The 72089-nt window shown below is 47.4% G+C and overlaps 1 non-coding gene and 1 pseudogene across 1 annotated transcript; both read right to left on the reverse strand.

Moving 5' to 3' along the window:
• Window positions 1–12246: 12246 nt before the first annotated feature.
• On the reverse strand, window positions 12247–12433 carry LOC136573973 (U2 spliceosomal RNA). Its single transcript, XR_010786170.1, has one exon. It is a non-coding gene; the product is annotated as a U2 spliceosomal RNA (small nuclear RNA).
• A 29502-nt stretch (window positions 12434–41935) lies between these two features.
• On the reverse strand, window positions 41936–42117 carry LOC136574172 (U2 spliceosomal RNA; annotated as a pseudogene).
• Between the last annotated feature and the right edge of the window lie 29972 nt (window positions 42118–72089).

The raw sequence follows: 72089 nt of genomic DNA on the forward strand, positions 1-72089 counted from the left end.
TACACTGGAGTTTTTCTTTTGTACAGTATTTTGTGGTGCTTCATTTGTCCTAGGTTTTGAACAGAGAGCAAGGCAGGTGGTTTGGTCTCTGCAACCAGAAAGGACGCACACGGGGTGGTCAAGTTAAGAAAAATGTATTTACTACAGGTTAATAAAGGCAAGTTAATGGTAAAAGAACAGGAATAAGGACAAGCAAAATACACAGTATAGTTTGAACAATTCAAGTTAGATTTCACAATATATTCCACGTTTACTATGTCCACCTCCACAGCACGGACACTGAAAGAACAATAGTCCCAAAACTATCCCTAACTGACCCTAACTTCACATTTGGGTGCGCACCCCTCTTACCAGTGGTCCGGGTGGACTGCTTACAGTTTGTAGAAGCGCGCGTTGGGGCCCGATGTCGTCCCTTTCTAGTATAGCGAAGTGTCCTCTCCTCACAGTTATCACAACATCTGAGGCAATAAGATTCTTCTCAGCAGGCAGGAAAACAAAATGGATGAAATGGGATCCAACAGCAAGTAGCTCAGCACACTGACAGTCCTGCAGAATCCATACACCCCGGTGCGATATAAGCCAGGGTTGTGCAGTTACCGTCCGGTACTCAACAGCACTGCCAGTCTTTAGCTTTGGCGGCAATGTCCACAGCCACAATGTCAGTAATACTGGTTAGCCACTGGGCACAGTCCTTTCAGCATGGCTCCACTGAACATTCTGTCTCTTTATATTCTGTCTGCCTCTGGACTGAATTACACACAGGTTAGCTGCACAGGAAAGTCCTATAAGATCTCCACACACTCTCAATGCAGCACAGACACTTGGTTCTCTCTCTGCAAAGATGGCTGCTGCTCTCTGTGTGTCATCACATCCTGCTTCCTTCTCATACTGGCAGGCTGACCTCATAGGGGTGTGTCCCTCCAGCATCACATTCCCAGTGCAGGGGCTGCTGACCAGAATCACAGAAACACATATACACTCAACTTTAACACAGTTTAAACAAATGAAACTTGGCACATCATTGGGCTGTATATTAGGACAAGTATATGCACAGAAGCAGCACTCCTATTGCCATAAGGCTGGGACACAGTCTGTATATTACAAGGTCTCCTTTTTTCTGGGCTTAGGCTGGGAGATATATTGCCTGTATTCTCCTCTCCCTGCATTGAGTGTGGGGGAGATAATGGTGTTCTCCTAATAAGCCCCTCCCCTTTCTTCTTTATACAGCTAGGAGCCATTGTGTTTAGGTCCTGTTCCTGCTGTTCTAAGCCTGTCAGCTCCTGCAGCAGAGATTGTGAGCCCTGTGTGTGGTGAAGGTGCTGGGGAGGTGGAGGGCAAGAAGAAGCGCGCTTACCGCTCTGTCTGGGTGCGGGGGCCCCCCCTCCTGACTCCTCCATCTCCTCTCCGCTCAGAGCGCTGCTTGCTGCATCCTTCATTATCGGGTCTCCCTCCGTGCTGCGCGCCGAGAAAAAGTTAGTCAGGTGCTTGGGACCTGCTTTCGGCAGTCTTCTTCTGGACATCGCTGGGTGCAGCAGTTTCTCCGGCACGTTCTGGATGTATGTAGGGTCCTGTATGTCGCTTGTAGTTGCTTGGGGTGTATTTCAATCACGGAGCTCAAAGATTAGCGTCCGCCATTAGAGCCATCCAGGCCACGGCCCCCGCGGAGTGCATTTTTAATGCAGCACACAAGGGGGAGACAGCGGCCTACCAAAATCTAGTTGGCTGCTGCTGTGGCTTTCTTTTTTTTTTTTCCCTTTTAAAAAAAAAAGGTAGGTTACGTTCTTCCATGGTGAGGAATAGGCATGGAGGTTCTGTTTTTGCCAGCTGGAGAATGCTTATAGGCAAGGCCTTATCCCTGATGGTGCATGTAACGTCAGACCAAGTTTCAGACAGGCAGCAGCAGCGGCGGCGGCAGCAGCAGCAGCATTCAGTCAGTCAGTGGCTCACAAACGAGCTCCATGCAAGTTTACATTAAACAGACACATTTCTTTCTTTACTGTTTTGACTGCGGTCTTTATCGAGCGGTTGAACTGTTTCTGTGTCCATGCATTGAATAAAGCAATACATCCTTTTAAAGTAGACGTCCGTTCGTTGGAGTTCTTTGCTCCCTGAGTGTTGCTCCATCTCTAAGCGTTGGCCTGGATCTTCATGGACGAATACTGCCCATCCCACGTGGAGCGTGTATCTCAGCCCGCGTGGAGTGCTGCAGTCCAATGAGGTATTCCGTGCTGCATAGCAAGCCTCGGGCCTGTGTGATTGGGGGTCAGCTGCTGTCTGTCCACTCTGAAGCACGCATCTGGGGCTGGCCGGGCAGCCGCTTTTCGATTACCAGCGACTGCAGGTCACTCACACAGGCTGGTTGGAATGGCCTAGCATTATCCTGATCCGGAGGTGTAACTTGAAGCTGCTGCGGGGCCCCAGTACCAAGTCTGGAACTGGGCCCCCAAACTATAAAGCTTCATTGTTAGCATTGGTTTACAATGTGGGGAAGAGAGACTTTATGGGTCCTGTGGGGAGGTCTTCAACGGAGACCAGTGCGGATGTTGCCTGAGTCCAAATTCAAAGGAAAGCTATAGCACGTGTTCGAGGAGAACCAGAAGAAGCCACTATACACACAGCACAGTGGATCAAATGAGTTCTGCTTTATTTGGAGAAACACACAGCTTATATAGGCCGTTGCCCGCGCAGGGTGCAACTTTGAAGAAATACTTAATCAGGTGACTGAAACAGAATATTAGCACATTTCATTCTTGGGAAACCAACGTATCTCAGAAAGGAAACACATCTGCTGTGGTTCGGGTGCATCCGACCACAAACTGTTAGTAAGCCCGCCACAAACGGTCAGTAAGCCCGCCACAAACGGTCAGTGAGGAAACTTATCACTACTTAGTTCGTTATCTGGTGCAAGGTCCGGACTAAAATGAGGAACTTCTCATGTTAGGTTACTCAGTAACAAAATTAACCCTTATCAATCCCCCATTTGGACATCAGAGCCACCATTTTCTCCTGTTTCTGTCACCCATTGGATCCGGCTGGATACCAAGTAGGAATGGTGCACTCTATGTCCATCTAGGGTATCAAGACATTTAAATGGGTGCGGAAAATCGGCTTTCAGTACAATTAGCTACGCATGAAATTACTACCTTTATTGCAATATATATACATAAGATTATCACTACCACTTGTAATATACTTTGTAGAATTTCCATGAACCAACCTCCTAACCCCGAGAACCAATTGGAAGGGTTAAGAAAGCTAAACCATCCTTGATCTTCATCTTGTTTTATGCTGGCAGCTATTTTCAATATACCTTTTGACATATGATTCTATATCCAAGTTCTATTAGCAACTTCCGGAATGTTTTACATATTTTTCATTTCCATAATACATAACATATACAACCAAATAACTGATGTCTCATTTATTACACTGTTCCCTATATTTTCATTTGCTATCAACATAAAACCAATCTTGTCAAATCTGGGCTTGAAAAACAAAAAAAATTCAAAAAAAAAACCCCGTTAGATGTTGAATACAAATGTCTCTTTCTGTAAAATTGTTTCTTCTTCTCTTGATCTTCTTTAGATCCTTAACCTATAGGATCTCCGATGCAGGGAAGCAAGGGGGATTATTGTGCCCTCACTGCTTTCCCTGGTTAGCCAAAGAACAGACCCTAAGTAGGATTCTGTCCCTGCCCATTTAATTGGTATCAAACAATCTTCTCCATATCCAGAAGTATCCACAGCTGACTATAGAGCCCCTTTATTCCAATGTTGCAGATGCCCTCTCTACACCACTTTGTTGCCCAAGGTCTTTAGGGAGGAGCTGTGAGGCTTAGCCCTCCTTTGACGTCATCAGCTGGCGGTCAGCATTCTGCAGAACATCTGAGGTTCACTCCGATGACAGTGTAGCAGCAGTCAGGCACACTTGTCAGTTCTTCAGGCTCAGTTGGATAGTCTCAGCGTATGGACAGATGCAGCATGCACTTAGAGAAGATGTAATTTCAAATCACAATTGCAAAAGTCCAAATGTCCTGGTGGAAATGACTCCGTTCATAAATTTACTCAGTCCCAAATAAACTTGATGCAGAATAAATCAGTCTATGGCAAATCAAACAGAAACAAAATCACAATCTGGGGTCTTGTGTGCTTTTCTTCACCCCTTCATAAAAATAGATAAAATAAAAATCTGTAGGTCAAACTTATCAATAAAACAATCTCTGCCCAGAGGGACTGGAGTAATTGTCTGTTGTAGCAAATGAATATTTCTAATATTCCTAATCTCTCTACATTTCAGCACAAATACCTTCTATATACAGTATACATATAACTCAAGAATTCTTAGTCATTCAAACAAATGACATAATTTCAAATATTGCAAGTCAAATCAATCAAGTAACAATACAATAACCTTAGATTTATCAGCAGCAGCAGCGCAGTTATTAGTTTATCATATATGTTATTAAATACTGCAAACGAAAATAATCAAAATTTTATAACACAATATTCCTAGATTTGTCATGATCCTCTTCATTAGTAGTTATGTATTTACCATATCCCATTCCTAGATTTGTAATAACACGTTTCCATAATTAAGATTGTCATGCAATATATATTCACATAATTTTTCCACAAAACAGAACCCAAATAGATATTCTATTAGTCCAACTCATGTAAATAAATTTGTACATAGTAATATCCCAGCACACAGTCACAATTATGTGTATCTCACACTCACACTTATTAGGGTCCCAATCAACTCCCGCCTTGGCCACTACAGTATGAACCTTTTTCTTATTTACTCTATCATTTCCCTTGCTCTCCAGCGACTGCCACTGCGTGTGTGCTTTAACCTTTATTATGGCCACCTGTTCTGGCAACATGATGGCCTGCATTAATCTACCTACTGATACACCATTCTTAATGGGCTTGCCTTGTGCCGTGAGAAAGCTCCTGGACCGCCAGATGGGTCCATAATCGTGTGCAGTACCAAAGGCGTACCTGGAATCAGTGTAGATGTTAGCAGTGGTACCTTCGTACAGGCCTCAGTTAGAGCACGGAGCTCAGCCTCCTGCGCTGACATGTATGGCGGCAGTGGTTTTTGTACAAGCATCTCATTCAGTGTGACTACTTCAAAAACTGTTACAAACCTTCCTTCGTCATTCAGGTATCTGGATCCATCCACAAACATTTTAAGGTGGGGGTTTAGGAGGGGTTTGTCAGTGACATGTGCGAACCCAGCTGTCTCCTGCTATCATGTTGATGTTCTGCGTCAAAGGCCGCATCCTCCTCATCAGTCAGAGAATTTGCAAAAAGCTGGTCCCCTGTACTTACTCCCCCATTTGAATCAGTGTCACCTAATGGTAATAAGGTGGCCGGATTCAAAGTGGTGCAACGTTGAAATGAGACATTGAATGAAGAGTGTACTGCAAGTTCCATTTTGATCTGTCTAGCAAGGGACAGATGTCTACGGCTTACCTGTGTCAGGATACCATGTATGTCATGTGGGGTTTAGATCACCATGGTGTGATCTAAGACAACGTCAGAACTTTTGTCCAGTAGTGCCTGAACTGCTAGAACTGCTCGGACGCATGATGGAGACCCTCTAGCCACCGCATCAAGATGGGCACTGTAGTATGCTACGGGTCGCTTTTTGTCACCATGCATTTGTGTCAGTACAGCGGTGGCGTGTCCCACCATCTCAGTGACGTACATTTGGAAAGGTTTGTCATAGTCTGGCAGCCCCAGTGCGGGTGCACTGGTTATCTGTACTTTCAGCTGATGGAAAGCTGACTCGGCTTCCGGGGTCAAAGCAAATGGCTTAGAACCCAGGCAGTCGTACAGAGGCTGCATGGTCATGGAGGCAGAGCTTATCCATGTCCAAAAGTATGAGACCAGTCCCAAGAAGGTACGCAACTGGGCATGGGAGGTGGAAAGTTGCATGTCACTTACCACCTTCGTGCGCTTTGGCGTCAGGTGTTTAGTGCCTGGACCTAGGCAGTGGCCCAGGAACGCTACGTGAGATTTGCAGAGCTGAAGTTTGTCTTTACTAGCTTTGCAGCCATTCTACTTTGATGGAGGAAACACAAAGGCTTAGTGATGCATTGAGGTAACTATTTGGGTCAGGAGTACATAAAAGTAAATCATTAACATATTACAAGAGGGCGGTGCCCTTGGGAATTGGCCAGGCATCTAATACCAGCTTCATGCATCTGGTGAGCTGGTTTTGGGCTATTCTGTGCCCCTTGTGGCAGCACTGTCCAACAGTACTGCTTTCCTCTGAAAATAAATGCAAACAAATACTGACAGTCTGTCGGGGTCCGTCTGACTGGTAGCCCAAAGGCTTGAAGGAACGACACTAAGAGCTTGTTCCTCTGCGTGCATAAGAGTGAGGACAGGGAGAGGTGTCGCTCGGTCTGCTGCCATCCGACAGAAAGTCGGGTGACTTTCAGACCCGGGGTGTATACGAGCCTCACCGGACGGGTGAAGTTCGATACAACATCCCAAGGGTCCCATCACGTCGGTTCCCAATATGCTTTCAGGACTTTCCAGTACAAGGAAGCGCATGAGGCATCACGACCCTTTAGCGTCTTTTCTTTACTGGAAAAAAAAAGAGGGGTGTTTGCTGGAGAATGTATCTCAGGCAAATCCCCCATCAGAACCAAGTCTCCCACTTGTTCCCCAATCAGCATTTTTCTTGTGGGAAACTAAAGGGATACTGTTTGACCCAGGGGTGCGTATCCTGGCTTCAGATTTACCATCATAGGGGGTATATTCAATTTCCCTGTCTATCTTGCAGGGGGCTTACTATTTGTCAGGACCTGCGGAAAGCTGAGTTTCTGCAGTAGCTATCAAGACAAATACATGAGCCAGATCTACCAAGAGAGCAGTTAGTTTACAAACCTCTTCTGAACTGTCACCTGAGGTCTCAACCCGTACCGATCCATCTGGTGAGAATTTGATGGATGCAGATAAGGCTTGTAAGATATTAGTACAAATAACAGACATGAATTACAACAAGGCAGAATAATCCACAAACATCTATCCACATTGGAATATTATATTCTTTAAGCAAATTCATTATTAATCTGATCCTGCCTGCCATTACTCAAATTTGAAAAAAAAACTTTTCCTAACTGCCCAAGCTCCTCACCCCCTCCTAGACAAAAGGATGAAACATTACATACTTTTACATCATCTAGCTCCACCCCTTCGATGCTGGTCGTTTGCAGGTCTCTCCTACAGAACATTCTCTCAGAGACAGTACAGTACTAACAGCATTTAGCAGTAATACAGACGTCCAACCAATCACAGAACTGACATTTACCCAGAAAGCAGAAATATACCTTAAAATCCCTATGTTCTCTATTTTTAAGACCGTACAATTCACGTAATTCATTACAAGTTTCTTATTTCACCAGCATTTGTCCCTCTCTCTATGACCCTGAATTTTATCTCTCTATGAAACAGAATAACTAAGATATTAATAAGCAGCTAGAACATTCAGACTTTAAACAGTATTAATCATTAGTAATGACAAGAGGTATATTTTTCTGAGGATACGAATAGTTAAACACATAGAAAAGAAAACATGCTAAGAGCTTCTAACAGCGCAACATTTTCCGCATTTTTAACCCTTGTATTCTTAAAAGCCCCCACAGACACGTGAGTGGGGTATAACTTTCTTACACTTTCTTACACTTTGTTGTACGTCTTAGTCTTCTACAACAAAGATTAGATTACATAACATCAAGACATACAAGACAAACAATAATGGTTATTTGTCACATAATTGTCCACAGATTCTGCATGAACTTACTTCATGTCACAGGAGGACATAGACTATAAAATTCTGACAGACTGATAACCCATTACTACCGTATCTACACTTGCCTCAATCCATCTGTTTAACGTACTTTTATCCAACCTTTTGTCTATCTCTGAATCTTTCCCAAATGTCTGGTCTAAGACTCCCAAAATTCTAAACATCTGCTTTTCTCAACAACTTACTACATTCTCTCCCCACGACTAACTTACTTTCTCTGTCTTTTGCTATTTCTCTAGCTATAGGCATACCCCTTGCTCTGTAGGTTTCCCATCTGTTTGTATATTTTATAAGCTTGTCTGCATACGTCTCCCCCTTCCCTCTCCTTGATTATCTCTATGGGAGTCAAATAACTCTTAGACTGTTCAGACCCCAATTTGATTTGTCCCACAGACCTTATTTTTATTATATTTTTTTTATTTTTTATTTTTCGATCCCTGATGGTAATTTATTTCCCACTATTCATCACTAAGTATACAGGACCTCATATCACACAGTACACTAAGGACCCCTGGTCCTGGAATAGTTTTACGGACTCGCTACAGCAGTCTCTTAGACTACTTAGGGGGGGGGGGGGGGGGTTAGGGGAGACCAGACCTCTCTTCTAAGGTAACTTCTGGTGATATTATAACAGATTCAGTAAAAGCAAATTATGGCTAAAATGACACAGACTATCAACGTACAGATTTCAACAATTATTACAGGCAACATGGCATGAAAATATCCCAGTAGTGAGTTCTTCCGTCTAACACGGTTACTAAGAACACCGTAAATAACAAGCAGAAGCATCCTATATAACATGCAGCGACTCACCTCCTGTCAACACGGGACTGAAGTCAGGGGAGCCCAGAGCTGGAGTGGTAAGTCAAGGGCTTACCTTACACCGGTGTTTTGTAGATCTGGGGTCCCGTAGCCTCTGGTCCGGCTGGTCGGCAGGTAGGGTCGGCAGGTATTGGTTGCAGGTAAGGAGTTAGCTTCTGCCCCACATTGGGCAGCCAAGTCAACTGTGGGGGGGGGGGGGTCTTCAACGGAGACCAGTGCGGATGTTGCCTGAGTCCAAATTCAAAGGAAAGCTATAGCACGTGCTCGAGGAGAACCAGAAGAAGCCACTATACACAGCCCAGTGGATCAAATGAGTTCTGCTTTATTTGGAGAAACACACAGCTTATATAGGCCGTAGCCCGCGCAGGGTGCAACTTTGAAGAATTACTTAATCAGGTGACTAACAGAATATTAGCACATTTCATTCTTGGGAAACCAACGTATCTCAGAAAGGAAACACACCTGCTGTGGTTTGGGTGCATCCGACCACTTACTGTTAGTAAGCCCGCCACAAACGGTCAGTAAGCCCGCCACAAACTGTCAGTGAGGAAACTTATCACTACTTAGTTCGTTATCTGGTGCAAGGTCCGGACTAAAATGAGGAACCTCTCATGTTAGGTTACTCAGAAACAAAATTAACCCTTATCAGCCCCCTAGGGCTCCGGGCCCCACGTGCGACCGCACCCCCTGCACATTCACCCATGACCTGAATACGTGGAGCATACAGACTCAGGCTGCCAGGATACGCGGTGCCTGCCCGATGTTTCCAACTTGGCTATTAGCGTAGCGATAGGTACGAATTATAGAGTGCGGCTGGCATATTAACTGGTGTGTGTGTGTGTTGTTTTGCTTCCAGTTGTACCTGTGCTGTGCACACTCTGGCAAACGCAGCTGCTCAGTGGATACAATGTTGCGAGCTCTGTGGCAGCAGACGGGCTGAGTGTCAATCAAAGTGCTTGGGTAGCAGCAGCCACAGCTGCGCTGCACCTCTTGCTCGTCGTTTGTTTTTAAATACTGAAATAAGAAAGGGGGTGCACCAGTCCTGGAGGTACTGCAATACCAGGTCAATGCGCGGAGTGGACAGAGCCTGCAGCCCGACCCGCCCAACTCCACTTCCAAGGCTTGAGGCAACACGCTCCCCCAGCTCTCCGGGCGCACCCACAATGCACCCAGGGAGCTGGAAGAGTCTTAAATAGCTCCGCCCCACGCCTTCTCAACCGCGCCCTCCCCTTCAGTCCTTCCTCTTGCACCGTGCTCACGCATCCTAGGCTTGCAGAGCCTGCTGCAGGACTCGTCACCTCCATACACAGGATGGTTAAGCCGGCGATGACACTAGAAGCAAGCACTAGTTTGTCTCTGACGGTGAGTCGGCCGGTCGGTTGGAGGGATCTCTTCGGCTGGCCGCATTTCGAGTGGGGACGGATAAAAACTTTTCACCTAAAATGAGGGAAATTGGCTTCGGCCCCATAGGGCTTTATTGCCTTCCCCTGGGCCGGCATTAGTAGACTCTAGTAAGGAGAATAATAGAGCGGCATGGTCATCCGAAGAACTTAAAAACATACAGCAGGCCTTTTTTTCCCACCATACATACATAACTACAGATTTTATATTTTTTTTACATTTATATATAAACAATCTTAAATGTATCTTTAATCTATATCTACAAAATCTATAATTCAGAAATAATCCATATCTATATTCTACATAATTAATAAAGCTAGCTAGCTAGATAGACTCACATACATACATACACACTGTATGCAAATGAGCCAGGTGTTTGGCAGGCTGATGTCACTCCATTGTGATGTCATCAATTTAGAAGCATTAATACCGGGCTTGGCAGTCATTTTAGTCAGTTTCTGCTGCAGCTGGGAGACAGGAGATGGTCTTTATCTCCTCCAAGAAGCTGCAGAACTAACTGCATCATTTGTATTTTATTCAATATAGGTTTTATTGGTTTCATGGAGGGGGGGGAAACTTTTGCCTTATCTCAAAGCAATGGAAAAAAAACTTTGACAATGAAACTTAATAAATAAATTTCGAGTTGAACTATATAATGTTTGTCTGTGATATTTTATAAGGTCTACAAACAGGGGAATGAGGGGAGGGTAAGAGGGGGAGCGGTAAGGGAGGGTAGGTATCTATGACACGGGAGAAAGAGAAAATAAAACAAAAAGGGGGGGGGGGGCTCCGGGATTGTTGTTTCTCTTAACGATTGTGGTTTAAACGTGTTACTCACATGCCCCTGTCTGTAACCACCTAGTAAATAGGGGTGAGCTCCGGGCATCTATCCATATCGCCCAGGTGTGATACAATTTATCATAGCCTGACGGCTCATCTCGAAGCCTCATCCTCTCCATACGCTCTATTTCGTCGATCATTGTTATTTTTAGCGGAGTGCATTTTTAATGCAGCACAGAAGGGGGAGACAGCGGCCTACCAAAATCTAGTTGGCTGCTGCTGTGGCTTTTTTTTTTTTTTTTACTTTTAAAAAAAAGATAGGTTCCGTTCTTCCATGGTGAGGAATAGACATGGAGGTTCCGTTTTTGCCAGCTGGGGAATGCTTATAGGCAAGGCCTTATCCCTGGTGGTGCATGTAACGTCAGACCAAGTTTCAGACATGCAGCAGCGGCGGCAGCATCCAGTCAGTCAGTGGCTCACAAAGGAGCTCCATGCAAGTTTACATTAAACAGACACATTTCTTTCTTTACTGTATTGACTGCGGTCTGTAATCGAGCGGTTGAACTGTTTCTGTGTCCATGCATTGAATAAAGCAATACATCCTTGTAAAGTAGACGTCCGTTCGTTGGAGTTCTTTGCTCCCCGAGTGTTGCTCCATCTCTAAGCGTTGGCCTGGATCTTCATGGACGAATACTGCCCATCCCACGTGGAGCGTGTATCTCAGCCCGCGTGGAGTGCTGCAGTCCAATGAGGTATTCCATGCTACATAGCAAACCTCGGGCCTGTGTGATTGGGGGTCCGCTGCTGTCTGTCCACTCTGAAGCGCGCATCCGGGGCCGGCCGGGCAGCCGCTTTTCGACTACCAGCAACTGCAGGTCACTCACACAGGCTGGTTGGAATGGCCTAGCATTATCCTGATCCGGAGGTGTAACTTGAAGCTGCTGCGGGGCCCCAGTACAAAGTCTGGAACTGGGCCCCCAAACTATAAAGCTTCATTGATAGCATTGGTTTACAATGTGGGGAAGAGAGACTTTATGGGCCCCCTAGGGCTCCGGGCCCCAGGTGCGACCGCACCCCCTGCACATACACCCATGACCCGAATACGTGGAGCATACAGACGCAGGCTGCCAGGATGCGCGGTGCCTGACCGATGTTTCCAACTTGGCTATTAGCGTAGCGGTAGGTACGAACTATAGAGTGCGGCTGCCATATGAACTGGTGTGTGTGTGTTGTTTTGCTTCCAGTTGTACCTGTGCTGTGCACACTCTGGCAGACGCAGCTGCTCAGTGGATACAATGTTGCGAGCTCCACGGCAGCAGACGGGCTGAGTGTCAATCAAAGTGCTTGGGTAGCAGCAGCCGCCACAGCTGCGCTGCACCTCTTGCTCGTCGTTTCTGTTTTTGAATACTGAAATAAGAAAGGGGGTGCACTGGTCCTGGAGGTACTGCAATACCAGGTCAATGCGCGGAGTGGACAGAGCAAGCTCTTTTTCCAGCTCCCTGTTCTAAAAATCCATTTAATATATGGTCCCCAGATAGGGGACGTATCAGACATTAAACTGATAAGAACAGATTTTTTTTAAGTTGACAAACCCTCCAAATGGGGGGTGTTTTATTTACATAACATATATATACATAGACATTTTTTAAAATGTTTGTCCATAGTACATTAAAAACACATTAAATAACATATTTAAAACATACCACTTAAAACATTTGTCTACATACAATACACGTTGTAAAAACCATACCAAAACAGCTTAAAATTCACATAAAAAGGGCACTTGGTGACATCATATTATGGAACTCCACTCTGCTAAAGACCATTTCCTTGCTAAAATTGTAAAATTTTTCCTATCCACTATGTAATATTGGTGCATCTCGACAAGACTGATGGATAAAATGTCCTTCACAGATAAAATCTCGTGTTTAAAAACTAAAATGTTCCTGGCCTTCCACAGAGCTGCTTTGACCGAGTTGACCATCTTCCATGCCATAATTCTCTGAGTCTGTGTGGGGCATTCCAGACATCCATATAAAACAGCGTCCAATGTAAGTCTCTTTATTCCAGTTATTTTTATCATTAGCGGCAGAATCTTTGTCCAAACTCTCTTAGCGATAAAACAAGTCCATAACAGATGGGTCGTCGTCTCGTCTTCTCCACATTTGGGTCTTGGGCATGCGGCAGTGTTGGTCAAACCTCTACGATGCTGGAATGCCCGGCATGGAAGACAGTCATGGACGCAGCTCCAGGCCAGATCTTTCTGTGAATTAAAAATATAATGGTTAACCATTGTCCAGGTCTCTTTGCTTTTCTTTTCGTTAAAATTGCTTACTTGCACATAAAAACCACTTTCTTTAATATTCTTTAAAATAATTTTACTGTTCATTAAAACTTGTGGGCTTTTCCCAGTAAAATCATATAAAATGGCTATTTTTTCTAAAATCTTATATTCATGGGACAGATTAAAAGAATAAGGGGAATTTAAAACTGTTTTAAACCATCCATTCCTCCTCATAAAATAGCCAGTATTGTATCGTATAAAATAAGACCAGTAGTGGTTTTTAAAAAGAGCACCAATACACAAACTAAAATACTTTGTGTATAAAAAGGCTTTAAAATCAGGGAAATCTTTTCCGCCCATTATCTTTGGCTTCATCACTATTTCCCTGCTTAATTTTTCCATTTTGGAGTTCCATAAAAATGTGAAGCATGCTTTTACAATTTTGTTAAAAACTCTGCCAGGAGGGGGAAACACTAGGCTCAGGTACAATAAAATAGGTAAAATCACGGATTTGGTGATTAAAACCTTCCCCTCCATGGTCAGCTGCCGCATGCTCCACATACATATTTTCTTGTTAATTTTTTGTGCCACCAAGTCCCAGCTGTTAAGACCTCTGTTATCCTCGTTGAAGGAGACACCTAAAACTTGCACTGAGTCGGACACAGGAATGGGGACATCTGGCAAGGGCATTTCCCCGATATTTAAAATACTGCTTTTGTTAAAATTTACCTTAAAACCCGAGGCGCAGCAATAAAACTCAATCTGTCTTACAGCCTTCTGGATCGACAGGGTGTCCCTTCCGAGAATTGCCACATCGTCCATGTATCCCACCACTTTGGCCTCGATTCCCCCCCGCCGGGCAGGGGGATCCCTCGGATCTGCTTGTCCCGTCTGATTGTACATAAAAGAGGCTCCAGTGCGCAAATAAAAAGTAGTGGGGACAAGGGACACCCCTGCTGCACCCCGGAGTTTAAAAGTACTTCCTGTGTCCTAAAACCATTGACTAAAATTTTGCTCATGCAATTTTCATAAAACGCTTTTAAAGACAATAAAAAACCTTCCGGTATACCCATTCTCTCTAAAACCTTAAAAAGATAAAAGTGGGACACACGGTCAAAGGCTTTCTCGAAATCTATTGTTAAAATGGCCATTTTCCCGTTCCTGGACTTTGTGTCACTGATACAATCTTTTAAAAGGTTAAGATTCTCCCATATGGCCCTCCCGGGCACCCCACAGACCTGGTTGGGGTGTACAATTTTACTTGCTACGGTCTTTAGTCTGTTCGCACATATTTTGGCCATTATTTTGTAGTCACTGTTGAGAAGGGTGATCGGTCTCCAGTTTTTGATGTCAGTTTTGTCTCCCTTCTGGTATAGGAGAGACACGTCACCCTTCTTCCAGGACCCCGGGAGGGCTTTCGACATAAAAACCTCAGTAAAAAGGGAGAAGAGGTCATCCTTAAAAATACCAAAAAGGTGACATAAAACTCCATGGGTATACCATCAGGCCCAGGCACCTTACCTGGTTTAAAACTCTTAATAGTCTCTAAAATCTCCTGTTCTGTGATGTCCCGTAATAAAATCTCATGAGAGCCAGGATCTAAAATATCAGTGATCTCCTTCAACGAGTTGTTCATAAAATCAATGTCAACAGACTTAGTATTAAAAAGATCCGCATAAAACTCATACACTTTCTTTACAATACCCTGTATGTCCTTGGTGCCACCGAGATCATCGAGGACTTTCCGCTTGTCATGGATTTTCTTGAAGAAGTACCTGGAGCAGGTCTCGTTCTCCTCTAGATGTTGAACTTTGGAACGGAATATGATTTCTTTTCCCCTCTGCTCCAGGCAGCGGGCGATCTCTTTCTTCACCTCGATGATCTCGTGATCCACCTCTATGTCATGTTCTCTGAACTTATACAGGGTCTGCAGGTGAGTGTTCAGGTTAGAATAAAATGTGCGTTTTTCTTTGGCTTTATTGATCCCAACCTTGATAAAAAAGTTTTTACTTTTTTGTTTCATTTTCTCCCACCACACGCTGGTGGGATCTTTTACTCGCCTGCAGTCTTTTTTTTTTAAAAACAATAGATTTTTATTATTTTCTAAGAAGGGTTACAGAAATAGAAGAGGGATTCACGATTTGGGTATTAGCAGTTTACAAAGTTCTTATATATGTAGCAATCATTTATGTAAATCAGATTATTAACTGTATTCGTATTCACGAAAGGTCCAACAAATTTTGGTTAAAACAGAGTATAAACATTATATAACTGGTTTGAAATATAATGTTAGTGTGTAAGTGGGAAAGAGGGGGGAGGGGGGGAGAAGGTTGGGGTATGTTGGGGATTTATGAGGGAAGTGTAGAGTATAATGCTTGTTAGTTAAGTGATGATATGTGCAGATTCACCGAGAAGATTTTGTTTGAAGGAGGAATGTGTTGATCCAGGGTTTCCACATTATTTCAAATCTGTTGAAATCATTGTTTCTGAGGGCCAAAATTTTTTCAAAAAGGCAGTGTTCCGAGACTAGGTTGATGAGATCGGACAGCGTTGGAATAATCTCAGATTTCCAACATCTTGCTATAATAGATTTTGTTGTTAATAGTATGTGACCCGCTAACTTTTTGAGGTGTATAGGCATTTTGTTTGTGCTTAGTAGCATCAGAGCGAGTTCTGGTACAAAAGGAAGGCGGAAAGCTGTGAGTCTATATATTAGATTGTAGACTTCCTTCCATAAAGGGATTAGAAGAGGGCAGGACCAGAAAATATGAATGAGCGAGCCTTTATTGTTGCATTTCCTCCAGCACCTGTCGTTATCAGATAATCCCCTTCTGGATAAAACCAGAGGGGTGAAGTACCACCATGTAAGTAATTTCAGGTGTGTCTCAATTAAGTTCGCGCTCTGTGATGATTGCCTGGCCCATTCAAAGGCTCTGAGCCAATTGTCTAAGGGAAATTCTTTCCCAAAGTCTCTGTTCCAGTTAATGAGATGACATTTACCTGGCGGTTTCAGGTTACCTGAGAGGATGTCATAGAAAGTTCGAGTGTTCATTTTTATTTGTGGTTCCTCTAGATATGAATCAATTAGTTTGGGGATTTTAAGGTTATCTAGTTGGTGGTTATGAAGGTATGAGGAAATTTGATAATGTTTATAGATATCTGAGCTTGGGAGGTGGTATTGTAGTAGACATGATAATTAATTAGTATAAAATGTCTATCGATTTGTATAAACCAAATGTATTATGCTGTTGTAATAACTCTTAGCTCTGTTAAAAGGACACACACAATCTAATCATGGTATTTGCTAGACAATGGGATGGTGAAGGATGTCTGATGTAATGTAAGCTAAGTACATAGGAATTGCACAAGAAGCCTCTAAGAGTTAAGGGCCATAGGATTATATGTAATACCTGCATTCAATACTGAGTGTCTTCCTAGCCCTATCACCCCTCCCATCCTGAAGCTAGTTAAACAATGATTCATCACTACACGGAGGTGACTTCAGCTAGGACAGAGTCCATGCCACATCAGCACTTGGAGAGGGTGGGCAGAGAGGTGGGAGATTCTATATGATCCGACAAATGAGAATCCTATATGTTACTGATGTAACCTGTTGCACGCCCATTGTATGTCTTTACAATAAAAAGGCCCTGTCTGGCTGTTTCTGGGCAGAGAGCCATTTTGGATATGAGATTGATCGCTTGTGTCTAATCTGCTCGACGATGTGTGCACACGATACAATTCGGAAGCTACAAAATACCCCGAAACCTGCTGGAGAAAACTATAATCCAGATCAGTGGCGTATCCTGGGTGGGCCGAGTTGGAGATTTTGATTTCTTTCATTCTGGAAAAATACAGAGATCGGCGGATGACATGCAGAACTCAGGGGCCCGAAAATCTACAGAACACGGTAAGATTGCTTTATGTAAATCTACCGATGTGATCTGGGTTCTGACTGCTTTTCTGCCTGTTTCTGATCCAGAGTGATAAATCAATGAAAGGCAGGTAATATAGTTCTTTCTTACTCGGAAAAAAGACCACCGTTGTAACCTGCTTAAGGGGTATTTTGTATGCTGTGGCTGCTATGTCTGAGACGGTTAAAAATTGTGTATACAAGACCAAGAGACAAATTCTGTGAGGGTTAATGTGTCAGAAGGGCGGACTCGGCTGTTTAAGTCTGAGGGAGCGCGCCAGACACTTACTCCTAGGTAAACTAGTGTGAGGTTAGGAAGATTTATGATACGCATATTTACCTTTATGATTGAGCGTGTTATGTTCTCATATGTGAAAATGTATATACGCGGGAATATAGCCGTGGTGTGACGGCTGATGTCTCCAGAATATTGTTGAGGTTTTGGTCATTGAAAATAATCGTCAGTCTCTGTGTATAGCTAAATGTCCTGTCTAGATCGTGTACAAGGAGTGCTCTTGGGGATTACTAGTAGACGGTGGGCTGTTATAAAGGTAGATGAGATATATACCTTGAGCCGTTGTGGGTATTCTCCAGTAATCCCGTCTGTTTGGTATTATAGAAAGAATGTGCAGTGTTTATTATTGGGGGAGGGTTGCTGATAAGAGAATGGACTGAAAGCATTTGCCAATTAACCCTTTCTGTTCCCTTTGTCTTGTGTTTTGTAGAATTAATGTGCATTGTAATCTGAGTGGGAAAGAGAGGTTATTTTGGAAGGATTTGAAGAAAGCAGAGTTTACAAGAGGAAAACTACTGTGTCCAGAAACTTTGGATAGGATAGAATAAGCAGGTAGAGTAGAATGAGGGATCAGTGCAGGATGTTTTGGAATATGCAAAACATGTAGAAATGTTATACAAAGAGAAGGACCAGGAAAAGTTGCAGAAAGAAATGTCAGGTCATGGACAGATAAGCAGAAATGAATATGGATAGATAAGATAGACTGCAGAAGGTTTTCAGAAGATGAGCAGGAAGCCTAGCAGAAAGAAAGGCGTTTTTAGCTAGTTTTTTTGGTATAACGTAGTTAAGAGATTTAAGAGGACAAAGCATGTAGTGGGGTATGTGTATTGCTAATGAACAATGTAATGCCTTTGTGTTGACTACAGCCCCTCCCTGTAATGGCGGCCGCGCTTGCAATGTTTACAACTCCACATAGTGTGACTCTGCAGCACTTCCCCCCATGTGCTCACTTTCAGGGTGTGTGATGTTACTTCCGGTCCCTCTCCATCAGGGACAGGACCTGGCCCCGCCCCTTCCTCCTCCAGCGGCCATTTTGCCTCACCTGGAAGTGCTGCTGCCCCTGGCCCCGCCCCTTGCTCCGGCAGCCATTTTGCCTCACCTGGGAAATTTGTAGCCCCGCCCCTTTCTGCCTCTGGCGGCCATTTTGCTGCACTTGGGAGGCCTATATTCCCCAATGCCACTGTATCCAGTGCTAACATCATGATTGTCTGAAGTAAGGTTTTGTTTGACCAGACTTTGTTACGCTCCAAATGTGGCCACTTTGGATGTGTGATAAGTTCAGGGAAACAAACCTTTGTGAAGATGCAGCTTGGGACATAGTAGATGACTAAGCTGGTTTATAGTGCATGGAAGATTGGAGTTGATGCATGGGGGGCAGAGGCCCGGAATACATGACAGGGGACGCTCTCTCATGTTCCCAGGGGCTCTGTTTTCCACTGCCCGCTTCTCCAATGGATGCTCAGACAGATGATGTTATGGAAGGCTCCTACAGATGGAATAATTTCCCTATAGTCACCCAGCAAACTTTTTCACGCAATTTGGTGAAGTAATTTTACTTTTTATGTGAAGAAAGAGGGACTGAATTGCCCAGAGTACGATGTTAATTCATCCGTATTCTTTAGTTTTTCCTTAAGTCTTTTGTATATTCTAGTGTCAGTCTACACTGAAGCTATAATTATATTCCGACAGGAGAGTAAAAGCTAAACGCTGGCCATTCCCTGAAATACTATTACACTGGGTGATGTGAAATTTTAATTGTGTGGCGCCCCCTTGTGTTTAAAAATGCTAACTGCAACCTGAAAAAAAAAATCTAAAGGATATTTTCGCTCAGACTTCGCTGCATACAATGTCACCTTGACCTGCAAAGTGCTTGTTTTTGTGCCTCTTGGTTTACTAGTTTGAACGCAATTACTCTTTTTTTCCATTGAGTATTCCGGTTCAAAAGGGGGGAGGCATAGGTGATCTGGGTCATAGATGATCTAGATGTTGTAGATCAGCTATTGGGCTTTTAAAAAAAGTAAATAAATAAATGGAATAAGATAAGATTCTGAGCCATGTGAAATAGATCATCAGCATGATTATTTAGTACTAATACAGTAAGAAACTGCAGGTATGCAAACAGTTGCCAGAACCCCTGTTGATAATGCATATGTTGAGCTTTTTGCAGATGGTACCAGGGTGAGGACTGATGACTCCACATCGGATATGCAGTGGTCACACAACAAGATGTCCTAGAAGCAGAAGCTCTGCCTCCGCATGTCACAGTACAAGAAGCGGAATGGAAGGCCCTCATTGAGGCGAGTAGAGTGGCGAGAGGTAAGACGGCAACCATTTACACTGACTCCTGGTATGCATTTGGCATAGCTCATGATTACGGCCCAATATGGAAGGCCAGACAGTTTCTTACCTTAGCAGGACAACCAATTGAGAATGGTGCAGCGGTACAGAGTCGCATGGAGGCCCTACTTCTACCTGACAAAGTTGAGAGTTCGCACCGATTCCTACACTGGAGAGGCGAGAGACGACACCCTCGCTTACAGCATAGCAAAGGCAGCGGCCCTCAAGCCGTGGAAGAAAGAAGAAAGATACTGACAGCATGAGTCAGTGGTAAAAACTTTGGACATTGACAAAAATTTGGACTTTGATATGCTAAAGACTTTTACAGTTACAAGCCAGCGAGGAAGGAAAGAATAAATGGACTAATATGGGAACAGCAGAAACAGGACAGCGCACTTGTTCACCACAGTTCCTGTATCCCATGATGGCCCAGCTGATGGACGGAAAGACCCACCTAGTAAACCAGCAATGACGACGACGCTTGAAAGACGATGGGCGACTTCTGGGTTCTCTGCAGCTGCTGCATCATTTGTCCAGTTTAGCATGATCTATGCCATAGGTGAGTCAGGGCAGAAGTAAATTTGCCACATCACACTTGCCGGGACCACTCTACCCATTTCAGGGATTGCAAATTGACTACGTTCACCTCCCACTTGTTGGGAAGTATGAATACGTGCTTGTTGTTGTTGATGTCTTTGCAGGTTGGAGGCTGACCCTGTTACCAAGGCAAACAAGTAGGTAACCGCAAAGAAGCTCATGAACGAGGTAAACTGTGAATATGGGGTACCAGAAGTGATTCAGAGTCAGACAGAGGTATAAACTTCGCAGGTGAATGTAACATGTCATGTCTGCTCTGGGTGTATCCCAGGCATTTTACATACTCTACCATCTTTAGAGTAGTGGAAAGGTGGAGAGACGTAGTGGCACGCTAAAAAGTAAGATACTTAAAAATGACGCCACTTTGGAAAGACTGTCATCCAATAGCCTTATCCAGTGTTAGATATGAACCCAGGGGGGGATTATACATTATCTCCCTACGAGATTGTTTGGGCTAGCCCCAAGGCTAGGTCGTTACTATCCTCAGTCACAATTACAATCTGATGTGTTGACTGAGTATGTGATTTCCGTTGTTAAAGAACTAACCAAAGCCTATGCACAGGTGTTCTCTTCCAGACTCAGAGGCAGACACTGGGACACATATCTTGCAGCCTTGGGATTGGGTGTGCGTCAAGAAGTTCCTCAGGAAGCACCCTCTTGAGCCCGGATTTGATGGCCCCTACCAGGTGCATCTGACTACTGCCACAGCTGTGAAACTAGCCGAAAGACTTACATGGATCCATGCTTCATACTGTAAGAAAGCTTCAGATCCGGGAGACCAGTCTTAGTTGTGCCAAAGACATTACTCTGGTTAGGGCTAGTGAGAGAGGAGGGTGGCAACTGGAATCCTTAGTCTGAAGAATATGAGGGTATGGTTACCTTCTAGTATAACTCGTTCAATGCTCAAGTAGCCGCATATTCCTTCGACTATTGTACTGTGGTCCCGTGTCTAGGCGCAAGATCCCACCGCAGGCCAGATTTAGCTCAGTCCAGCTGGTTATATGACTTATATACCCGGGGAATACAATATGTTTGCACCACTAATAACGTCTGGGGAGAAGACTGCCGTTATTGGGGATTAGTGGGATGTAACACAGGAATAGACTGGTCCTATAAACCGCGAAGTGCCTTAAATAAGAAAGATAAGAGCGGGAAATCCCTAATTAGTCGTATATAGAGATGAGCGAGCACCAAAATGCTCGGGTGCTCGTTACTCGGGACAAACTTTTCGCGATGCTCGAGGGTTCGTTTCGAGTAACGAACCCCATTGAAGTCAAAGGGCGACCCGAGCATTTTTGTATTTCGCCGATGCTCGCTAAGGTTTCCTTGTGTGAAAATCTGGGCAATTCAAGAAAGTGATGGGAACGACACAGCAACGGATAGGGCAGGCGAGGGGCTACATGTTGGGCTGCATCTCAAGTTCACAGGTCCCACTATTAAGCCACAATAGCGGCAAGAGTGGGCCCCCCCTCCCAACAACTTTTACTTCTGAAAAGCCCTCATTAGCATGGCATACCTTTGCTAAGCACCACACTACCTCCAACAAAGCACAATCACTGCCTGCATGACACTCCACTGCCAATTCTCTTGGGTTACATGCTGCCCAACCGCCCCCTCCCCCCCACAGCGCACACCAAAGTGTCCCTGCGCAGCCTTCAGCTGCCCTCATGCCACACCACCCTCATGTCTATTTAGTAGTGCGTCTGCCATGAGGAGGAACCGCAGGCACACACTGCAGAGGGTTGGCACGGCTAGGCAGCGACCCTCTTTAAAAGGGGGCGGGGCGATAGCCCACAATGCTGTACAGAAGCAATGAGAAATAGAATCCTGTGCCACCGCCATCAGGAGCTGCACACGTGGGCATAGCAATGGGGAACCTATGTGCCACACACTATTCATTCTGTCAAGGTGTCTCTGCATGCCCCAGTCAGACCGGGCTTTTTAATTCATAGACACAGGCAGGTACAACTCCCTATTGTGAAGTCCCTGTCGACCGACAGCATGGGTGGCTCCCTGGAACCCACCGGCGATACACAAAAATATCCCATTGCATTGCCCAACACAGCTGAGGTAGTAATGTCGTGCTTAATGCAGGTGGGCTTCGGCCCACACTGCATGCCCCAGTCAGACTGGGGTTCTTTACAAGTGGAAACAGATGCATTTATAATTCCCTGTGGACCCACAGCATGGGTGGGTGCCAGGAAGCCACCGGCGGTACATAGAAATATCCCATTGCATTGCCCAACACAGCTGAGGTAGTAATGTCGTGCTTAATGCAGGTGGGCTTCGGCCCACACTGCATGCCCCAGTCAGACTGGGGTTCTTTACAAGTGGACACATGTAGGTTAAACTCCGTGTGCACCTACAGCATGGGTGGCTCCCTGGAACCCACCGGCGATACACAAAAATATCCCATTGCATTGCCCAACACAGCTGAGGTAGTAATGTCGTGCTTAATGCAGGTGGGCTCCGGCCCACACTGCATGCCCCAGTCTGACTGGGGTTCTTTACAAGTGGAAACAGATGCATTTATAATTCCCTGTGGACCCACAGCATGGGTGGGTGCCAGGAAGCCACCGGCGGTACATAGAAATATCCCATTGCATTGCCCAACACAGCTGAGGTAGTAATGTTGTGCTTAATGCAGGTGGGCTCCGGCCAACACTGCATGCCCCAGTCAGACTGGTAATATGTACCTTAACAGTAACCGCGTTGGTGGTAATGTGGTGGTGACTGCGGACCTAGTAGCGCGGTTTTATTTTGTTGGTTTTCGGAATGTGGCCAGGATTAAGTGGGCCGTAGCGGGGGATGTTTTGGAGGCACTACGTGTCCTCTCCACGTGTCCGTGGTTATATGCACCTTAACAGTAACAGCGTTGGTGGGAAATGGCCTCGCCGCCATCATGTCTTTGGGAAGCCTCTGTTTCCACACCCCAGAGACATACCATTAGCAGCGGTATAGGCAGAGCCCAGAATTAGTAACATTTCAGCCGTAGCATTAGCGACAGGCCCCACTAACATATCACTAGCAGCATTATAGGGGGAGCACAGTCTTAGTTCCATTTCAGTAATAGTAGCAGCCTACACAGGCCCCAGTAACAATTCCGAAGCAGCAGTATAGTGGGAGCGCAGTCTTCGTTCCATTTCAGTAATAGTAGCAGCCTACACAGGCCCCAGGAACAATTCCGAAGCAGCAGTATAGGAGGAGCATAGTCTTAGTTCCATTTAAGTCATTGTAGCAGCCTACACAGGCCCCAGGAACAATTCCGAAGCAGCAGTATAGGAGGAGCATAGTCTTAGTTCCATTTAAGTCATTGTAGCAGCCTACACAGGCCCCAGGAACAATTCCGAAGCAGCAGTATAGTGGGAGCGCAGTCTTAGTTCCATTTCAGTAGCTGCAGTATAGCAAAGGCCCAAGTTACATTTATGTAGCTAAAGTGTAGGCCAACCCCACACACACTTCTGTACCATGAGTGCAGGCGAAGAACATACAAATTGCTATGATTACACTGTAGGTGAGGGCCCCAAAACATTGGTGTACCAACAGTACTAATGTACCTCAGTAAAAATTGGCCATGCCCAACCAAGATGGCAGGTGAAACCCATTAATCGCTTTGGTTAATGTGGCTTAAGTGGTAACTAGGCCTGGAGGCAGCCAAGTTTAACGAAAAATTGGTTCAAGTTAAAGTTCCAACACTTTTAAGAGCATTGAAACGTATAAAAATTTTTTAGAAAAATTATATGAGTGAGCCTTGTGGCCCTAAGCAAAATTGCCCGTTCAGCGTGATTACGTGAGGTTTCAGGAGGAGGAGCAGGAGGAGGAGGAGGAATATTAGACACAGATTGATGAAGCAGAAATGTCCCCGTTTTGGATGGTGAGAGAGAACGTAGCTTCCATCCGCGGGTGCAGCCTATGTATTGCTTACGTATCGCTGCTGTCCGCTGGTGGAGAAGAGAAGTCTGGGGAAATCCAGGCTTTGTTCATCCTGATGAGTGTTAGCCTGTCGGCACTGTCGGTTGACAGGCGGGTACGCTTATCTGTGATGATTCCCCCAGCCGCACTCAACACCCTTTCCGACAAGACGCTAGCCGCAGGACAAGCAAGCACCTCCAGGGCATACAGCGCTAGTTCAGGCCACGTGTCCAGCTTCGACGGAGGACGGTCGTGCGATCGGCTACGTACTCCCTCACCATCCTTTTACAGTGCTCCCGCCGACTCAGCCTTGACTGGGGAGCGGTGACACAGTCTTGGTGGGGAGCCATAAAGCTGTCCAGGCCCTTAAAGACTGTTGCACTGCCTGGGCTGTACATGCTGCTCGATCTACGCACCTCCCCTGCTACCTGGCCCTTGGAACTGCGCCTTCTGCCACTAGCGCTGTCGGATGGGAATTTTACCATCAGCTTGTCCGCCAGGGTCCTGTGGTATAGCAACACTCTCGAACCCCTTTCCTCTTCGGGAATGAGAGTGGGAAGGTTCTCCTTATAGCGTGGGTCAAGCAGTGTGTACACCCAGTAATCCGTAGTGGCCAGAATGCGTGTAACGCGAGGGTCACGAGAAAGGCATCCTAACATGAAGTCAGCCATGTGTGCCAGGGTACCTGTACGCAACACATGGCTGTCCGCACTAGGAAGATCACTTTCAGGATCCTCCTCCTCCTCCTCCTCCTCCTCAGGCCATACACGCTGAAATGATGACAGGCAAGCAGCATGGGTACCGTCAGCAGTGGGCCAAGCTGTCTCTTCCCCCTCCTCCTCATCCTCCTCATGCTCCTCCTCCTCCTCCTGAACACGCTGAGATATAGACAGGAGGGTGCTCTGACTATCCAGCGACATACTGTCTTCCCCCGGCTCTGTTTCCGAGCGCAAAGCGGCTGCCTTTATGGTTTGCAGGGAACTTCTCAAGATGCATAGCAGAGGAATGGTGACGCTAATGATTGCAGCATTGCCGCTCACCACCTGGGTAGACTGCTCAAAGTTTCGAAGGACCTGGCAGATGTCTGCCAACCAGGCCCACTCTTCTGAAAAGAATTGAGGAGGCTGACTCCCACTGCGCCGCCCATGTTGGAGTTGGTATTCCACTATAGCTCTACGCTGCTCATAGAGCCTAGCCAACATGTGGAGCGTAGAGTTCCACCATGTGGGCACGTCGCACAGCAGTCGGTGCACTGGCAGATTAAACCGATGTTGCAGGGTGCGCAGGGTGGCAGCGTCCGTGTGGGACTTGCGGAAATGTGCGCAGAGCCGGTGCACCTTTACGAGCAGGTCTGACAAGCGTGGGTAGCTTTTCAGAAAGCGCTGAACCACCAAATTAAAGACGTGGGCCAGGCATGGCACGTGCGTGAGGCTGCCGAGCTGCAGAGCCGCCACCAGGTTACGGCCGTTGTCACACACGACCATGCCCGGTTGGAGGCTCAGCGGCGCAAGCCAACGGTCGGTCTGCTCTGTCAGACCCTGCAGCAGTTCGTGGGCCGTGTGCCTCCTATCTCCTAAGCTGAGTAGTTTCAGCACGGCCTGCTGACGCTTGCCCACCGCTGTGCTGCCACGCCGCGCGACACCGACTGCTGGCGACGTCCTGCTGCTGCTGACACATCTAGATTGCGAGACAGAGGTTGAGGAGGAGGAGGAGGGTGCTTTAGTGGAAGAAGCATACACCGCCGAACATACCACCACCGAGTTGGGGCCCGCAATTCTGGGGGTGGGTAGGACGTGAGCATTCCCAGGCTCTGACTCTGTCCCAGCCTCCACTAAATTCACCCAATGTGCCGTCAGGGAGATGTAGTGGCCCTGCCCGCCTGTGCTTGTCCACGTGTCCGTAGTTAAGTGGACCTTGCCACTAACCGCATTGGTGAGGGCGCGTACAATGTTGCGGGAGACGTGGTCGTGCAGGGCTGGGACGGCACATCGGGAAAAGTAGTGGCGACTGGGAACTGAGTAGCGCGGGGCCGCCGCCGCCATCATAGCTTTGAAAGCCTCTGTTTCCACAACCCTATACGGCAGCATCTCAAGGCTGATAAATTTGGCTATGTGGACGGTTAACGATTGAGCGTGCGGGTGCGTGGCGGCGTACTTGCGCTTGCGCTCCAACACTTGCGCTAGCGACGGCTGGACTGTGCGGTGCGAGACATTGGTGGATGGGGCCGAGGACAGCGGAGGTGAGGGTGTGGGTGCAGGCCAGGAGACGGCAGTGCCTGTGTCCTGAGAGGGGGGTTGGATCTCAGTGGCAGGTTGGGGCACAGGGGGAGAGGCAGCGGTGCAAACCGGAGGCGGCGAACGGCCTTCGTCCCACCTTGTGGGGTGTTTGGCCATCATATGTCTGCGCATGCTGGTGGTGGTGAGGCTGTTGGTGGTGGCTCCCCGGCTGATCTTGGCGCGACAAAGGTTGCACACCACTGTTTGTCGGTCGTCAGGCGTCTCGGTGAAAAACTGCCAGACCTTAGAGCACCTCGGCCTCTGCAGGGTGGCATGGCGCGAGGGTGTGCTTTGGGAAACAGTTGGTGGATTATTTGGTCTGGCCCTGCCTCTACCCCTGGACACCGCACTGCCTCTTGCAACCTGCCCTGCTGCTGCCCTTGCCTCCCCCTCTGAAGACCTGTCCTGTGTAGGCGTTGCACACCAGGTGGGGTCAGTCACCTCATCGTCCTGCTGCTCTTCCTCCGAATCCTCTGTGCGCTCCTCCCTCGGACTTACTGCCCTTACTACTATCTCACTGCAAGACAACTGTGTCTCATCGTCATCGTCCTCCTCACCCACTGAAAGGTCTTGAGACAGTTGCCGGAAGTCCCCAGCCTCATCCCCCGGACCCCGGGAACTTTCCAATGGTTGTGCATCAGTGACGATAAACTCATCTGGTGGGAGAGGAACCACTGCTGCCCAATTTGAGCAGGGGCCCGAGAACAGTTCCTGGGAGTCTTCCCGCTCCTGAGCATGTGTCATTGTAGTGGAGTGAGGAGGCTGGGAGGAAGGAGGAGCAGCAGACAGAGGATTCGGATTTGCAGCACTGGACGGCGCAGAACTCTGGGTGGATGATAGCTTGCTCGAAGCACTTTCTGCCATCCACGACAGGACCTGCTCACACTGCTCATTTTCTAATAAAGGTCTCCCGCGTGGACCCATTAATTGGGCGATGAATGTGGGGACGCCAGAAACGTGCCTCTCTCCTAATCGCGCAGCAGTCGGCTGCGACACACCTGGATCAGGAGCTCGGCCTGTGCCCACACCCTCACTTGGGCCTACGCGTCCTCGGCCGCGTCCACATCCTCTCGGCCTACCCCTACCCCTCAGCATGCTGTATTACCAGTGATTTCCAAGCCAGGAAACAAAGTGGCGCAAGCCTGCAGCCAAAATAGAATTTTTTCCCTTGTTTTTCAAAGGACAAGCCACACTGCGTGTATTCAATGAATACTACTAAGTTTAATAACTGTGTTGTGGCCCTGCAAATGTGTCAGAGAACTGCAGTGATGCAAAGTTATTGGCTCCAGCAGATCAGGGATTTCCCATGCAGGAAAAAAATTGGCGCAAGCCTGCAGTAAAACGTAGCTGGCTGCGTCTGATTTTTTTTAACGTTCTGCACGCAGCACACACGTACCCAGAGCCCTGAGGACTGTCAGAGGCGGGCGAAATAGAATTTTTTCCCTTGTTTTTCAAAGGACAAGCCACACTGCGTGTATTCAATGAATACTACTAAGTTTAATAACTGTGTTGTGGCCCTGCAAATGTGTCAGAGAACTGCAGTGATGCAAAGTTATTGGCTCCAGCAGATCAGGGATTTCCCATGCAGGAAAAAAATTGGCGCAAGCCTGCAGTAAAACGTAGCTGGCTGCGTCTGATTTTTTTTAACGTTCTGCACGCAGCACACACGTACCCAGAGCCCTGAGGACTGTCAGAGGCAGGCGAAATAGAATTTTTCCCTTGTTTTTCAAAGGACAAGCCACACTGCGTCTATTCAATGAATAATGTATGTCTTCTGGCCCTGCCTACACAATTCTATCCCTGTAGTATTAATGCCGGGTGCAATGGTCTGCACAGCCGGTTTTGAGAAAAAAAAAAAAAAATGCAACACTGCTAACAGCAGCCTGGACAGTACTGCACACGGATAGATGTGGCCCTAGAAAGGACCGTTGGGGTTCTTGAAGCCTACACTCACTGCTAACACTCTCCCTGCCTAACCACCACTTCTGTCCCTATTGCAGGGCGCAATGCTCTGCAGATCCAATTTTGAAAAAAAAAAAAAAAATACAGTGCTAACACAGTACTGCACACTATTAGATGTGGCCCTGAGAAGGACCGTTGGGGTTCTTGAAGCCTACACTAACTCCTAACGCTCTCCCTACAGCAGCTCCAGCACGATACCACTGTCCCTCAGCTAACTCACAAGGCATCTGAGCCAAGCCGCGGGAGGGGCCGATTTTTATACTCGGGTGACATCTGATCGCCCCAGCCACTCACAGCAGGGGGGTGGTATAGGGCTTGAACGTCACAGGGGGAAGTTGTAATGCCTTCCCTGTCTTTCAGTTGGCCAGAAAAGCGCGCTAACGTCTCAGAGAGGAAACTGAAAGTAACCGGAACAGCGCGTGGTACTCGTTACGAGTAACGAGCATCCCGAACACCCTAATATTCGCACGAATATCAAGCTCGGACGAGTACGTTCGCTCATCTCTAGTCGTATAACCCTCCTTGAGAATAATAAGGACAGCAGGTATTGGAAGGCTGAACTTAGTATGTTGCTTGGTTTTAATGCGGTTTTTACATTAACCATGGGAGATCCAAGCCCGGGGGACGGAGGGACTTATAGTCTGGGGACATACCGGTACGGGAGGACAGATCCCTTAGGGAAGTTTAAAATAAGGGATATGGTAGATGCACCCGAATGGAAGCCTTCACTTAGTCCCGTGCCCATAATTAACCCCCTCCGCCGTAAGATAAAGACCTTGTCGAACATGATGATCATAGCCGACCCTACCTTTGAGGACACCTTGACAGTAGCGACTGGCTACTCTGACCAGAATCTCTGGTTGGTGTTGATGAGGTACAATGCTAACAGGAGCAACAAGTCTAACTGTTGCGTGTGCGGTAGTGCCCGACTACACTCGGGGATGGTCCCCCTAAATCTCCCTGTAGATGCTGAAGAGTGGTTTATTAGTCTCTTCACGAACATTTCCACTAATTACACTGTCCGTGAGAAGTGGAAGAAGGAATACTCTATAACTACTTAAGTGTTTTGCACCGGAGAGAGTATTACTGATTACCCTGGAAACTACACCTGCCAGGCAAATAGGCAGGGTGGAGGGAGATTTTTGGGGAACTCACCAACGGGTATTGCTCCTCCTACGGTACGATAGGAGGGGAATGGATGCAGAATCAGGTCCAGTCCTTAGGAGACGTTTACTGGCTTTTTGGAGACATCAGGTAGAGGACCCACCTGGAGGGTAATTGGACAGGGGAGTGTGCCTTAGTAAAGCCCTTATGCTCCTCCACATCCTGTCAGACAGCATTGAGGATAATGAGGTTACCCCCAATAGTTACTTTATCTCGATCCAACTCAGTCTGTGTTTTGTGGTTATCCTGTCATGTTGGTCTATTTTCCGCATAGGTACGGCGGTTCCTTCCAGTCTTGTCACTAGGTAGTGTAGGGTCAGGGTGAGGCGGCCTGGACGTGTTCACCATTAGGACTATCTCCAGGAGGGACATTGGTGTGGGTGAAGATTAGGGAGTCCCACACCGTGCGTACCTGTGCACGCTACTAGTATTGTAACATTATACTAGAGCGAGAAGAGAGACCCCTGGTGGTAGTTTTGATCTACACGTGTACATTGACGTCATAGGATAGCCAAGGGGGGTACCTGACGAGTTTTAAAAAATAGAGACCACGTTAAAACTAGATTCGAGCCCATTTTCCTGATCATTATGGTAAATAAACGTTGATTGCATTAATTACGTTTTTTATAATTAGCAGTGGTTTATAAATTATACTAGAGACGCCTTATAGGGACTAGTCGACCAATAGGACCTACCTCGACTATGACTTTTCAAAATAGAATGGCCTTAGATATGACTTTAGCTAAAAAGGGGAGTGTCTGTAAGATGATAGGGGAGACTTGTTGTACCTACATCCTAGACGACACGTGACCCGCGGGTAAAGACGCACTTGCCATTAAGAAGCTGACCGCACTAACTAAAAAGAGCTAACTTTTGGGACCAGCACTCGCCATGGATGAGCGGGTGGTAAAGGATCCTGGCACAGACGGGTGTCGCTGTTGTATGTGAACTGATGGTTACCTTCTCTGTTCTAGTCTGCTGTGTTATCCCCTGTGTCAGAGAGACCTGCGAAACTGATGCTGGAAAAGCCGCTCCCACCATGAGTTTGCTGGATGCATCCCCAGAAGGAGTGGACAAGTCCTACACCCCCTTGAAGACTCTAAAACGAACCTTCAACGCGCTCCAGTCATAGGCTCATGCGCAGAGAACTGTGAAAATTAGATAGAGAGTTAGAGGATAGACATTTTAAGGGGGGATTGTAGTAGACATGATAATTAATTAGTATAAAATGTCTATCGATTTGTATAAACCAAATGTATTATGCTGTTGTAATAACTCTTAGCTCTGTGGAGTTTAAAGGACACACACAATCTAATCATGGTATTTGCTAGACAATGGGATGGTGAAGGATGTCTGATGTAATGTTAGCTAAGTACATAGGAATTGCACAAGAAGCCTCTAAGAGTTAAGGGCCATAGGATTATATGTAATACCTGCATTCAATACTGAGTGTCTTCCTAGCCCTATCACCCCTCCCATCCTGAAGCTAGTTAAACAATGATTCATCACTACACGGAGGTGACTTCAGCTAGGACAGAGTCCATGCCACATCAGCACTTGGAGAGGGTGGGCAGAGAGGTGGGAGATTCTATATGATCCAACAAATGAGAATCCTATATGTTACTGATGTAACCTGTTGCACGCCCATTGTATGTCTTTACAATAAAAAGGCCCTGTCTGGCTGTTTCTGGGCAGAGAGCCATTTTGGATATGAGATTGATCGCTTGTGTCTAATCTGCTCGACGATGTGTGCACACGATACAATTCGGAAGCTACAAAATACCCCGAAACCTGCTGGAGAAAACTATAATCCAGATCAGTATTTGTTGGTTAGATCTTGAAAGGGGAGGAGTTTATTAGATGAGAAGAGGTCGGATATTAATTTGAGTTCCTGCCTGGGCCAAGATCCTATGTTTAAGTTAGGGATTAGAAGCTCTAAGTTTCCTATCGGAATTTTCAGGGGAGTAGAGGGAGTGGAGATGTTGGAGGTACGTACTAAGTCTGTCCAGGCCTCTAACGATGCCCTCATTGGTGGCGAAAGGTGGGATCCTATTGAAGGTTTCGACGTAGTAGGGTGTAGGTTATCTATAATAGATGCGACTAGAAGATGTTTCAGAGGTTTTTGGTTATTAAAGTCCTTTTCCAAGGCAGGCCAACTAATTTTTGAGTTGTGTCTTGTCCAGGCTCTCAAGCTGTTGAGAATAGTGGATTTACGGTATGAATTTAAGTTGGGGAGACCCAATCCGCCCTGACGTCTATTTAAAGGGGTTGTCCCGCGCCGAAACAGGTTGTTTTTTTTCAATAGCCCCCCCATTCGGCGCGAGACAAACCCGATGCAGGGGTTTAAAAAAAAAAAAAACGGATAGTACTTACCCGAATCCCCGTGCTCCGGTGACTTCTTACTTACCTTGCGAAGATGGCCACCGGGATCTTCACCCATGGTGGACCGCAGGTCTTCTCCCATGGTGCACCGTGGGCTCTGTGCGTTCCATTACCGATTCCAGCCTCCTGATTGGCTGGAATCGGCACACGTGATGGGGCGGAGCTACGAGGAGCAGCTCTCCAGCACGAGCGGCCCCATTCAGAAGGGAGAAGACCGGACTGCGCAAGCGCGTCTAATCGGGAGATTAGACACTAAAATTAGACGGCACCATGGAGACGGGGACGCCAGCAACGGAGCAGGTAAGTGAATAACTTCTGTATGGCTCATAATTAATGCACGATGTACATTACAAAGTGCATTAATATGGCCATACAGAAGTGTATACCCCCACTTGCTTTCGCGGGACAACCCCTTTAAGGTTAAGATGGAGAGTGCGATTCTTGGCTTTTTATTCTGCCACACAAATTTGGAGAGTTGGCTTTGAAACTTATTTAGGAGGTTTTTGGGTATCGGAATTGGTAGGGTGCGAAAATAATGTAAGATTTTAGGAAGAGTCATCATTTTGTAGATAGTGACGCGGCCCAGCCATGAGAGAGGGTATGTGTGATAGGTGTCTAATTCTTTTTGAAGTTCGGCTAGGAGTGGGGGAAAATTTGCTTCAACTAGACGCGATGTGGGGAAGCTTAAGTTTATTCCGAGGTATGGGATGGACTTGGATTGCCATTGAAAAGGGTATTCATTTTGTATGTCTATTTTTTGGGTGTCATGTATGTTTATGCCTAGGATTTGTGATTTGGTAATGTTTAATTTATAGTATGAAATATCTGAAAATTCTTTTAATATTTTTTGCGTTGTTCTTAGGGATGGAATTGGGTTGGACAACGTAAGCAGAATGTCGTCGGCGAATAGGCTTATTTTGTGTTGTCTTGAACTAGCTGCTATTCCCTGAACATCTGGACAGGTTCTTATGTATTCCGCCAGGGGTTCCATAACCATGGTGAATAATAGAGGGGAAAGTGGGCAACCCTGGCGGGTGCCATTAGTGATTGGAAAGGAAGATGATAACATGCCTTCGGCGAAGATTCTCGCCGATGGGGTGGTGTATAGGGCTTGAATAGCTTTTAGTATGTTGCCGGAGAATCCAAATTTATTAAGGGTGGCAAAGGCATATTTCCAGTGGAGCCTGTCAAAGGCTTTTTCAGCGTCTAGAGCAAGTAGTACTGAAGGGGTATGTGTGATTTCAAGTTCGTGTAGAAGATTTAATATCCTTCTAGTTCCGTCTGAAGCTTGTCTGTCTTTAACGAAACCAACTTGATCCGAATGTATTAAATTGGGTAAGATATTTAAGAGTCTTAGTGCTAGAGTTTTGGTGTAGAGTTTTATATCGCAATTTAATAGGGATATTGGTCTAAAGTTTGAGGGTGAGTTGGGTTCCTTCCCTGGTTTGGGGATAGTTATTATTGTGGCTTCTAACATTTCGGATGGGAAGGATCCTTCAGAGATTCCTTGGTTGCAGGCATTTGTTAGGTGTGGGGCAAGGTGTGTTGAGAAGAGTTTATAGTAGTCGTTAGAGAACCCGTCAGGGCCTGGGGCTTTGTGGGGTTTTAATAGAGAAATGTTCTCTATGATTTCGTTTGGTGTTAATGGGGCATTGAGGAGGTTGAGTTGAGAATCTGAGAGTTTGGGTAAGTTTATTCCTCTAAGAAATTGTTCAATATTGTGAGAGTGGGGTTGGGGAGTGAAGGGGTCGTCTTTTAGATTATATAGATCTTTGTAATATTGGCGGAACGCTTCTATTATGTGGGAAGGATGATGGATTTTATTGTTGTGGTTATGTGGGTCGATAAGGTATGGAATTTTGGTTCTGGAGATCTTTTTTTTGACTAAGTTTGCCATCAAGCGCGTGGGTTTATTGTTGGATGCGTAGTAGGTTGCTTTTGAGGATCTCATTTCTTTTTCAAAGTTGTCTATCAAGAGACTTCTAAGCTTTTGTCTTAGTTGGGATAGTTCGTTGTGTAGGGAAACGGAAGGGGAATTTACCAGAATGTTTTCTTTTTCAGTGATGCGTGTCAGGAGTTCGTTTAACTGGTGGGTTTTTTCTTTTTTATATCTTGCGCTGATTTTAATCAGGATACCTCTAATATAAGCTTTATGGGCATTCCAGATGGTGGTGGGAGAGACATCTGGCGTTGAGTTGATTTTAAAATAGTCTTCTATTGCGGAGGAGATGTCGGCTTGATTTTTGGGAAGTGACATGAGGAACACATTGTTTCTCCAAGATCTTGTTGTGTTGCATGCTTGCCCTAGGGATATTGTTATTGAGACTGGTGCATGGTCAGACCATGTGGCTGTGCCTATGTGTGATGCGTTAATGAGCGGAAGGGTAGATCTATCCATTAGGATTAGATCAATCCTGGAGAATGACTTGTGTCTTGATGAATAGAAAGTATATTCTCTTGATGATGTGTTGAGGCATCTAAAAGTATCAAATAGAGCATTATTGTGTAGCCAGGGAAGTAGTGGCGGGGTAGATCTCGACGACCCTTTTGTAGAATCGAGAGTGTTATCTGGTACGGAGTTGAAGTCTCCACAGATTAGTAGGGTGCCGATTTCACATTTTCTTATCTTTTTTATGGTTTTATTTAAAAATCGGACTTGGGCTGTATTTGGGGTGTAGATGTTGGCAATAGTTAACGGCTTGCCATTTACGTGGCCTGACAGGATTAGAAATCTGCCTTTGGGGTCTGATTCTTGGTGTGTTATATCAATATGCAGCGAGTCTTTGAAGGCTATCAGGACTCCTGCTTGTTTTTTAGAAGCGCAGGCTTTGAAAATTTTTGGGAATTTTTTATGTGTCATAGTTGGGCAGGCATCAGAAGCAAAGTGTGTCTCCTGTGCACATATTATTTCGGCTTTTGAGTTGATTGCCTCCTTCCAAAATGAGGATCTTTTAAATGGCGAGTTTAGCCCATTTACGTTTAAGGAGAGAATTTTTATGGACATTTTTGTTTATGTGGGATTGATTTGAGTGTCTGTGGAAGCCCTGTATCTTTTGGTGAAAAGTGAGAAGGTAGGAAAGTTTTAACATAAAAAGATAAAACAGGTGTTCTGCAGATGTCTAGGGTTACATTAGCATTTTCACATTTGTGTGTAGTTGTTAGTAATACAGAGAAAAAATAGAGGAATTTTAAACAGCAAACAGTTTTAGATTTAACAAGCTTGTTTGTATTTGAGGTAGACGTCATGAAGTACGTCGATTCAGCAAGGTGCGTGTGCACGCTGAATAAAGGGGGGGACGAGAAAGTTCGCCTGTCAAGGAGCTTTTTTGGGGCACAACCACCTAAGTAGTTGTTATGGATGAAAGGTAGATCCGCTTAATGGATTAGGTCTGGGTCCATTCTTGGGTTTGTTTTCCCTGTTTCTTTGGTGGAGATTGGGTTTGCTGTGGTAGCGGCAGCTTGACTCCCCAGGATTTTGGTATTTGTTGGAAGTCCTCTGGTTTTTTAAAGATATGCGTGACGTTGTCTTTACGTATAATTATTTTTGCTGGGAAGCCCCATCGGTATAAGATGTTGGCTTGACGTAGGGCTGTCGTGAATGGTTGGAATTTTTTCCTCTCGTTCATGGTGGCCTGTGAGAGGTCCGCGAAGAGTCGGATATTCGAGAAGGGCGCTGGAAGCTGGTTCTTTTTACGAGTTGCACTCATCAGGGCTTCCTTTATATGATAAAAGTGGATCCTAGCTATGGTGTCTCTTGGGTTACATTCAGAGCCTATGGGCTCTATTGATGGTTAAGTCGTGTGGAGTGGCCTCTGGAAGGAGAGTTGCCATGAATTTTTTTAAGTAATTGGACAGTTCTGATGGTGCAATAGACTCCGGAATACCACGGAATTTAATATTATTTCGCCTATTTCTATCTTCTATATCGGCGAGCTTGGTTTTGAGCTGGGAAACTTCTTCTACCAGGTCGTAGTGCGCGTCGATTAAGGCATTATGGGATTGTGTTATTTCACCCATTTTATTTTCGGTATGCGACACTCTCTCTCCAATAGAATCAATTGTACTTCTTATGGATGAGTTGAGAGATCTGAAGCTTGCTTGGAAGGAGTCGCTAAGGGCCACTACCATGTTTTTAATGAACTCTTCTGAAGCCGGCTGGGATGACGATGGTAGGGCCGTTATGAATTTATGTATAGATTCTGGTTGATTGTCAAGGGCGCTCTCCTCATCTGTTCTGGGGCGTTGTTTCAGCGGACTTTCCGATGGGGAGAACTGTGTATATTGGGACCCCTGTTTTGTATGCACAGATATGGCAGTAGCCATTTTGTTATGAGCATGTGTGGGGGGTTTCTGCCTTTTTCCTCCTGCTTGCGAATGGGGTGAACTGTGGGGGTTGGCAGGTAGCAAATCCCCTGATTCATAGTCCTGCATAGGAGCTTTATCTTGCTCTGGCCGGGACTGCTGTGTAGGTGAAACACCTGAATCTATCACAGCTTTATGTTGGTGGCCATGTTTTGTGGAGACTGTAATGGCCGCCGCCATTTTAGTGTGGGAGTGTGCTGGGGGACTCTGTCTCTCTCTATCACTCTGGTCATGAGGGGAGGGTGAAGAGTCTTCACTCACCGAGTCCTGCAGTTCCCGGTCCAGCGGGCGGCTTTCTGCGGGGTCCGATTCAATGCCGGCATTCTCCTCTCCTCCGCGCGCTGCTTCCGATACAGGAGAAGCCGGGAGGCTGTCAGCGCTCATGCGCGGGACCTCCGACGGGAGAAAGAACTCCTCTAAGCGTCTCGGTTGAGACCGGGAGGGCCGTCGGCGTGTCATCTCCAAAGCAGGGAGGACCGGAGGACTTGCTGTAGCTTTGCAGGTAAGCGGAGGGCTGCTTTAAAGTTGGTTTTGCGGTGGTAACGGCCGGAGCGCTAAGATTATGCTGCCATCTTTCAGCTCAGCTAGGCCACGCCCCCCACTCGCCTGCAGTCTTTATAAAAAGTGATAAAATCAGATAAAACCTGCGGATCTTCTAAAAGGGACACGTTAAACTTCCAGGCATTCTTACCGGATTTTCTCTTAAAAACTGAATCAACTTTAAAATATAAAAGCTTATGATCCGAGAAAACATTGGTAAAAAGGTCACATCTAAAAGGCAGTACTTGGTAAGAGCAGAATATAAAATCCATCCTGGAGCTGCACAGTCTGTTGCTCCAGGTGACGCCGGCTTCCTCTGATGCGTTAGGGTTACATTTTTTAAAAGCATCAGTGAGCTTCCCGTCTAAAATCACATTTTTTAATATGGAAGAGGTCTTATCGTAGTTCCTGCTCACTGAGCTAGAAAGCCGTCGTTCCCCCTTTAAAATACAATTCAAATCACCTGCTAAAATCAGAGGTTCTGAATCATTTATAAAAAGTGGTAAAATCTCTAGCATTTCAGCTCTTTCATTTTTATCTGTTGACCCATAAAAGTTTAAAAACTGCCACTTTATACCATTGATAAAAGCTTTGACCAATAAAACTCTGCCTGGTAAAATTTCAATAATAACGTCAATTAAAACGTTCCCTTTAAAAAGAATGGCGACCCCCGCCGATCTGGTCTCGTTAGAGCCGGACCAGACCACCGGCCCATGTACCCAGTCATCTTGGGATTTTTTGTACTGGGCTCTATGCGGGATCCCGCACTCCTGTAGGAAAAAAACGGAGGCAGCAAAAATTGTCAGATAGCTGAAGAGGGCGACCCTCCTCATGTGGCTCTCGATGCTTCTGACATTAAAAGTGAGTCCCGATAGAGCAGCCATTGGAGACTAGGGATATGCGTGGGTCACTCCTTAGAAGTCTCCAGGCAAGCCAAAGACCTCGCTGGCACTCTCACACCCCCCCCCCCCGCATCCGAATCTATCGTGAACGGGGATGCTGGAGAGGAACCTACCTCACTTAGTAGACCCCCTACGGTGCCCGAGAGAGGGATCTGCGTAAGATCCCAAATTGATTCGATCACCTCCGGAATCTCCATGGGGGTTAGCAGGCCAGCTCCCATAACCGTCTCTGTCCCCTCAGCTGGGGTGGGTACTCGGCTCGCTTCCGCCTCTGCACCTTTGGAGGTGACACTCCGCGCCCCCTCCTGGCAGGGAGGGGGAGGGGCCTTCTGGGATGGCACCGCAGGGGGTACTTCCACCGGGTCCTCCGACTTTGTCGGGATCTCCGGTGTTCCCCCCTGCACCACCTCCGAGTACAGTCTACCACCCGAGCCTTTCCTCCTTTTTTGTGCCGCTGCCACCGTGCCCCCAGGGTCCTCCGCCTTGGGCACCACTTGAGCGGGCACCTTGGGAGGGCCTGGACCGGCTTCCCCGGCTCTGCCACCTCCACTGGTTTCCCCGGAGGGAGAGCCAGTCCGCCGATCACTCACCCTCCTCTTTATGCTCCGCTGTTCCTTACCGCCCTGTGGGGGCCCACTGGAGACCTCCATCTCCTCAGGTTCCTCTCCCTCGGGGGGTGCTTCTTGGTCTTTTTGCTGCCTTGGCCGCTCCTCGGTTCCGGGCCGCCCTTGCTGCTCCGTCTTCTGTGCTCTGTGGGGGCAAAACGTGTAGAGGTGACCAACACTGCCGCAGAAATAACATCCTTTGCCTTTTTTGCACCCGCTTGTCTCGTGATCAGTGCCCCCACATTTATTGCAAGTACTCGCACAGGAATCTTTTTGGTGACCATATGTTGAACAAATCCTACAGAAGTCAGGCATTCCCGCAAAGTATAGGTCGCCATTCACCTTTCCCAATTTAAAACGCGCAGGCGGTATGATCACTCCCCCTGGCCAACTGGGGTCACTTATACACGTGGCCTGGAAACGCCACTTTGGGGGTCCAGATACCAAACTCGTTCATAATCTTTCCCATACATCTGACCGATTTAAAATAACATAAAAGAAAGTCCTCGACCTCTTTTACATCAGTGTAGGGAGAATACATCTTAATCGCCACAAGTTTGATTATATCGAGGACGTGCTCAACCAGCAAGACACCCTCAAGCTTCGGATCTTTTTTAATCGGTATGCCTGAGACCAGGTCTCGAAAGATGCCCGCTTCGGTCAGGGTCACATCATTGATCCGTCGCTTGGGGTACTCTTGGATCGCTAGAATCTCTCGTTTTTGCACTTTGAAAAATCCTTGCAGCACGTCCTCGACCACATACTTCAGACCACGTATCTGAAGAAGAGACACGTACAGTGTTCTTGATCCGCGCATATGCCGGTATTTCATGTGGGCTTTCGCCCATGTTTAAAAGGATGGTGGGTCACAACAAACCGCTTTTGTGACACACACACTATGGAAGCGCCCTCTCCTGGCCCGGAGACCAGAAGAGGCAGGGGGATCGCGACTCGTTTACACTGGGAGTAATCCCTCTCCCCGATAGCAGCAGGCGGGTGAAGCCCACAGGAGTGGGCGATCCCGCCAGGCAGAGGAGAGGGGTACCTGAGTTACCTTCTGACTAAGGCCGCCTCTACCAGGTACACTTGGTCTTAGCCAAAAGGCCGAGAAGCGATAACCCGAAACAGGTTTCGCCTGCAGCCCGGCCCGCCCAACTCCACTTCCAAGGCTTGAGGCAACACGCTCAGCCAGCACTCGAAGCGCAGCCACAATGCACCCAGGGAGCTGGAAGAACTTTACATAGCCCTGCCCCACGCCTTCTCAACCATGGCCTCCCCCCCTCAGTCCTTCCTCTTGCACTGTGCTCACGCATCCTAGGCTTGCAGAGCCTGCTGCAGGACTCGTCACCTCCCTACACAGGATGGTTAAGTTGGCGATGACACTAGAAGCAAGCACTAGTTTGTCTCTGAAGGTGCGTCGGCCGGTCGGTTTGAGCGTTCTCTTCGGCTGGCCACATTTCGAGTGGGAACGGACAGAAACTTTTTACCCAAAATGAGGGAAATTGGCTTCGGCCCCATAGGGCTTTAAGGACTTCCCTGGGCTGGCATTAGTAGACCCTAGTAAGGAGAATAATAGAGCGGCATGGTCATCTGAAGAACTTAATAACATACAGCAGGCCTTTTTTTCCCGCCATACATACATAACTACAGATTTTATATTTTTTTTACATAGATTTAAGATTGGTTTTATATATATATATATATATATATATATATATATATATATATATATATATATATATATATATATATATATATATCTTTAATCTATATCTACAAAATCTATAATTCAGAAATAATCCATATCTATATTCTACATAATTAATAAAGATAGATTGATAGACTCACAAACATACACACTGTATGCAAATGAGCCAGGTGTTTGGCAGGCTGATGTCACTCCATTGTGATGTCATCAATTTAGAAGCATTAATACCGGGCTTGGCAGCCATTTTAGTCAGTCTCTGCTGCAGCTGGGAGACGGGAGAAGGGAGATGGTCTTATCTCCTCCAAGAAACTGCAGAACTAACTGGATCATTTTTATTTTATGCAATAGAGGAAAAAAAACTTTGACAATGAAACTTAATAAATTTCGAGTTGAACTATATCATGTTTGTCTGTGATATTTTATAAGGTCTACAAACGGGAATGAGGGGAGGGTAAGGGGGGGAGTGGTAAGGGAGGGTAGGTATCTATGACACGGGAGAAAGAGAAAATAAAACAAAAAGGGGGGGGGGAGGGTCAGACGGGGGCTCCAGGGTTGTTGTTTCTCTTTACGATTTGTGGTTTAAACGTGTTACTCACATGTCCCTGTCTGTAACCACCTAGTAAATAGGGGTGAGCTCCAGGCATCTATCCATATCGCCCAGGTGTGATACAATTTATCATAGCCTGACGGCTCATCTCGAAGTCTCATTCTCTCCATAAGCTCTATTTCGTGGATTATTGTTATTTTTAGCGGAGTGCATTTTTAATGCAGCACACAAGGGGTAGACAGCGGCCTACCAAAATCTAGTTGGCTGCTGCTGTGGCTTTCTTTTTTTTTTTAAAAAAAAGGTAGGTTCCGTTCTTCCATGGTGAGGAATAGGCAGGGAGGTTCCGTTTTTCCCAGCTGGGAAATGCTGATAGGCAAGGCATTATCCCTGGTGGTGCATGTAACGTCAGACTAAGTTTCAGACATGCAGCAGCAGCATTCAGTCAGTGGCTGACAAACGAGCTCCATGCAAGTTTACATTAAACAGACACATTTCTTTCTTTACTGTATTGACTGCGGTCTGTAATCGAGCGGTTGAACTGTTTGTGTCCATGCATTGAATAAAGCAATACATCCTTGTAAAGTAGACGTCCGTTCGTTGGAGTTCTTTGCTCCCCGAGTGTTGCTCCATCTCTAAACGTTGGCCTGGATCTTCATGGACGAATACTGCCCATCCCACGTGGAGCGTGTATCTCAGCCCGCGTGGAGCGCTGCCGTCCAATGAGGTATTCCGTGCTGCATAGCAAGCCTTGGGCCTGTGTGATTGGGGGTCAGCTGCTGTCTGTCCACTCTGAAGCGCGCATCCGGGGCCGGCCGCTTTTCGACTACCAGCGACTGCAGATCACATACACAGGCTGGTTGGAATGGCCTAGCATTATCCTGATCCGGAGGTGTAACTTGAAGCTGCAGGGCCCCAGTACAAAGTCTGGAACTGGGCCCCCAAACTATAAAGCTTCATTGATAGCATTGGTTTACAATGTGGGGAAGAGAGACTTTATGGGCCCCCAAGGGCTCTGGGCCCCAGGTGCGACCGCACCCCCTGCACATACACCCATGACCCGAATACGTGGCACATACAGACACAGGCTGCCATATGAACTGGTGTGTGTGTGTGTGTGTGTTTTGCTTCCAGTTGTACCTGTGCTGTGCACACTCTGGCAGACGCAGCTGCTCAGTGGATACAATGTTGCGAGCTCCACGGCACAGCAGACGGGCTGAGTGTCAATCAAAGTGCTTGGGTGGTAGCAGCAGCCGCCGCCACAGCTGCGCTGCACCTCTTGCACGTCAGTTTTGTTTTTCTGCTTTTGGAAACTGTTGTAGGAAAGGGGGTGCACCGGTCCTGGAGGTACTGCAATACCAGGTCAATGCGCAGAGTGGACAGAGCAAGCTCTTTTTCCAGCTCCCTGTTCTAAAAATCCATTTAATATATGGTCCCCAGATAGGGAACGTATCAGATAAACTGATAACAGATTATTTCTTTTTTTTTTTTTATAAAGCAAAGGTTTATTTATTCACAACATAATAAATCCATCACATTAAACAACATAAATACATTACAAATCATGACAAATCAACTAATTGTATCCATTTTTTAACCTTCCATATGCCTTCTGCATCGACTCCATCCTTTCTTTTGTCCCATAAATAAATAAAGTATAATTTCCCCAACACCATTCGCACGCTGTCCCTCTCACTTACATCCTTCCTCTTGAACACATACACATTCCTTACATCCCACAACACTTCCTTCACACACGCCATAAACAGCCACAACAGTCTCTCTCTCACACTGCCTCTCGCACCTAAACCGAACATAAGTAACTCAAAGGACATGAAATTAACTCCTGTTATTTCCTTACATAACAGACCAAGTCTCCGCAGCACATTTTGTGCATGGCTGCAGTTCCAAAATAAATGAACCACATTCTCACATCCACCGCACCCCTCTCTCGGACATCTCTCACTCCTCACCAAACCTCTCACACGCTGAAACTCTCGCACCGGTAACACGCCATGCAGACTCTGCCATACAATCTCACTCTGCCTATTACTCATCCCATCCATCCGCACTTTCTTCCACTCTCTCCACATTCACTCTGCTAACAGAATTAATATCAGACACCTCATCCTTACTCTCAATCATTCGTTTCACCATTCGCTTATTTTTAAGTACATTCACTTCACAGTCATCCAACTCAAACTTCGCCACAAAACGCACCGTCCATTCATACCACTTGGGGATCTGGAAAGCAACTGGTTTTCTTAGATCATATTCACACCATTCCATGCGTACAAACCATCTCCCTGCTAGATACCTCATCATGCACGCATCTTTTGTAGTCTTTTGCCACATGCTTGAGGGTGCGTTCACACGAGTGCAGATACGCGGCGAAAAAACGACGAAGCGTAAATACGTCGCAACAGTTACTATAGCCTTGCAATGTCTTGGTTCACACGAGCGAATGTACGTCGCGTATGTACAACGGCAGTAGAAATTCGCATTGTACGCAACGTATATACGGTGTAATCGTATGCAAACGCTGTGTCCGTCGTATTGGCGTGAACGTTGTGCGACTAAGACAGGTGCAATTGCTTTTCGCAATTAGTAGTAATTAGCGAAAGGGCCAGCTGTGTTTCACGAATGCAAAGCCGTTCTATCTGGAAAGAAGTTTAGCTTCTGATTATGCGTTCACCTGGCGGTAGGCGGTGAATGCACAATAAAGCAATGATCTGTGAATGCGCTCTGGGCTTCAGCATTTTCGAGGTGCAAGAATAGAAACATGATGAACAGGCTGATACCTGCCGTGGAAGCGCGACCCCCCCTTTGGGACACGCGGCACAGACATTATCGAAATGTTCAAAAGAAGGATGCCCTTTGGCGTGAAGTCGCCCAAGCTACACATGTGAACCAGGTGCGGGCAGCAAACTCACCGGAGTGTGCGGAATTTGGTAAGCAATTTATATTTAAATTTTCGCCAAAAATTCCATAGCGGATAGAATTGTCACCGCGCTAAAGCTGTTAGTACATGTAAACCCTGAATGCCTGAAAATTCGCAATGGTTTCCATTGCTGAGCCTTGGTTTTAGGGTTTGTTTTTTATTTGAACAGTACTTTATATCTAAACTCTGCACACATATAGCGCATACCTTGCGAACGCTTACAGATATGTTCGTACAACTATGAATAGGTGGAGCCAATGCAGTGGCAGCCGAACGACACTATCCCTTATACAGTCTGCTTTTCTGATTATACCACCAACTTTCCAATTGTGATTGATCCTTGGCAAAAAGATGCTGAAGGAAACTGGTCAGTGGAATAGCTAGCTTACATATTGTTGTGTACTAAGTTGTTTTTGCTATCTCTGCAGTTGCCGCGGCGCAGAGGAATTGGAAGTCTGCCTGCGACCAGTACAGGCGTGAAGCAAGACTGTCGCAGAGTGGGGAACATGTAACTATAAAGCGCTACAAATTTTCACATCTTTTGGGGTTTCTGGACATTCTAATGGATGTTGGACCGTAAGTTTACACGGACACTATTTTAAATTCATGCATGTCATACTGTGTGCGATACGCTGCATATCGTCCACAGCTATGCAAAGTGTTACTGTCATTCTGCATTGTAATGTGCGCTTCTATTTGTCTACGTACTTCTTGCGTATTCAGTGTCTAGAACTTTATTATAATTAACACTTCTGCTGGCCACAATGTTACATTGGTATGCACAATGTCAATTCCATTGTTTCTATCACTTCCATTGAAGCACGCTGCAGACTGCTTGGCCCAAAGTTTGGACAATGTGCAAATTTTGGTTATACATTCACACATTTGCCCTTATAACGTTGATTTTCCAGCACATGAACGCTGCTTTCCAGACTGCAGCTGTTACATAGCAACAGCAGGCAAAAATAGAACACTTTACTTCTACTATAAGAAACCTTACAAACTTTGTTTCCCACTATTGCACAAAGTTAGCAGTATAGTATGAATCAATATTGCTAGCATCACTGTCTGTTTTTTAACGCTTACCACTGCAATGCGTACAGTGCATACAACTTTTTTTTGGGGGGGGGCCTAATTTCTTCCCCTTTGAACATCGAAGTATTCACTAATGTGTTTCCATTTTTTTTTTTACAACCAAAAAAACACACACACAAATGTTAAAGGCTCTCTTTCCTTTCTGGAATCATAAACGCTAAATGTCCCTTATGCCGAGTGCGATTCCACAGTATTAACAGTGCTTTCGCCTATGCAAACGTTATTACTCGCTGCCTAATTTTTACCACTTTGCACTCTCTTCTGCGCACTAGGACAAGTTGTGCAGCATTACAAGCACTGGGTCATGTAATCGCGCACCAACCACATTGCATGCAAAGTTTCCCTTAAGAAGGCCTTTCTTGTACAATATTCCTACGGTGGTCATGCATTGCACTCGTTTGCGCTTCTATAATGCGACTAAGGGCTGTGGTAGGCCTTATACTCATCACGGGCATCAACTAACGACTTAATGGTTTCGAAAATGCAGGGGACACCGGATATAATGCAAAGCATGATGATGTAATTATTTTGCCAATGTCACTACAGGAATGCATTCTTTATTTACTGCTTTGGAAAACATGAATGATGTCATTGCAGCACATCCAAATAGATACTGCGCTCAAGCTGAAGATGTTCTGGCAGCATAGTGGGACATAGTGCAGTGCAGCAAGCAATGTTGGGACAACTCACTATGGCAAGTCACCACACTCATGACGCGGGTATCACGGAGTGAGCCTCTGTGACCTATCCCCCCACTTCCCTGTAACCCACCAAAACAATACGCTACTACTTCTAGCTTGGATAATTTTTGGCCACAGCGGCCATTTATTTAACTTTAAGTTTAACAATGGGTAAAAAACACAAGAATATACAACCCACCAAAAGGGGGAAGTCCCCGGAGCCTACAACCCCCTCTGTCGCCTCACTACAGGGAAAAGGATCTTCCGTACTGCCTCCCGCCGCTCTCCCACTATCCGACTCGGGAGACCGAAGATCCCTCCCGCTACCGCCCTCCCGTCGCGAGACCGCCGACTCGGGAGGCAACACACACACGGTTGCCCCTAGTCGCCCACCTCCCGACTCAGAGACCCACTAGCCGTTCCTAGGCCAGCTGACTGGTCTCTGCAGGGACTACGGCCTGACAGAGCCGGGAGGCGACAGACCTACCACACACTGTAAATCAACAATGGGGCGGGAAGGGGGGACAAGCAGCCATCGGCCCTCCGCTCTCCCCCCCCTCGCCCCGCATCCTAACTGGCTCCGAGAACTGCACCCCCCCCTCCAACTGCCGCTATGACAATCTACATATCACCTCCAAAGCGCCCCCCCTCCCTCTCACTAAACTTTAACCCCTAGCTACTAACCAACGGGCGGGTGGGTGGGACTTCCTCGCTATCTCCGTCTTCTTCTCTTCTGCTCCTTCTTCCTTCTGCTGCCGACTGAAACTCCTCCTCCTGCTTTTCCCGCACTTTCTAACTGCTCCCCCCTCCCTATTCTCACCCCCCCCACCTCTGCACTACTGTTAACCCCTAGCCTCCCCGTTAACCCTGTCATGTGCTGCCTACATATATACGCCTGCGGCTAATATTCCGGCGCTTCTTGACGCGGGTATCACGGAGTGAGCCTCTGTGACCTATCCCCCCACTTCCCTGTAACCCACCAAAACAATACGCTACTACTTCTAGCTTGGATAATTTTTGGCCACAGCGGCCATTTATTTAACTTTAAGTTTAACAATGGGTAAAAAACACAAGAATATACAACCCACCAAAAGGGGGAAGTCCCCGGAGCCTACAACCCCCTCTGTCGCCTCACTACAGGGAAAAGGATCTTCCGTACTGCCTCCCGCCGCTCTCCCACTATCCGACTCGGGAGACCGAAGATCCCTCCCGCTACCCGCCCTCCCGTCGCGAGACCGCAGACTCGGGAGGCAACACACACACGGTTGCCCCTAGTCGCCCACCTCCCAACTCAGAGACCCGCTAGCCGTTCCTAGGCCAGCCGACTGGTCTCCGCAGGGACTACGGCCTGACAGAGCCGGGAGGCGACAGACCTACCACACACTGTAAATCAACAATGGGGCGGGAAGGGGGGACAAGCAGCCATCGGCCCTCCGCTCTCCCCCCCCCCTCGCCCCGCATCCTAACTGGCTCCGAGAACTCCACCCCCCCTCCAACTGCCACAGCCAGCATGGCATGACCACCTCATGCCTGCGCAGCCCCCCCACAGAACCAATGCGCGTTCTATCCACTCCTGTATGCCCTCTAACCAAAGATCTGTCCCAATCTCGTTGAGATGGACCCCGTCGCCTCTCCAATAATTTCCCGCCCCTTTCTCAAGATCAATATGCCGCACGGCGACTCCTCCATTCCGCACCACGAAACGAGACACCTCACGATTCACTTTGATCCTTGCCTTATCTATACCGCGCACCGAACGCACATTCCGCCAAACCTTACGAGGGACCATCTCGGACCAGACCAAGATCAAGCCCCGGTACATCTGCAACAACCGAAGCATATCATACCGTATGTCTCTGCCTAGCTCCCTGAACGGTCTACGCCCCAAGTCGTTGCCCCCGACGTGCAATACTAGAATGTCGGGCGTCCTGTCCAGGGAGACTAGGCGCTGTACATCCTGCAAAACCCGCGACCAGGCCATGCCCCGCACTCCTATCCAGCGAAGTACCGCCGCATCCTTACTCAGTCTAAGTTGCCTCCCATTAGGCCTAACCTTAGACCTCTCGCCCCCCAAAAAAACATACGAGTGGCCCATTATCCACACGAGTGCAGCACGCGGATCTGTAACAAAAAAGAACAAAAACTAACCGTAAATAACGCCCCCACCATGTGCCCCCTACCCGCCCTTACAGCAAATGCGGTCTAATATACCGTCTGAACCTCTCCGACTTCCACCGACCGATTCCCATCACCGCCTGACTATCCATACCCCTCGCTGCTGCCTCTGTCGCCGCACCTATTCTAAACGAATGCGTTCCAAAACCTGACCCATCCAGTCCCAGAACAGCTATCGCTCTTTTAAACACCGCCTCAAACTGGAACCTTGATAAATAATGACCGTCCTGATGCTGTAACAGGGGCCCTACCCTGGCCCCTGCTAGAGAACAGTAGTTCTCCCAACAACTAACCGGGCACATATTTTCCCCTGGAATACGCCCCAGCGACACCCGACGACCCCTTCCGACCTGATCCGTCTTAGAACGCCGAATGACTATTTCTAAACGTCCCTTTACAACTCTAGTGTCCTCGGCTTTCAACCCCCCTCCCTATCTTTTTGCTTGGGGAAACCAATTCCCCCACTCGTAACGCCCCGAAAAAGGCTAACGAAAAAGCGAACCTAAAAAGAGAATACTCAAACCCGTTCCCACAAACCTCCTGCAACGCGAACCCCAATTTTTGTAGTAACTCAAACGAAACCGGGCGACGCGTATCCGGACTACCCCGCCCCTTTCTAAAACCTTTAAGCTCCTGCCTCACTACAAAGTTCTTCGTTACATCCGCTACACCCCTCAACTTAGCGCCAAACGCCACCCCCCCCATAAACTTGTTAACTGTAGCCACCGACAAACCAGCCTCCGCGCTTTTTGCCAGCCACCCCAACAACGCCCCTGCCGCGTCCTCGTCCGTCCGTACATTGCCCCACTGCTTCAACCACTCCTCCCATTCTACCCATGCTGCCTTGTAAGCCGCCCATGTGTTCCGAGCCAAGGAGGCACCTATCAGGTGCCTCACTGCTCGCTGACCACGCTCCATATGTGTCTCGGGCAAGACACCCCTTCTTCTTCTGCTCCTGGGGCCAACCGTCGGAATCGCTCCCACTGAAAGCGAGAAAGAGCATCCGCTATTGAGTTGCTTACCCCTGGCACGTGTACAGCCCCAATCCAAGCATTCAGCGACAACGCCTGCAGCACCAGGTGGCGCAATAATGCTACCACTGGGGGGGATGATGCAGACAATCTGTTTATTGCCTGCACCACCCCCAGGTTGTCGCAGTGAAAGCGCACCCTTTTATCTCTAAACTCAGCTCCCCATAGCTCAACAGCTACTATTATGGGGAATAGCTCAAGCAGCACCAGGTTTTTTACCAAACCCGACGAAAACCATTCGCTCGGCCACCCTGACGCGCACCACCGGCCTTGGAAGTATGCTCCAAAACCCGAACTACCTGCGGCGTCAGTGAACAATTCCAAATCGAAATTGTCCACCACCTCCTCCATCATCACTGACCTTCCGTTATAATTTTCTAAAAACGCCGCCCATACTGCCAGGTCCTTCTTGTGGCCTTTGCCCAGCCGTATAAAATGGTGGGGTAACCGAACCCCTGCTGTGGCTGATGCTAATCTCCTACTGAAAATCCGACCCATCTGCATAATGCGACAGGCGAAATTGAGCTTGCCTAACAACGATTGCAGCTCTCTTAACGTAACTTTTGTGACAACCCTTGCCCTGTTGACTTCAGCCTTTAATTCCGCCACTTTGTCCTCGGGCAACCTGCATTCCATTGCCTCAGTATCAATGGTAATGCCCAGAAACTTCAAACACGTTGTGGGCCCTTCGGTCTTCCCTGGTGCCAAAGGCACCCCGAACTGACCGGTAACCCATTGAAGGGACCCCAGCAAGTTTGCGCAAAGTGGCGAACTTGCCGGACCTATGCATAGGAAGTCATCCAAATAATGGATAACCGACCTAATCCCAGTGCAATCCCTAACTACCCATTCTAAAAATGAGCTGAACGCTTCAAAATAAGCGCACGAAATAGAACAGCCCATGGGTAGACACCTATCCGCGAAGTAACTTTCTTCCCAAAAACAGCCTAACAAACGAATACTTTCTGGGGCCACTGGGAGTAACCTAAAAGCGGACTCAATGTCCACTTTAGCCAACCTAGCCCCCTGCCCGTACTTGCGCACCCATTTCTTAGCGGCGTCAAAAGAGGTATACACCACGGAACATATTTCCGGGTCGATACCGTCGTTCACTGACGCCCCTTTCGGGTAAGACAAGTGATGTATGAGCCTGAACCTATTTGGCTCTTTTTTAGGAACTACTCCAAGCGGAGAAACTACGAACTCCGTAACCGGAGGGGAGCTAAACGGCCCCGCCATCCGTCCTAACTGAACCTCCTTACGCAATTTCTGTGTTACCACCGCCGAATACCGGAGCGCCGACGGTAAATTTTTTGTAGTAACAGGAACCTTATGAACTGGGGCGGGAATTTTAAAACCATCCCTAAAACCTTCTAATAATAAACTCGCCTTCTCTCGGTCGGGGTACCTATTTAGAAACGGCACCATCTTTGCCAGTTTCACTGGTGTCATCCCTTTTTCCAGCTGCCCCGAAAAACTTTCCTTTTCCTTTCTTAAAGCACCTTGCTGCTCCGTGTGATGTAGCGTTACACAGGGAGCAAACGTGCTTGAACCTGCAGCTATTTCCGAATTTGCATTCGTCGTTAAACTGCCAACACAATCCGAGCCTATGACTCCCCGACTGTCCGCCCTCTCTTCCTCCCTGGGAACCGCTGGCCGAGCTACTCGTCCCGGCCCCTCCCTGAAAGGGCTGCCCGAACCTAACTGGGGCCATTACCCTCAACCACAGCCCTATGTCTTTCTGATCCCACCGAATAGACGGTCGGATCGCTTTTCTTTGACGAAACTGCTCGTCATACCTAAGCCACGTCTGGCCCCCATACACCCTATACGCCTCACCTATCGCATCGAGGTAACAAAAGAGGCCGGAACAATTCTCCGGCGCCTTTTCCCCTATAACGCTAGCCAGAATAGCGAAAGCTTGCATCCAATTAGAGAAAGTCTGTGGAATCAGTCGCCACCGACGTTTCTCTTCCTCCTCCTTCTTGTATTCCTTCTTTTTCCCTTTATCCAAATTAAATTTTTCTAAAGGGAGAAGGGAAAAGATCTCGACGTACTCGTCGCGCCAGATCTTTTCTCTAACCTCCTTTTTCAAGTGCGCACCTAGGGGGCCCTCAAAGCAAACATATACCTCCCCCTTCGCTCTGTCATCAAGGCGAATCCTGTCCCCTTCCTTTTCTGTCTGAACGCCTACCGTGACAGGAGCTGTTTGCTGCCCTACTGACGATCCCGTCCCAACTCCCCCCGTATCGCTATCGCGACCACTCACCGCATTGGACGGTAAAGTCCAGGCAGATACCGGCGACGGCCCTGGCCCAGACTGTTGCTTGCGCCAAAGCTCCAATAATCCCCCTAACATTAACCCCAACTCGCTCGCTGCGCCCCGTGTGCCTACCGTCGCCCCCCGCCCCCTGTCCGCCCCCCCACACTATCTGCCGCTGGCGCAACGCGGCTAACTGCGATATGTGTGTCCCCGTGTGTTCGCTCACCTGGCTGCGTAGGGGCTGTAGTCCCACCAGCCGCCGATCCTCCCTCCAGCGGATCCGAGTCCTCGTCAGACGGTGATCCGCGCTGGCACTCGAGGTCCTCATCTGGCTGCAGTCGCGCCACCGGAGTCGCAGCCGCTCCTCTGCTGCTCGAACTGGCTCCCACGGGCCGCGTGTCCTGTGGGACTGAAAGAAAACTGTGAGGCTGCTCGCCGACCACCACCTCTCCCGGTGAGCGACCCCACGCTGCTCCAGCTCTCTCCGCCGACGGTCCGGTGCCAGGCCCCGCCCCCCTGGCGGCACGGGACCTGGAGCCAGACGCTGCACCGACCCGCCTGGTGAGATTCCTCCCGGGCCTGCGCTCCCCACCTGCTGAATTGGAAACTGGGAGCCGGCCCGGAGGGGCCCGTGAGGGACTCTCAATGCGGCGCCGACGCTGAGGGGTTAAATCAGGGCTCAGCCGCGCTGGGGAGCGAGCCCTCCGTGGCCTCGGCTCTCTCCTCTCCACTGCCTGTGTCCCGCGCCTCCCCACCGCTGAGGCATTGCGGCCATGCTCTGTCCCTGGGCTTCGTCCCGCTGCTGCTTCTGTCCCACGGCTCCCAGCAGCAGCCGGGCTCCGTCCTCTTCCTCTGCCCGGCGCTGCAGCTGCTACAACGGGCGCCGCTTCCTCCGCTCCTGCAGCCTGTGCCGGACCCGCTCCCACGTGCTCCAGGCCAGGGGCCCCTGCATCCAGTACGCTCACCAGCCAGTCTAAGCCCCGCTCCTCCACCGCTGCCCGGATCCTCTCCATGACGCCGTCCATACCGGTAAGTCGTCTTCTGGGCTCTTCCAGACGCTCCTCTTCGGGCTCTTCGGTGCTTCCAGCCGTCTTCACTCTTCTTTACTCACGATTTCTTCTCTCTTCTTCCTCGCTGTCTCCGTCTTCTTCTCTTCTGCTCCTTCTTCCTTCTGCTGCCGACTGAAACTCCTCCTCCTGCTTTTCCCGCACTTTCTAACTGCTCCCCCCTCCCTATTCTCACCCCCCCCCCCCACCTCTGCACTACTGTTAACCCCTAGCCTCCCCGTTAACCCTGTCATGTGCTGCCTACATATGTACGCCTGCGGCTAATATTCCGGCGCTACTCACTCGACAATGGCTTTACTACGACAATGCTTGTAAACATTTGCTTCCTTTCACTAACACACAAGCACTCACACTCATTATAACACATGCACATTGCTTATGGTTAACAGCTCTAAATCTTTATCTCTGCATTTCAGCAGTCAAGGAACCCTATGAGCAATTTGGAATTTTTAATGGGAAAATTCTAGAGATGTTCCACATTTACCTTAAAAATGACAAGGGTTACACCTCTCAAATTTCGCTTTTGCTGAATTACAGTTACAAACTTCTTTCCCAACTTGACCTTCGTAGACCTGATTACATTGTTCAATTGGACATTAATACACAAATTGCATGGCAAACACAAGAGTGTGACACAACACAACTTAGGCCTTGACAAGTACCTACCTCTCGACTATCGTGCTTTTAAGTAATTGCTGCTGTTTCGTCCCTCCTCAGCTCTCGATTTCGAACACAACTGTTGCAAAGTTAGACACTCCTCCAGCCCCTTTGATTATCTAAAAATTTAAGTGCCGTAAGATATTTATTACAGGATCCAGTTCTTGGCAAATTATGCACAAACATTGAAATCAACCAGCCTTTTTTTGCTGCATGTTTTTTGCATTACATTCCTATGCTTCGAAAGAACAAAATGTATGAAAGTTTGAGGTTTGTCTGACTAATACAATGCAATGTGATAGTAAAAGTTAGCCACAAAGTATACTGCGACATTCTAGTGCGCCAGACTGTAAGCTGTTACACCTAGTAGTGTGAACTTGTCTACTCTCTTTTTTACTAAGTTTTACTACGTGGCTAAGCATTGATGTCTCCAACATTCAGTCTATGTTGATCGGCCTTCTTAGTACTTTCGTGGTGTGGTATACTGTTTCTATGCTTGCAATCGCCCCAGTGCACGCCCCTTTCGTATGCTTACCTTTGCATTTGAAACCATTTACATAATTTCTTTAATAGGCCTACGGAATAAAAATTAAATTGTCTAAAAATTGTGCCACGAACTCCCTGTTAAGAAATACACTCTAGCCTTTCTTCTATGTCTTCATACATGCAACTCTGAACGCCATGTCTACTTGATCACATTTCATCGGTTGGCTTTTTTGGCCATATTGTATGTTCCAGTCCACTTATGCATCACTTTTTTTCATAACCTTGTTTCCCATTCACTGTCACTCAACATGAAACTCTAACGGGCCAAAAGGGAAATTTAACATTTCTGCATTGGAATTTGGTCACCTGTAAAGAGAGGCTAGGAAACATTTACAACAAGGATCTTTTTGTCTTCACTTTGTCAGTTATAACACTAACCATTATTTTCCTTTCTCAAATTCAACAGTGTTACCACCAATTTGCCGGGTGCACACGACTCCGCATCAGCCATGGAGGAGGAAGGCACGGGCCGGGTGCACAGTCGAGCTGTAACTACTGGCCAACGTCAAGACTCACAGCGCACAGCAAGGCGTGCTGTCGACAGCTCGGCCTCAGAACCATCGGAACGCGGATCCATGCGACACGATGGACAGCACGTTAATGAGTCTGTTCCCTTAAGAGAGAACCAGCCGCCTGGCAATCTGTCCCCGTGCTCGCGGGTTGACCGGCAGTTTTGGGGGTACCTCCGTGGGAGGGAGGGCGCGGACTGGGCGGAGCTGTATTGCGCGTCTTTGGTCCCCAGTTTCCGCGCTCTCCCTGCGCATCTTGTTCCTAAGATGAGTGGCCGTGGAGACTCTATTTGAGTCTGCGCTTGGTGCAAATCCTACGGAGGAGTGCTTTTGGTTGCTGGCACAATGGAGTCTCCACGGCCGCGGGCGTTACCCTAGTCGAGGAACCTATTGCTCTGACCCGCCAGTGAGACCTGTCAACCCGTGTGAGCACAGGGCACAGCCAGTTTCTGACTTCTCTCCATTTTTGGAGGGCCTAATGTCTCCAATTCCACCGCCACCAAGCGCAATTCCACAAACAACCGAGCCAGTGGCCGAGCAGCTGCAAAGCAGTGAACCTACAGCGTCCCTATCAAAGCCAAGTTGTGCAGCCAATGCCCGCCCGGTGCCACAGCAAGCAAATACAGACACCGACTTGCAACAACAATTGGACATAGCGCAAAAGCAAAAACACATAACTCCAAAAACCATACAAAAAGCGTGCGTTTGTCCAACTCCTGCCCGGGTTAAATTACAACGCAAAGCTGCAACCCGATCTTCCTCAGTAATCCAACAGCGCCATGGCTGGGAGACTACTTCAAGTGACGAAGACACGCGATACAGCAGGGCCGTCACAACTGAACGACCCGCTGCCATGGCTGGAACAAGTTCAAGTTGGCCTGCTCGCTCTCCCGCAATACCGCCAGTTGCAAGTGTTGCACGACTAAGGGCAGCATCATATCTTTCGCAAAATGAGGGAGAACAAAAGAAAACCCAGTCCGGACAAGTGCACCGCTCCGAAGCATTCCAACAAATGACATTGAAAAAAAATAACTTTTTCAGCGAGTACGGTCGTGCTTCTGATTCAGGAACTGAAACGGATGATGATTAAGCCTACACATTTCGTTATATTTGAACTTTGAGTTGAAATACATGCAGGGTCAAACATGCTTTATATCGATAATTTTTCTTGACAGCGCTGTCAAATATGGCAGCGTTCTCAAGGGGGTTTTAACCATAGTTACCCGATTTATAGACTCTATTACTTTAAATGCTGCCTTTTTTTCCACTCATCATGCATAACATTAGTCGTGAAGTTTTCTGGTTTTCCCCCTGTTACTTCCAAAACACTTGCTTGAAAAATTAGCACCTTTAGTTAACGGCAAAGCACTGACATTACAGTTATTGTTTATTTGTCAAGTAAAGCGATATGTCCATATGATTTGTGCTTTTATCTTTTTCTCAGTGGCAAATTGCGAAATGACGTCGCTTCTGCCTCACACCGCTTGGTCAGTATTTTAGGGCAGCATTGTTTTTACCAGCAGCACATCGCAAACATCATTCTAACACGGTATTCACATATTGCTTGAACGTTGGCAACCATGAAGGGAGAAAAAACGTTTATTGATATTAATCACATCGATGTTGTATGACACAACTCATTAGTTCATAGGCAGTACTGCAACTGGAAAGGCTGGCGACTGGTTAACACTAATGTAAACTTTTGTCCTTGTAATACAGAGCGTTCTGTTTTTGGGCACTGACGAAAAGAAAAAAAGGCGTTCAACGTGCGTTCTGAAGCACGGCAGTGTTTTTCAACTACCAAGGCAAGTGTGTGTATGAAATGCACAATCACCTAGGTCTTGCGGTTGGTTGTAATAGGCATTTGCAGGCACCCAATATGGAGGCAGCGCAACTGTTGTAGTCAAGAAACTCAGGTGATAATTCATTCTGAAGCCGACCACCAAGCCTTGCAGTGCTTTCATTCGGATACGTTTTTGATAATGTGCAGGGTTATAGCCTGTGTAGCGGAGGGACCAAGGGGTGATGTATGTAGTTGCAATTTCATGCTTTTCACTGCACCGATTTAGCACAATATGACGTTGACCAGTTTATCCATATCCATTAGTGCCAGAAACATCTAAAGTCACAGTCAATACTTGTTAAATGGGTGGGTTCCGTTTTTTGTATAGTTTTGCATGACAAGATTTTTTTTGCTGTTCAAACACACAGGTAAACTGTGTGAAAGGGGACTCTCAGTGCCGAGTGTTTGACAGCAATTCCAACTATAGTGTTATCCAATAATGACGAACGTGTCTTCTAGAACGCAGTTTATTGTTTCCCAAAAAAAAAAAAAAGCTAGTTACATAAACAGTTGAATTTGCATGTTCCACTGAAACCTGGGCAATACTCACCCAACAAAACACAAGATTTCATCAGGTGATGTATACCTTTCGACACATTCATGTCTTAACTGACTTTCCGATCCTAGAATTGGCACGCTAAACATCGCAGCCATGCAAAGCTTGCAGTGTAGGGGGGGGGGGGGGGGAAAGGACTTCCTTTAGCAGAAACCGTTAAATGAATTCTACAGTATGTTCCTCAGTGCATAGTATGCACTCCAGCTATAAAAGCATTTGCACATCGCAAAGAAATAAGCAGTAATGCTGCAGCGTCAATGTAATATGTTGCATGTATTTGCCAGTAATATTGCTACAATGCTTGTTACGCAAATATAAAGCCGTTGCTTATGCAGACCACGGCCACAGAAGAAATGGCCAAAATATGAAAGGACCCAGTTCAGGGAAGTAGTTTACACCATACATAAAGTTTGCGTTCGCTTTGCCAGTTCTTGTCAGTTTTAGGTCTATGCCCGTAATTTTTATGTGCCCTACAAACTGAAGTAGGCAGCATACAATTGCTGATTGAAGCCATATTTCGGCGAGGGACTGTGCGTGCTTCTTAAGGTTATTCCACATTTGTATAGCCACTAGAGATGAGCGAACGTACTCGTCCGAGCTTGATACTCGTTCGAGTATTAGCGTGTTCGAGATGCTCGTTACTTGTAACGAGTAGCACGCGATGTTCCGGTTACTTTCACTTTCATCTCTGAGACGTTAGCGCGCTTTTCTGGCCAATTGAAAGACAGGGAAGGCATTACAACTTCCCCTTGCGACGTTCAAGCCCTATACCACCCCCCTGCAGTGAGTGGCTGGCGAGATCAGGTGTCACCTGAGTATAAAAATCGGCCCCACCCGCGGCTCGCCACAGATGCGTTCTGACATAGAGGAGGGAAAGTGCTATCTTGTTGGAGCTGCTATAGGGAGAGCGTTAGGAGTATTTTAGGCTTCAAGAACCCCAACGGTCATCCTTAGGGCCACATCTAACCGTGTGCAGTACTGTGGAGGCTGCTTTTTGCAGTGTTGCACTTTTTTTTTTTTTGGTATATCGGCCGTGCAGAGCATTGCGCCCTGCAGTAATACGCCAGGGCCAGAAGCGCTTAGGCAGGGTCAGAAGACATATTGATTGAATATAGGCAGTGGGCCTTTGCAAAAAAATTTGGGAAAAAAAAATCTATTTGGGCTGCCTGTGACTGTCCTCAGTGTTCTGGGTCTGTGCTGGGTGTAGTAGTTCTCCAAATTCATACGCAGCCAGCTCAGTGTTACAGCAGGCTTGCGCAAAATTATTTCCTGGCGTTCCGTAAGCGAAGTCAGCCTCCAACCACAGGCCAATAAGCAGCACATTTAATTACAGCGTTCTGTTTCTGCATTACTGGTAATACAGCATGCTGAGGGGTAGGGGTAGGCCTAGAGGATGTGGACGCGGCCGAGGACGCGGAGGCCCAAGTCAGGGTGTGGGCACAGGCCGAGCTCCTGATCCAGGTGTATCGCAGCCGACTGCTGCGGGATTAGGAGAGAGGAACGTTTCTGGCGTCCCCACATTCATCGCACAATTAATGGGTCCACGCGGTCGACCTTTATTAGAAAATGAGCAGTGTGAGCAGGTCCTGTCGTGGATGGCAGAAAGTGCTTCCAGCAATCTATCGTCCACCCACAGTTCTGCACCGTCCACTGCTGCAACTCAGAATCCTCTGGCTGCTGCTCCTCCTTCCTCCCAGCCTCCTCACTCCATTACAATGAGACATTCTGAGGAGCGCGCAGACTCCCAGGAACTGTTCTCGGGCCCCTGCTCAGATTGGGCAGCAGTGGTTCCTCTCCCACCAGAGGAGTTTATCGTGACTGATGCCCAATCATTGGAAAGTTCCCGGGGTCCGGGGGATGAGGCTGGGGACTTCTGGCAACTGTCTCAAGACCTTTCAGTGGGTGAGGACGACGATGACGTTGATACACAGTTGTCTATCAGTGAGGTAGTAGTAAGGGCAGTAAGTCCGAGGGAGGAGCGCACAGAGGATTCGGAGGAAGAGCAGCAGGACAATGAGGTGACTGACCCCACCTGGTTTGCTACGCCTACTGAGGACAGGTCTTCAGAGGGGGAGGCAAGGGCAGCAGCAGGGCAGGTTGCAAGAGGCAGTGCGGTGTCCAGGGGTAGAGGCAGGGCCAGACCGAATAATCCACCAACTGTTTCCCAAAGCGCCCCCTCACGCCATGCCACCCTGCAGAGGCCGAGGTGCTCAAAGGTCTGGCAGTTGTTCACTGAGAGTGCAGACGACCGACGAACAGTGGTGTGCAACCTTTGTCGCGCCAAGATCAGCCGGGGAGCCACCACCACCAGCCTCACCACCACCAGTATGCGCAGACATAGGATGGCCAAGCACCCCACAAGGTGGGACGAAGGCCGTTCACCGCCTCCGGTTTGCACCGCTGCCTCTCCCCCTGTGCCCCAACCTGCCACTGAGATCCAACCCCGCTCTGAGGACACAGGCACTACCGTCTCCTGGCCTGCACCCACACCCTCACCTCCGCTGTCCTCGGCCCCATCCAGCAATGTCTCTCAGCGCAGCGTCCAGCCGTCGCTAGCGCAAGTGCGCCACCATGCACCCGCACGCTCAAGTGTTAAACGTGCACATAGCCAAATTTATCAGCCTAGAGATGCTGCCGTATAGGGTTGTGGAAACGGAGTCCTTCAAAAGTATGATGGCGACGGCGGCCCCGCGCTACTCAGTTCCCAGTCGCCACTACTTTTCCCGATGTGCCGTCCCAGCCCTGCATGACCACGTCTCCCGCAACATTGTACGCGCCCTCACCAACGCGGATACTGCCAAGGTCCACTTAACAACGGACACGTGGACAAGCACAGGCGGGCAGGGCCACTATATCTCCCTGACGGCACATTGGGTGAATTTAGTGGAGGCTGGGACCGAGTCAGAGCCTGGGACCGCTCACGTCCTACCCACCCCCAGAATTGCGGGCCCCAGCTCGGTGCTGGTATCTGTGGCGGTGTATGCATCCTCCACTAAAGCACCCTCCTCCTCCTCCTCCTCCTCCTCCTCCAACGCAACCTCTGTCTCGCAATCAAGATGTGTCAGCAGCAGCAGCACGTCGCCAGCAGTCGGTGTTGCGTGTCGTGGCAGCACAGCGGTGGGCAAGCGTCAGCAGGCCGTGCTGAAACTACTCAGCTTAGGGGATAGGAGGCACACGGCCCACGAACTGCTGCAGGGTCTGACACAGCAGACCGACCGCTGGCTTGCGCCGCTGAGCCTCCAACCGGGCATGGTCGTGTGTGACAACGGCCGTAACCTGGTGGCGGCTCTGCAGCTCGGCAGCCTCACGCACGTGCCATGCCTGGCCCACGTCTTTAATTTGGTGGTTCAGCGCTTTCTGAAAAGCTAGCCACGCTTGTCAGACCTGCTCGGAAAGGTGCGCCGGCTCTGCGCACATTTCCGCAAGTCCCACATGGACGCTGCCACCCTGCGCACCCTGCAACATCGGTTTAATCTGCCAGTGCACCGACTGCTGTGCGACGTGCCCACACGGTGGAACTCTACGCTCCACATGTTGGCCAGGCTCTATGAGCAGCGTAGAGCTATAGTGGAATACCAACTCCAACATGGGCGGCGCAGTGGGAGTCAGCCTCCTCAATTCTTTACAGAAGAGTGGGCCTGGTTGGCAGACATCTGCCAGGTCCTTGGAAAGTTTGAGGAGTCTACCCAGGTGGTGAGCGGCGATGCTGCAATCATTAGCGTCAGCATTCCTCTGCTATGCCTCTTGAGAAGTTCCCTGCAAAGCATTAAGGCAGACGCTTTGCGCTCGGAAACAGAGCCGGGGGAAGACAGTATGTCGCTGGATAGTCAGAGCACCCTCCTGTCTATATCTCAGCGCGGTGAGGAGGAGGAGGAAGATGAGGAGGAGGGGGAAGAGACAACTTGGCCCACTGCTGAGGGTACCCATGCTGCTTGCCTGTCATCCTTTCAGCGTGTATGGCCTGAGGAGGAGGAGGAGGAAGAGGAGGAGGAGGAGGAGGATCCTGAAAGTGATCTTCCTAGTGAGGACAGCCATGTGTTGCGTACAGGTACCCTGGCACACATGGCTGACTTCATGTTAGGATGCCTTTCTCGTGACGCTCGCGTTACACGCATTCTGGCCACTACGGATTACTGGGTGTACACACTGCTTGACCCACGGTATAAGGAGAGCCTTTCCACTCTCATACCCGAAGAGGAAAGCGGTTCGAGAGTGATGCTATACCAAAGGACCCTGGCGGACAAACTGATGGTAAAATTCCTATCCGACAGTGCTAGTGGCCGAAGGCGCAGTTCCGAGGGCCAGGTAGCAGGGGAGGCGCGGAGATCAGGCAGCATGTATAGCCCAGGCAGGGCAACACTCTCTAAGGCCCTTGACAGCTTTATGGCTCCCCAGCAAGACTGTGTCACCGCTCCCCAGTCACGGCTGAGTCGGCAAGAGCACTGTAAAAGGATGGTGAGGGAGTACGTAGCCGATCGCACGACCGTCCTCCGTGACGCCTCTGCCCCCTACAACTACTGGGTGTCGAAGCTGGACACGTGGCCTGAACTCGCGCTGTATGCCCTGGAGGTGCTTGCTTGTCCTGCGGCTAGCGTCTTGTCAGAGAGGGTGTTTAGTGCGGCTGGGGGAATCATCACAGATAAGCGTACCCGCCTGTCAACCGACAGTGCCGACAGGCTTACACTCATCAAGATGAACAAAGCCTGGATTTCCCCAGACTTCTCTTCTCCACCAGCGGACAGCAGCGATACCTAAGCAATACGTAGGCTGCACCCGCGGATGGAAGCATCGTTCTCTATCCCCATCAAAAACGGGGACCTTTTTGCTTCATCAATCTGTGTATAATATTCCTCCTCCTCCTCCTGAAACCTCACATAATCACGCCGAACGGGCAATTTTTCTTAGGCCCACAAGGCTCAGTCATATAATTTTTCTAAACAATCTTTAGACGTTTCAATGCTCATTAAAGCATTGAAACTTTCACCTGAACCAATTTTTATTTTAACTGGGCTGCCTCCAGGCCTAGTTACCAATTAAGCCACATTAACCAAAGCGATTAATGGGTTTCACCTGCCCTCTTGGTTGGGCATGGGCAATTTTTCTCAGGTACATTAGTACTGTTGGTACACCAATTTTTGGGGGCCCTCGCCTACAGTGTAATCAAATTAATTTTTAGCCCACCTGCATTACAGCTGACGTTACATCAGCTGTGTTGGGCACTGCAATGGGATATATTTATGTACCGCCGGTGGGTTCCAGGGAGCCACCCATGCTGTGGGTCCACAGGGAGTTGTAACTGCATCTGTCCACTTCTAAAGAACCCTAGTCTGACTGGGGCATGCAGTGTAGGCCGAAGCCCACCTGCATTAAACATGACATTACCTCAGCTGTGATGGGCAATGCAATGGGATATATTTATGTACCGCCGGTGGCTTCCTGGCACCCACCCATGCTCTGGGTCCACAGGGAGTTGTAACTGCATCTGTCCACTTCTAAAGAACCCTAGTCTGACTGGGGCATGCAGTGTAGGCCGAAGCCCACCTGCATTAAACATGACATTACCTCAGCTGTGATGGGCAATGCAATGGGATATATTTATGTGCCGCCGGTGGCTTCCTGGCACCCACCCATGCTGTCGGTCCACAGGGACTTCACAATAGAGAGTTGTACCTGCCTGTGTCTATGAATTAAAAATCCCGGTCAGGTTGGGGCATGCAGTGTGGGCCGAAGCCCACCTGCATTTAATCGGACGTTACCTCAGCTGTGATGGGCACTGCAATGGGATACATTTATGTACAGCCGGTGGGTTCCAGGGAGCCACCCATGCTGTGGGTGCACACGGAAATCCCTATGCGGAGTTGTACCTGCCTGTGACTATTTATAAAAAACCGCGGTCTGACTGGGGCATGCAGACACCTTGACAGAATGAATAGTGTGTGGCACATAGGTTCCCCATTGCTATGCCCACGTGTGCAGCTCCTGATGGAGGTGGCACAGGATCGGATTTCTCATTGCTTCTGTACAGCATCGTGGACTATCGCCCCGCCCCTTTTAAAGAGGGTCGCTGCCTAGCCGTGCCAACCCTCTGCAGTGTGTGCCTGCGGTTCCTCCTCATGGCAGACGCACTTATAAATAGACATGAGTGTGGCGTGGCATGAGGGCAGCTGAAGGCTGGGCAGGGACAGTTTGGTGTGCGCTGTGGACACTGGGTCGTGGGGGGGGGGGGGGTTGGGCAGCATGTAACCCAGGAGAAGTGGCAGTGGAGTGTCATGCAGGCAGTGATTGTGCTTTGTTGGAGGTAGTGTGGTGCTTAGCTAAGGTATGCATTGCTAATGAGGGTTTTCAGAAGTAAAAGTTGTTGGGAGGGGGGGGGGGGCCCGGGCCACTCTTGCCGCTATTGTGGCTTAATAGTGGAACCTGGGAACTTGAGATGCAGCCCAACATGTAGCCCCTCGCCTGCCCTATCTGTTGCTGTGTCGTTCCCATCACTTTCTTGAATTGCCCAGGTTTTCACAAACGAAAACCTTAGCGAGCATCGGCGATATACAAAAATGCTCGGGTCGCCCATTGACTTCAATGGGGTTCGTTATTCGAAACGAACCCTCGAGCATCGCGAAAAGTTCGTCTCGAGTAACGAGCACCCGAGCATTTTGGTGCTCGCTCATCTCTAATAGCCACCAAATGTCGATTTGACGCTACCTCAATTGTTGCTTTCTTAAATAACTACACTCTGTTTCTTTATAAGAGCCGCCCGTTGTTCAGTGGGGATGCCTATACACAGTGAATCTGAGCAGTACTTATGCAACGGGTTGACCTGTTGTACTCCTTTTGCATCCCTCCTTTGTCTTTTGTATGTAAGCTTCGACACTTTTAGGCCGCCTGAACACAGGCGGAAAGCGCGCGGCATGATGTTCCGCGTGTTGTCCGCCGCGCAAAGCCAGCATGACAGCGCACTACTATACGCTCTGCAATGCAGGTGGCCGTGGCTTGGCCACACTAAATAGTGAGGGGTAAACAATTTGCGGCATCTCTTTTGTTTTTTGCGGGGTTCGCTGAGCCTCTCACTGAAGCGCCACTCGCACGACCGTCTGCTCCGGTCTGCGCCTGCGCGGTCTGGTCGTCAGCCAAAACTGGAAAAAGCCTTGGTCGCCGGGCGCTGGTGACTACACGTTTGTAAGCAAAGTATACGTCTAAAAAGACAATACATTAACTAATTACACTTTTGCATTCCCGTGATAATATGCCATCCCGAAAAGCCAATGACGGCGTAACGTATTGCACCATTTCTGCCGCAGTTATTTAGGGAGGTGTTGTATTTACGGAGTAGTTTGACTTTTAGCACGTTGACCGCGTATGCTATTGTTTGACACACGTAAGTCTGGTTAGCTTACCAAGTTACAAGAGATTGTTGGAACATACACGTTTTTCTTTATTATTTAAGCTGCGTTTTTGTTGCTGGAATACTAACACTCTATTTTGCCCCGGAGCGTGAGTGACCTTAATGAAAGAAAGCTTATTGTCTTTGGACCAAAAAGGTAAAAAAAAAATAGGGCACAATGCCATAATGCGCAAGGCCTCAGCGTTACCGCTTTACATTGGCAACTGGGAGAACACATTAATGTTCCAATGCTTGCAAGCACAGATTAATGGTAACCTGAAAAGTAATCCGCGGCACAATGCTTTCGGGAAAAATCAAGAAATCATAATCAGCAAAGGTTCTTTTTGCGAACGGCAGGCATGTGGCAGCAACTGTAGTTTGCGAACGCAGGGCGAGCCCTTAGCGGCCTTCGGGCGAATGTTCACATAACATTCTCCATAAAAAGGAACACGTTTGGAGTGAACGCTGCGCTGGGGGTCGTCAACGAACGGAAAGGAAAGGTGCTTCCTGTTGCGTTAGTTAAGTGACAACGCCTAGAATGAGCAATGACATAAATCGCATCTTTATGACGCCTGTGAAGGTTGCACCGAATCTCGTTTCGGGCGTGAGGTTGTGTTTTGTTTCAGGTTGCTCCTTTTTTTTCTGGGAATAACATTGCGATGCGTTCCGTTGTGCCGCTCCCGGGTGCGGCCTACCTTCGCAACAATTTTTCGGTAATGCAGATTTAGCTGGAAATAGGGTCCTCGGTTAGCGTCGTAGTCTGTCTTATCCATAATCCGTGCGACTGCGCGAGTTTTGCGGGGGCCAAGGGGCAAGCTTCTACCGGCCATAATTTTGGCAGAAATAGCAGCGATAATGGCGTGTTCCGTTGTTTCCGGTTATTTCCCGCGCTCAGAATGAGGCGTGGCCCTTAAAAAAACAAAACAAAAACACGTGCCGCGAGCGAACCAAAAGACAAACATTTTGCAGGGGATATGCGTCTACACTGCGAAGTGGTTGTTTGTTGTTGGCAGTCGCATGCACGGCGATGCCAGCTGTTTCCGATGGCTTGACGCCTTTTTGGGCAATCTACGGCTAGTGGAAAGAATTTAACTACACCATTGGCAAACGATTAATAGTTTGTAGCGTCAAAAGCCATGGTTGAACTCCGTTTACAACCATAACAGGTGCATAAAGCCGGTAAATAGGGGGAATCATTTATTTACACCCATCAGATACCATAACTGTAAACGGTTGTATAATGCCCCTTTTACGCGGACAAACTGTATAGCGCATTACTATAAGCGCTATCGCATCGCGTCTGTGCGTAGGGAAAAAAAAAAGGTATTGCTCCCGAATACGCTTCGTCGAATGTCGAAAATTGAACGGGCGAAGGGTGTTGTAGAAACCACATTACATTGAACAATTGGTGGGCAAAGTTCAAAAAGTGTTTGCAATTCGGCGAATAAATTCGAAATACACACGAATGTGGCTCTAATGAAGCGGAGGCTCTGGCGCTGCAGCGGAAGTGCGTGTCTGCTCCGCGCCCCAAAGCAGGAAAGGCGGGAAAAGTGAGGGATTTGCCGCCAACATACCCCCCCTGACACAGCAACTTTTCAAGATGGCTGGCCGCACCGCACCGCTAGGCACTAGAGAATTGCACACATTTGTGCACATCATGGACAGAAGGGACTATGATGGAGTAAAGGGGCCTTACTTGCGGCCCAATGCCCATAAGAGGACCGTTTTGCGGGAAGTGACAAAAGCACTTGAACGGCGCTATGGAACAGTGCGAACTCGCTCACAATTGCAAAAAAAGTGGAGCGACCATAAGGCCAAAGACCTGGAAGGACTAAGAGCTATCCGTAGACGGAACCGGCGTCGCGAAACAGGTAGGCACTGTTGTATAAACTCAAAAAAATGCTTGGCGAACTTTTGCTTATTAGTGCTCGATATTTTGCGCAAAAATATCGCACTTGCGAAAATTTCGTGGCTAACAAACTTTTGGTGGCGTATGCTTGGAAATTAAGGAGGAGTAATTTGTGCGAGTGTTTGGTAAGGTGCTACTTCTGGAATGGTTGCGCCTTTTGAAGTCAGTGTATTGAGGAATTTGCTATCCCGGACGTACGACGACTTTGTTAGACAGACATGGCGGCTTGCGGTGAGAACAAAGTTTAAATGGATTAAGTGCGTGCCTCGTGTCTCATTTTTGAACATGCCTGTACAGAATACAGCTAAATTTCTGTAGCTGCATTGTCCAGTTGTGGAGTTCTCTTGCAGTTAGGGGAAAGGCAGTTGTTGTGACGCGACAGCAACTTCCGCCACATGCATTAAAGCTTAACGGTAAAGTAAATGCTCTGCTGGGCTTCATATTTTTATTTCACCAATCTTTACGGTTTGTTGAGCCAGAGAGTGCGCTTGGAACAACAAAACCAAGTTTTGTGCAAACGGCAACACACTGCTGTTCTGCCATACTGGCCCGATGTTCTAGAGTGTTATGAACTTTGTCAATGCCAAAATGGAGTGTGGCAAGCCAGTAAATTTACATTTGTTTAGGTGCCTTGTGGTGGCGTGGTTCAGGCTCCTTTTTGGTTATGTTGCTTTGTGTATTGTTGGGTATGCCTTCAACTACTAGCATTTGGTAATTGACATATTCTGTGCCAAAGGTGAAGGTTACAGTGATAATGTGGTAATGTGCAGTGGCGTCAGAGATTTGTTTGCTTCTTGAAGAATGTCCGTAGCAGTCCAGTTCCCGCATTTTGGCCAGCGTCTCATGCAATTGGATGTTGTCTGTTGCTGTGTTGAAATAAACGCAAAGAAGGGATTATGATTACTGAATAGAAGAGGCTGTCATTTTGCTGCACTATGGCAATAGAAAGCTTTTGTGAAAGTCACAAAGTTGTAGTTTTTTTGGCGCATGATTAATAATGGGCAACGTGCTTGCTCTGCAGACGTACCGGGCTATTTCGGTTAAAGGTCAAGTTGTATGCGGTCTAAAAGTTCCATGCCGTGCTTACTTTAGCGGCAGCAATACATTTGTCATTAGTTTGTACTCTCAAAAACATAAGTAGTAATATGTCACACTTTGGTTGCATGGCTGCTGTGGACTGTTAAATGTTAATAGCATCTTCACATTTGCAAACAGGTCGGCGAGCAGCACAGGGGAGCAGTTAAGGATGCAGATTGGTACGTAGTCTTGCGCATTGGCAAGGTATTGTGAATTGTTTCTAGTGTTCTTGACGATTGGGAAACCTAGCCATTGAAAAAGTAATTGTTTATTTTAGATATTTTTCGGTTGCTTGATTTCCAATAAAAAAAAATAAAATAAAAAAAAAAAAGGAATTTTTTACTCTGCAGACAGTGCTGAAATTCGACGTCCCAGTCCTCCACGGCCAATTCAAAGACATGGCAGCCGAAGGAATGCAGATCAGCGATATCGTACTGCGCCAGAGCGTGCTGAAGCTTCCCGCACACAATGGCGTGACCAAGGTATGCATTGCTTACATTGGCGTCGCAGTATTACAATTCTTATGCCGTAATGGGGTCTGACAGACCATTGTTCCTAAATTATCGACAGTCATTGAGCGTACTCCATGTCAAACATTTAAAGTAGGTATTGACACTTCCTACAAAGGGTCCAAATATCGAATATGTACGGAATGGCAGCGCAAGACATATTTTTTGGGTTCCAGTTACGCTCGCGACATGGACAACATACACTCAGGGCAAAACCGGGAGCGCATGTGACAAAATGGAGAGAATTGGCAAAATAACTTGATCAACCACCCAAAAAAAAACTACAATGAGCACAAAATGTATGGGAAAACAATGGCACACAGCTTTTGCACATTCCTGGCAGATGCCTAATGCAAGAGGCGAACATTGAATCGGCTGTTATTGCGCTGTAAATTGCATTAGTTTCATCCCCGTTGCAATTCTTTTTGACTCCCCAAAACTTAATTATTTGTAATGTTTTCTCATTTCAATTCAGCATCAACTTTACTTCAATTATGTAGTACCTTCGATGGCTGCCACACAAAAAGGGGTTCGCTGACAAAACTGAGAAGCAACTTCTTCAAGCACGTCGAGAGAGTCTTGAACAGCTAGTTATTGTACACGCTGATGTAGTATTTAATTAGTGTTTCAACAATTAATGTCGGAAGCATTGTAGCGTTTTTTTTTTTTTTTTCAAAGTATCCCAAAGTTACAGGGATTATTGCAGCATGTTAAAAAATCTTCAAACCAAATAAGCAAAGGAGCATTGATCTTTACGCTCGCAAGCTATACAGTTCCAATCAACAAACAAAGTTGGGTCCCCCCCCCCCCCTGTCAAGCTTAAAGGGGTTGTCCCGCGGCAGCAAGTGGGTCTATACACTTCTGTATGGCCATATTAATGCACTTTGTAATGTACATTGTGCATTAATTATGAGCCATACAGAAGTTATAAGAAGTTTTTAACTTACCTGCTCCATTGCTAGCGTCCTCGTTTCCATGGAGCCGACTAATTTTCGACGTCTAATGGCCAAATTAGCCGCGCTTGCGCAGTCCGGGTCTTCTTCTTTTCTCAATGGGGCCGCTCGTGCAGGATGCCGGCTCCTTGTAGCTCCGCCCCGTCACGTGCCGATTCCAGCCAATCAGGAGGCTGGAATCGGCAATGGACCGCACAGAAGCCCTGCGGTCCAACGAGGGAGAAGATACCGGCGGCCATCTTCAACCGGTAAGTAAGAAGTCACCGGAGCGCGGGGATTCAGGTAAGCGCTGTGCGGTGTTCTTTTTTAACCCCTGCATCGGGGTTGTCTCGCGCCGAACGGGGGGGGGGGGCGGGGTTGAAAAAAAAAAACCCGTTTCGGCGCGGGACAACCCCTTTAAGGCATGACAGACTATTACATTTTGTAAAACAGTGGCACATTAAGTTATGGGGCGTCAAAATGGTTATGGAACAGTAATGCAGGCATAAGCAATTCTTTCTTCCACCGCTCTTAGTGTGCGCGTGTATTGCACGCAAACAGAGCAATAGGCATCATTTTGCCCATGTTATTGCATATGCGTGTGTTATGACTGCGTCGGCAACCGTCCTTGGGCCATTGTGTTGTGTTGCGCAAATGTTACATGTTCTAGTTTTCTGAAAATGTTGCAACACTTGCAGGCAAACCGGATTACGTCGCTAATTACATTACATTGTAGGATACATTTTGGAACTTTGGCAACATTATGGATTAGTAATCGCTCTAAACTGAATTTCACTGTGCATCTATACATTGTTAGGCAATTGCAAGTATATCGATTTATTAGTTTTTGTCGCACTGGCCTTGCTGGATCATTGCGTTTGTTGCGACGCCATTGCCCAGTTCAGGAACCAACATTATTATGTTGTATTTGGTGACATTAACTGTGTAGCATTTAGATGCTATTTCTATAATACTGCAGTACAACACAAACTAGAAGATGGATTGTCATCGCTAATCCGGCCCAGCGCAATGCAAGGAAAAGTAGTAGTATTTTAAAAACAAATTGTGAGCGTGGTTCCCCAAGTAGCATGTTTTAAGAATCTAAAAAGAATAGCAGCACACAAATGTGTGCTAAACATGTGCAAACTAACTGTTAGTTGGTAGTACCAACGCAAGGCTGTTCAGAAGAGGCACATAGCACGCTTTCGTGTATATTTTGTGTTGCGACATCTCACCAACTTTTTTGCCTTTTGCTAGATATGCTGCCGGAGCCGCACTGCATCACAAGCAGCAGCGTGCAGCAATGAGCTGCACGGCGTCATTACTCGCGGCGCAACACCACCTTTCAGATGCCCTTGAGCGCGTTTCCCAGCTGGAGGCGTGGCGTGAGGAAACCATCGGCACGCATCTTTGAAACATTATGGTTGTTCCTTTGTTTCACTGTTGTTGTTAATATTTTAACGCATTTTATGATGTTGCACGTTTTAGCCCATGAACAAATGTTGTCCATATTTTAAACTGTTTTGAAAAAGTAATGACGGACATGTGTTAATAAAAATTCATCAAGAACTTGGCCAACTTTTGTGCAGTTTATATCTTAGTTGGGACAAATTAGAGCAGCAGCTGAACTACGTAAATAGTTAGTTGTTTACAGCTGTGCGTAAAATGATAAGTGCGACCCTGTTTTAAGGTTCCATGGCAAAAAGCATGGATGACTGTTCATTAAACAAGTGCCATTGTAACACCACTTAGAACCCAAGAGTGGCAAACGGTGTGCAGAAGGTAATAAAACGGTACAATGCCTCTGTCCTAATAAGGGACCTCAAACATTCTTCATTAGCTTCCCTCTCATTAGACAACAAGTGCACAAAGTGGTTTGTTAACTTTCCAATGCCAGTCTATCCGCACTTAGTACTTTACTTCCCGTTCCCAAATCCATTCGCACATGAGAGAGAATCTTAAATATGCGTAAGTTGAGCACACGGCAAAGCGTTAACACATTTAATAGTGGCCCAGGGATCATTGTTATTCGTTTACACTTCCGAGCCTGAGCCGGTCTTGCACACTAAGCAGTGAGGCATTGCCTTCTTTGGCATGATGAGTGTCCTTGCCATTATCATTATCCGGTCGAAAGGCTGTAGACCGTCCAAAGTATTTGCAAAGGTAGATTTGCTGATAAAGGCCTGAAGAAGATAGATTGTAACGTGAAGAGCTTAAAGAAAGGCAGTTAAGTTGATGTTGGGAAAAACAAATATTACGCTGTAATGCAGCAGTGGGCATGCTTAAAACGGTTCCTTCCTATTTCAATAACTGTAATGCTTTAGGTCAGGTGAGCAACAGCAACCATTAAAACATGCGATTATCTTAACAAAACCATTAGAATTACAACTGAATACGCATTTAGTAAGCACAGGCGTAACTAATATAGCAGTGAAATGTATTGCAAATCACTGCCTTGGGCACCCAACGCTCTGGAAAAGTAGCATACTCCTGAGGAACAGGAGCAGTAGGTTACACAGTCAACGTTTTAATGGCGTTGCAACCGTTGATAACGACCTGGAGTACTAGGCCCAGATGCATTAGCTTGCTGGTTTTGCAAGTAACTTCGTATATAGTCACACGTGAGCAGTACTGCAAGTCATTGGCCGTCGTGCTAAAGTGGTGAAAAAAATTGATTGTGATTCTACAGCATAGCTGCGCAGTGCAATGTTGAAGCTTTTCTACTGGTGCATTTAGCAAAGCTGTACTGGCTGCATTTAGCTGTTAAAAAAGCACCGTAATGTTGATGCGCAAAATGTGTAATATTAATGGTTCTTTCGCCGCCACTACACATCATCAAAAATTAAGAGTTAACCCGTAGCGTGAAGATGCACACAATTGAAATCTACCCAGGCGTAAGGTAGAGTCCAAAGACAAACAAAGCTCTGTGTTGGTACACTAGTCCGAAGCTACAATGACCCTTCTGAATTGGGTGTTACAATGCAATGTAATAGTCGGGCAAAGCAGCAGTCTTATTGCGACAAAGAGGTAAAGTTTGTGACATTTTGGGAATAAATGTACTGCTTGTGATTGAGCAAAAAACCCAGCCGGCGTAACAGTAAATGGATTGGTAGATACGTAGCATCTTACATATCAGATGAAAAACCAATGATACTGCAGTAACGCAATCATGACAGCAAGTCAAGAAGGTGCCATTGAAATCTCTGTTGTAAACTTATTTGCAGTGTGACAACAGAGAGGCAAAGAATTAAATAAAAAGTGGTAAGTTGCAGCACATCAGCTACTGTTGAAATGCCAGTGCGTGTGCTATCTGCTCAGCAACTCATGTGCTTAAGTAAATGGCTTGAAACTTCAAATGTCAACTTTGCATCCAAACATAGGTATACGGGTTGTGTGTTAAATGATTGCAAAGACTTATGCCTAACTGGATATTTTTTAACAGAAAATGTAAGTGTCTAGCGAAGCACTGCATTTTGTGTCAAAAGACTGCACAATGCAAAAGTTGGTTACAATTCAAAAAATCGAGGTATTAGTTACACCATATGCATTACAAAAGTTTTGGTAGCATCGCCTAGCAAGGAGAAACTCAAAGGAAACTGTAAGGCATATGATGTTTAAGCTCGCAACCCACGTCACGGGTCCTCAATGCTTGCGAGTCCCTAGCCTTTTTTGTTAAAAAAATTCAAAAAACCAAATTCATCTGTTGACATTCACATTAGAGGCTTAAAAAAAAAAGTTGCTAAGATTGGCTAGTTCAACTGCCTCCCTGCACATGATCCATCTGCCAGGGAAGGTGTCCATGTGTACTCATAAAAAAATGTGAAAAAGTGTCTCGCACTCGCACAGCAGTTGGAACAGGCCTTGCATACTGCCTCAGGTTTAAGTTTGCATAATGAATGTCAAACTGACCATTGACAGCATTCCATGCAACATTGCTTCGCCTACATAAGTTATGCAAGACCACGGACGCTTTAATTACAGCACACAGGTGCGCAGGCGTTAGTTGTATAGCTGAGTGCAGCACCCTCCACCGGTTACAGAGCAACCCGAAAGTGCACTCCACAAAACGCCTGGTGCGTGTAAGCCGATAATTAAATACCTGCTTCCTGGTGTTGATGTTCCTGCGAGCAAAGGGCCGCATAACATGGTTTGACAATCCAAAACCCTGATCCGCCACAAAAACAAAAGGAATGGCGGGCTCAGTCATACCAGGAAGCGCACGTGGTTCTGGCAGGGCAAGCTGGCCAGCCGAAAGCCTCCTACTCATTCGTGAGGTGCTAAAAATGCGTGCGTCAGCACTGCTACCATATG

This window comes from Eleutherodactylus coqui, chromosome 7, assembly GCF_035609145.1.
Source record: "Eleutherodactylus coqui strain aEleCoq1 chromosome 7, aEleCoq1.hap1, whole genome shotgun sequence".
NCBI lineage: Eukaryota > Metazoa > Chordata > Amphibia > Anura > Eleutherodactylidae > Eleutherodactylus > Eleutherodactylus coqui.